The sequence below is a fragment of the Clarias gariepinus genome, chromosome 14, assembly GCF_024256425.1.
Source record: "Clarias gariepinus isolate MV-2021 ecotype Netherlands chromosome 14, CGAR_prim_01v2, whole genome shotgun sequence".
NCBI lineage: Eukaryota > Metazoa > Chordata > Actinopteri > Siluriformes > Clariidae > Clarias > Clarias gariepinus.
This window is the reverse complement of record NC_071113.1, coordinates 26,124,105-26,196,193: the sequence shown is the minus strand read 5'-3', so window position 1 is coordinate 26,196,193 and position 72,089 is coordinate 26,124,105. Positions and strand designations below refer to the sequence as shown.

General features: G+C 38.4%; 2 protein-coding genes across 3 annotated transcripts; one reads left to right on the top strand and one right to left on the bottom strand.

The window, feature by feature from the left end:
* Positions 1-21,092: 21,092 nt before the first annotated feature.
* Positions 21,093-27,622, top strand: si:ch211-152f22.4 (E3 SUMO-protein ligase ZBED1). Its single transcript, XM_053510883.1, has 5 exons — positions 21,093-21,202; positions 21,547-21,660; positions 24,711-24,818; positions 24,931-25,035; positions 25,508-27,622. The coding sequence occupies exons 1-5, from the start codon at positions 21,178-21,180 to the stop codon at positions 26,839-26,841; spliced, it is 1,686 nt and encodes a 561-aa protein (XP_053366858.1). The 5' UTR covers positions 21,093-21,177; the 3' UTR covers positions 26,842-27,622.
* Positions 27,623-35,953: 8,331 nt separating this feature from the next.
* On the bottom strand, positions 35,954-60,571 carry lzts2b (leucine zipper, putative tumor suppressor 2b). 2 transcript variants are annotated; one of them, XM_053511831.1, is made up of 5 exons: positions 60,497-60,571; positions 39,928-40,398; positions 39,235-39,792; positions 38,699-38,968; positions 35,954-36,859 (listed from the first exon to the last, which is right to left on the bottom strand). In XM_053511831.1, the coding sequence occupies exons 2-5, from the start codon at positions 40,369-40,371 to the stop codon at positions 36,164-36,166; spliced, it is 1,968 nt and encodes a 655-aa protein (XP_053367806.1). In that variant the 5' UTR covers positions 40,372-40,398; positions 60,497-60,571; the 3' UTR covers positions 35,954-36,163. The 2 variants fall into 2 exon arrangements, with proteins under 2 accessions (XP_053367806.1, XP_053367805.1); XM_053511830.1 differs by lacking the exon at positions 60,497-60,571 and adding an exon at positions 49,789-50,188.
* Between the last annotated feature and the right edge of the window lie 11,518 nt (positions 60,572-72,089).

Here is a 72,089-nt window from a genome sequence, read left to right as displayed (position 1 = left end):
TACTATATCAGTATTTCTTGCTATTTTCTTTGTCTACTGATTATTATTTATTTGCAATTCGTGTCGGTGGCAGGCGGTCAAATGTTGCTCGTGAACTTGGTGTGTCTCAAAGTGTCATCAGCAGACTTGCATTAAGACATAGAACTACTGGCAGAGTTCATGACAGACCCAGGAGTGGAGACCCACGAGTGACAGACCGCAACAATGATCAGTACCTAAGGACCTATGCACTCAGACATCATTAGGCAACTGCCACACAGCTGCAAGCCTGTTTACGAGATGCGAGGGGTACTAGGGTTTCCAGACAAATCATTCGCAACCGAAGCCACCGCTTTGGCTTGAATGACAGAACGTTTGCAGTGTGCACAAGACCATGTGACCTGGACAATGCAGCAGTGGTCTACCGTCTTGTTCACAGAAATTATTAAAGGCAAGGTGAGCGATACGCTGGGGTCAGCATGGTCCCCAGGGTTTGCTTTGGTGAAAGAGGTGCAACAGTCTTCTTACTTCAGAGACATCAGAGAACCCATCATCATCCGCCAATTCCGCCAGGATACCCCCAACTTTCTGTTCATGGATGATAATGCTCCACAGCATCGTGGCAGAATTGTCACAGCTTGACTTCAGGAAGTTGGAGTGGCTCATATGGTATGGCCATCAATGTCCTCTGACCTAAACCCCATAGAGCACACTGGGACCAGTTTAAGCAGAGACTGGATGATCGTACCCCACCCCCACGTGACCTGGCAGAACTGCGTGTAGCACTTGTGGAAGAGTGGAACGCATTGCCTCAGAACATCATCATGAGACGAGTGAGGAGCATGAGACGTCGCTGGCAAGCTGTCATTGCGGCAAATGGTGGAAAGACCCGCTACTGTCATTGTCAATTTTTGTTATTTGGAGCTATCCCTGTTATTGTCATACATACAGTACATACATACATATATACATATGTACTGTATGTATATATGTATGTATGTATGTGTGTGTGTACATTTTTTTTAATTCCCTCCTCGCGTCCACACGATAAAAAAGAATAATGGCATGTTTTTTTATTTCATAAATACGAGAAGGACTCGAATAGACAGTAAGTATTTTATTTGAAAGTAACCTTCAACCCAGCGTCTTTTCACGTAGTTCAAAATACATAGTTTTTGTTGCATGCAGAAATAAAATCCAATGCCAGGGGTAAAATCCAGTATCTCCAAATAAACTTTTTAATTTCAAGTTAGAGTTAATTACTTTTTATACAGTATAAATAATGTGTATTTCCCTGTCTATTTCAATACATGCTTGGGGAAGACAGCTACCTTTACAGTTCATTCACCCTCCACAAAAAAGGGTAAGCCACAGAAAGTGCTGTATCCAAGCATATTTATGAAAAGTTGACTAGAAGGACAAAGTGCGGTAGGAAAAGCTGGGATGTCCACAGCCTTAAAAAGATTTGAAGGAGAGCAGCAGGACCAGACGGCATCTCGGGTCGAATCCTCAGAGCATGCGCTGATCAGCTAGCAGCTGTTTTACAGAGATATTTAACCTCTCCTTATCTTAGTCGGTAATCCCCACATGCTTCAAAGAGTCTGTCATTGTTTCTGTTCCGAAGAAACCGCATTCTTGTAGACCTCGGCTGGTCAGAGACTTCATCATCTCCTCACACACTTTACCCATTACAGTTTGCATACCACCCGGAACCCCCACAGATGATGCCATCTCTCATCTCCTCCATACATCACTCACTCATGTGGACACTCGGAAGGCAAATTATGTCAAAAAGCTCGTCATCAACTATAGCTCAGCATTTAATACCATAATTCCCTCTACACTTACCACCAAGCTGGAGCACCTGGGACTCAGCTCATCTCTGTGTCAGTGGCTCTCCAACTTCCTAACTGGCAGACCACAGGCAGACCCTCACTCTCAGCAATGGAGTGTTCTGAGCCACCTGCTGTACTCATTGTACACCTATGACCGCGTAGCCACTACGAACTCCACCACCATTATTAAGTTTGCTGACGACAATGTCGTGGTGGGCCTGATCTCTGACAACGACGAGACAGTCTAGCTGGAGGAGGTTGGAGATCTGGAGATCTGGTGCCAGAGGAACAATCTCCTCCTGAACATCAGCAAGACAAAGGTTGATAGTGGACTTTAGAACAAAGCAGGAGAGGAACTACCAGACCCCCGTCATCAACAGGAGCCCAGTGGAGAGAGTGGACAGCTTTCGATATCTCTGTGTTCACATCACGCAGGACCTGTCATGGTCCTGTCACATCAACACCATGGTGAAAATGGCCCTGCAGCATCTCTACCAGCTCAGGCGCTTGAGAGACTGCCCTGCAAGGTTTTTAGGAACTTTTACTCCTGCACTATAGAGAGCATCCTGGCGGGAAATATCTCAACCTGGTTCGTGAACAGCACCATGAAGGACAGACGAGCTCTACAGAGGGGGGTGCGTTCAGCTAAACGCATCATCTGCACCGAGCTTCCTGGCCTGCACTCGATCTACAGCACGCGGTGCTGGACCAAGGCCAAGAAAATCGTGAAGGACCTCAGCCACCCCAGCAACGGACTGTTCTCTCTGTTGCAATCAGGATAGCCCTTCTGCTCCCTGATGGCCAACACAAAGAGACTGAGGAGGAGCTTCTTCCCGCATGCGATACGGTCTATAAGCCAGACTAACACACAGGACTAATCATCTCCGTGTTTTTGCAACATCGCACAGAAAGGGACACTCATGAACATTATTCATCTGTGCACATATCCCAGTACATTGTAGACCGGACAATCATGGACATAGCACAGTTGCACATACATGCAAATTTGTACACTTTCTGAACATTTTTATTAATTTCCATTTGCACACTTCTGGACATTTACATTTATTTCCATTTACTTTATTTTGTCTTTTGTACAGATAGGTTATACTGTATATTTCTTATATATTTAAAAAAAAAAAAAAAAAAAAAAAATATATATATATATATATATATATATATATATATATTTTGTTCTACTTCCTTATAGTTTCAGCTATTTATTTCTCCTTCATATTTCTTGTTAATTGTTTTAAAACTTTTTAAGGTCACAGGTGGTTGTATAAGCATTTCACTGAAAATCGTACTGTGTATGTATGGCCCAGGGGTAGCTCAGTGATTGAGGCATTGGACTACTGTTCGGAAGATCCCAGGTTCAAACCCCACAACCACCAAGTTGCCACTGTTGGGCCCTTGAGCAAGGCCCTTAACCCTCAACTGCTCAGATGTGTAATAAAAAAGTAAAGCTCTGGATAAGAGCGTCTGCCAAATGCCTAAATGTGTATGTGACAAACAAAATTTGAATTTGAACTTGTTTCACAAGAAGTGAAGTGCAAGAGCCAACACAGATGACTTCAGGAAATGGGCTAGTATCAAGCCACTCCTAAACTGGAGAAAATGTCAGAAGTTTATTATAAGGGCTAAAGCAAAAAAAGAACCATTATTTAGTGATCTAAAGCCCTCTTTTGTGATTAAAAATAAATGTGGCTTTTAACTTGGAAATCAAGTCCAGTGTAATGTTTCCATGTTTGATCAAGTCCAAAGTCAAACCAGCCATAGGAGATTTTAGATTACTTTATGCTTCATGCATCTATGAGTGACAAGCAGCAGTTATAACCAAACTATTAAGATTTTGAGGGCCCTGTTAACAAAAAACTGTAAACAAAAGGTTTCTCTCTTCTTCATGTAGATCATACATTTATAATAAATTATAATTAAAAAATCCTAACTTTTCAGTTACTTGATCTGCCTAGACCAGTATATTATATAATATCTTATGTAAGACTCACACTGGCGTGGAACAGCAGCAGTCCAAAGCAGCCGCACTGGATCTATGCACCGTGGTTGAGGCCACCAAAGGGTGGAGAAATTCTGCTGTGTTTAAATAACAGACCTGCCCTCCGAGTCAAAGCAGGAAGGAACCATATTGAAACTGAAGCGTGTTCTCTATTTTGTAACTTTTTAAAAAATGAATAAATAAATAAAACATGAACACCAATGGCAGTGTTACAGTCTTATTCCTATGTTTTTTAACTTTGTACTGTAGGAGGTAGACCATTATGTTTTGTTTTTATAGATTTTTTTTTTAATGTTTTGTTTGATCACCCTACCAGACTGGTATAGGCAGAGTTGTCTTGAGTTGAAAAAGAAATACTGAAGGATTTTATAATAGTAAATTCTGGCTTTTTTTTTTTTCTATGTTTTTTGTTTATTTGCTTACTTGTTGTCTAAGACACAAGGCCCGTCCCTTCCCTACTTTTTGGACCAAAAACTATGTTCAGAAAGGAAGAAATAAAGGGAGGGAGAAATGCTTTTTTGTTAATTTCACACTGACTTTTACAGTTTATTTATTTATTGTGGTTTTTGTGTTGAATGGTGCATATTTTGCAATTAAATTGGTTAAAGAAAAATGAATGTGTGACTTTTCATGTCCTTTAGTTAATCAATTCCTGTGTACTATTATTGCCACTTACTGACCTGTCTTGGTTTGGCTGTAGCATCTGTAGCATTTACTTCCAGTGAAGTAGCCCTTGAACTAAGATGGGCTAATCATGTCAATCTAGTCACTGAACATATTAAGAAGAAAATGCTGTGTTTTCTTGAATAATACTGGGGGCATAATGCAAATATGAAAATATCTAAAAAGAGCCACTTGACAATAATGATGATCAGGGTTATATATTTGGGCCCAGGGGCCAACAAGTAATGTGTTAATAGTACGTCGATTACATAGTACCCCCACCCCTACTCACCTCGTGGGCAAGGGAAAAAAGTTCAGGCTTAGGAATTTTTTCCCCTATCAGCCCTGTATTTGGGATCAGTGATTTTTTTCTTCACACAAATTTACCATGAAGTGAGCAAAATTGATTCCTTTAAAAAAATGTTTACAAATAATTTCTCATAAGCATTTATTACAATGTTATAGTGTTGCAGTCTAATTGTATTTGACTCTCAAATATATACTAAAGATACATTTTATTATGGTTTTACATGCCTGTGTGATTTTTTTTTCCTACAGACTATAGCACATGTGAGATTATTAAATTAGAAGGGGACAGTCTCTCCCTGATGGATGTGCTGCTTAATAATGGTGATCAATACACTATAACAAGAGACAACTTAAGAAAAGTTCAGAAAAGGAATAAAAAAGAATTGAGACCATGAGTTGAGAAGAATGGACTTCTGGAGCCCCAACATGTACAAGTGAATGATACTGGGAATTATTCTGTTGAAGTATATGATGTGAAAGGTGTAACATAAAATCATACAAAGTAACTATCTGTGTTTATGGTAAGACAATTAGCAATATGAGTGTTATTGTTATGCAAAACTCTTTGATGTGAAAAAATGTACACTTACTTTTATATTAAATTTAGATATTTTACACCATATCTCCAACACAATTGTGTTTAATTTTAACATATCTCATAGCCTGTATATATATATAATGAGATCAGGATTGTGCAATATAGAGTGACACATCCTTTTTTGAGCCCTTATGCAATATGATAAATAATAAACTGAATTTTTATTTATTTTTAAAAAATACAAACATGACATAAACATGCAGCTACACAACTGTGGGATGATGTTACAGAACAACTCATGAAATGATGTCACAATACAAATTACGAGTATGATACTAAATGCTTAGACTAATAAACTCAATGAACTTAATGTATAATGCTTAACTAACAGACTTAATGCTTAATGCAGAACTAACAGACTTAATGTATAATGCTTAACTAATAGACTGAAATAAAATAAACAACAAATTACAAGAATAAAATATGGCCCTTACAACGTGTTATAATAAAAAATACACACACGCATACAACTACAAAAAATATATATATTTTACACACACACATGTGGTCACAGTGTTATAATAAACAGTACACGTGTGCACGGATGTTGATTATACCAGTAAGAGACGCGCACTAAGACCCAGTAGGGAAGACGATTACCCACAAATCGGCACTGCAAGAGAGAGAAAAACAATTGGCTCAGTTGTGATCACGTGACGTTCTGCGTCAAAACAAGGCCAGGGGTAGCTTAGTGGTTAAGGCATTGGACTACGGTTCGAAAGATCCCAGGTTCAAATCCCACAACCACCAAGTTGCCACTGTTGGGCCCTTGAGCAAGGCCCTTAACCCTCAACTGCTCAGATGTGTAATGAGATAAAAATGTAAGTCGCTCTGGATAAGAGCGTCTGCCAAATGCCTAAATGTAAATGTAAAACAAGAAGCGCATCTGGGCTATATGATACTCTGTACTCGTAAACTAAGACTTGCTCGTTTTTAAAATAAAAATTTATTAAAAATTTTATCTCGGAACACTCGCAAACCGGGTTACTTGCAATCAGAGGTTCCACTGTATACAGCTACTGTATACTCTTTGGATCTTGCAATCTTTGGATCTTGCATGCCAAGGCAAACACTTATGTATAAGTAAAATTGTGTCACTGCAAAAAAGTTGTAATACCATGAACAAGACAAGAAGTTTGTCTTGTACTGATTCATGAAAATGGTCAAGAGTGCCTCTGTTCAAATTACAAGCCGCATTGTTCAGTTTCTATTTCTTGGTCAAATCGGATTTGCATGGAACCATGGCGATTTATATTCTTTAATTACAAGTGAGGTGACTTTTATTTGACTTTATTGATTCATGAGAATGCAGCTGACTGATGATGTTAGCGACCTACGCCCATGCAGAGGCAAAGTCTCATGAATTCCGATCTGACCCATTCTTATTCAGGTTACATGACAGCGTAGAGAATGCATATGCAAGCAAGGACCACATACAAAAGTGACTAAGATCTGATCTGAGAATCAGTTTTAAAAAAAAATCAGATCTCTGTCACATTAGGATACAAAATCAGATTTGAGTCATTCAGGCTTGTAATGTGATTGTTGCCTTTGGAATGAATGCTACAAAAAAAGGAAACCAAAAAATGTAAATGCAATCATGTTGTAAATGTAATGCTTTGTCCATTACAGCTTTGTTTATTAAAACTGTTTAATTAGTTTTGTTTTCTACAAAATATACTTATAAAACATAAATTGTAACTTGATTGGAAAAAATAAGTAAATAAATACATTTTACAGTGCCGTGAAAAAGTACTTGCACCTTCTTGTTTTTTTTGGTTTTTTTGATAATTGACAACAAACTTGTTTTTATTACAAATTTTTATATTACACAACGATAACCCGAGTTAATACAAAATTCAGTTTTTAAAAAAAGATTTAATTATTATGGTCTGTCAAAAACTGTGATAAAGTAATGGCCCCTTAACCTAATAACTGGATGTACAGTATCACCCTTTACAGCAACAACTGCAATGAAGCATTTGTGATAACTGGCTAAGAGTCTTCCACATCACTGTGGAGGAATTTTGGTCCACTATTGTTTTCAGAATTGTTTTAATACAGCCACAGGGTTCTCAAGCAAGAATGGATTTGACTAGGCCACTCCAAAAAATTAAATTTGTCATTTTTGAGCCATTCAGAGGTGGTGTCCTGCTGTGCACTTAAGCTTGAGGTCCTGAACTGATGGCTGGACATTCTCCTTTAAATTTTCCGGTAAGGCGCAAAATACATGGTTCTATCAAATATGGCATGTGGTCCAGGTCCTGAAGCTGCAAAGTTTCGACAGGTTTGGCAGTAACCAGGCCTGGGTGTGGCAAGTGAAATTCAACTCAGTGCCCCAAAAATGTGTTCAATCACAGTCCTGTCAGGATTTGACCATCTTGACTTTGAGATCCACTATAAAAGGAAGCTGCAGTGCGAGATGGTCATACGAAGTTTTCCAATGTCTTCTGTGTTTTCTTCCTCACCTTTGGAAGCCTGACCTGCCCTGCCTCTGCCTGTTTCTATACTTTTGACTCTATTAGCTGTTTTACGTCAATTAAGTAAACCACAGATTCTGTGCTTGGATTAGAGTCATTGTTTGGAACTGCTTCACCTGCTGAACCCTGTAATTCAGTGAATATGGAGTTGACTTGTGTCTTCATATCTTGGAGCCTGAATCTGACCTGCCTTAAATCTTTAAAAATGCATGTTGGTTTTGGACATGAAAATAACCTGTGAATGTCTGTGCAAACTTATCTGCTTTGACCTTGTTTACACCTGCTCTGACCCCTGTCTGTACCTGGTCTAACCATGTCTATACAGTCCCTGCTCTGACCCTGTCTAAACGTGAGAATGCCCTGGATAACTCACCTGCTCTGAACTAATTTGTATCTGTGAATGCCGCACACACCTAATCTATTCGCATTTTGACTTGCACTAGCAAACCTGTCTGCTCTTACTACGTGTGTCAAGGCTTTCCAATAAAGGATTTTTTTTCCAGTGCAACGTAAGTCAAAAGCAGCCTTCATGAAACTGCCTGAGATGCTTAGTTATTCTAATAAGTGCACCCCTTACTTTGGATCCAAGTTTCGTGTTGTATTTGTATTATGCACTTGTTGCAGCTTTTATTAAAGTCTCTAAAGAGAACATCTGAGTCTGTTGTGTCCTGCTTTTTTGTCCTACCTGTCTGCTCCCTTTCTGACAAATGTATTAATGATTTAGCAAGGGGGCAATTACTTTTTTATGTAGGTTTGTACATCTTTTTTCCCTTAACAAATTAAATCATCATACTTGGTATTTCTGTGTAATTTAATTTTTTCAAATTTGTTTGATGATATAAAATATTTTATAAGTGTGACAAATATGCAAAAAATGTAAAAAATTCAGGAAGCGGGCAAATACTTTTTCACTGCATGGCATGTATTTATATTTTACAGCATATATTTGCTAAAAACACAGTACAATATTTTTAACTATAAAATAATGCATTTTATTTATGATAAATATGCTGTATTGGCTATACACTGTTGCAAAAAACGCAGTAAATCTATTTATAGTTTACAGACTTTCATTGACATGGCTCATTTTTTACATTGTTGGTTTGAGAAGACAGAACTTCACAATTTTTATATGCCGCTTTATGTCTTGTAGCTTAAATTAGGCTATGAATCCTTGTGACCAGATATTTACAGAAATCAGTATGTTTTTCTGAATTTCTAAACACTTTATTTTGGTTTTCAGTGGGAGATGTCTCTCTCTAACATGATCCTAAAAAGAATGGAACTTAAATTCAATTTAATTTTATTTAATTGTCATTTTCGCAAAGCAGCTTTACACAATCAAAAGATTCATTTAAGTTTGTATGGAATGTGAACGTGTGGCAAGAAAAAACTCCCTGAGATGGCAGTCGAAAGAAACTTTGAGAGAAACCAGACTCAACAAGGAACCCATCCTCATTTGGGTGAAACAGAAAGCAGGAATTGATCTGCATTCATACTGTGTGAAGTTGAATAACTTTTAAGTATAAAGAGATGAGTTCTACTGCACTTTCACTTAAGTAGGGTGTTATCACAGGAAACTCTACTTTAAATTCCATGCAGCATTATTGTTCACTTTATTCTCTACTACTGTTCACTTCATCATCAGCTGCTATTTCAATTCTAATAAGTTTTAAAAAAAAAATGTGTTTCACGAATACTATTGGCATCTTCAAATCATGTGACATGTATTTTTAATGTTTGTGCACAAATGGGCTGAGCAATGAAACAGTAGGTGTACTATTATGAGGTGTACTGTACTAATATGACTATTTTAAGTCAAATCAAGACCAAGTGATAATAAGTAAAACATTTGAACGGTGCAAATCCCACTTGGAGCCTACTGCAGTCAGTGGAACACCTGATATTTAAAAATCTTTTTGCCAGCCTTCTTACACAATCCATGGAACTGGCCAAGGTTTAGAAGGGTTTCCTTGAACTCATTTACCAGATCGAATGTGTAGAGTGAACAGGGTAAGAGACATTGTTAGCACACATTTGTTATAGCAGGGGGGATAGCCATGATAAAGCTACTGTAGTCTTACTGAAATCATGAAGCATTTTTTAAATCTATTAAGCATTTTTTTCTGTACTCAATATCATATTTCCCATTTGACATTATTTTAATTAGATATTTAATATACAAAATCCACATGAGTAGAGCTGCATGAGTTAGTCACCCTACCACCACCAAAAACATAAACTAAAGTTAATTTTGACCAACATAAAGCTAAACAAATCAAACCACTGACATAAATGAAATATTGAACTTGAGTACTGTACGTCATAAAAAATATTTTTCAGTAGAAAAATATTCTGATTTATCCACTAATAACAAATGTATTTCAATGATAATTGTTTCTTTGGGGACCCATTTTGACCCTAGGGGTCCAGACCCACACCTAGAGCTTGGGTTAGCCCATGTCCTATCTTTACTAGACCTGTACAGTACATAATTAGCTCATATCACAGTGACAATAGCTTCTGCCTGAAACCAAATTACATGTATCAATTAAACTTTTATATCGAGAGCATAATAGTGAGACTATGAGATGAGGCAGATGAAGTAAACTGAAGATAAATTAAGTTTAAGCACCAGGTACAGTAAATAAAGTATGGTAGGTAAAGTAGTAAAAAAAGACAGACTCTTTGTATCTTTAGTTGGCATCTTAACGTTCTCATAAATCCATATAAAGTCCTGTAATGTGGTGGAAAGTAATTGTCTGTATAGGTTGTTTGACTTGGTTTTGTTTTGAGAAGTGGTAATTAATCCATTTCTAACAATTGGTATTTTCCAGCTAACATGACATGTTTCTGAATGGAAAGAAAGTTGATGTACTGCATTCACTGCAAAAAAATAAAAATAAATAAAAAATAACAGTTGCTTTCAAATTATTGGGAGCCACCTAAAGATGGAGACATTCTGCCATGTTTAGTGCATATCGAAGTTCGAACTAGTGTGTTACACTTTCATGCCTTTTTTGCAGCACACACCTCTAACCAAAAACACAAAGTAATTTTCCACATTTTCCACTGGATTTCTTTGGAAGAAAAATAAACATAAAAGCTGTGTGACAACCTTTTTTGTCAGTAGTTTCCTGACTCTTTTTTTTGCTTTAAGAGGTCAAGATATTTTGTTTTATTGCTTCTATAATAATTTCTAGTGTGTCATGTTACACCAGAGTGGTTTTCAGTTAGTCTTTGTTTAAACTGCAGAAATGCATGCATTTTTTCAGTAGGGAAATCTGGCTCTTATGCCCTTACTGTTCTTAAACATAAAAGGTTTTCTTCATCTTCTGCTTTTTATCTTAGTTTGAGGTTGCACTTTTGTTTGTGATTGTTTATAAATTGTACTAATGGTTACTAGAAAATACATTATTGTACATATTAGTGTGTCATATATTAAGCATTTTACTTTGTTTAAACTGTGTCACAAATGCATAGTGAGTTTTCTTATGGCTTTAAAATAACTTTAACTTTTTATCCACAGACTGTAGCCCATGTCAGACCAATATATTAGAAGGGGACAGTCTCACCTTTAAACTGTCTGACAGGCCACTTAAGGATGATGATCGATTCTCTACAAAAAAAAAAGACAATATTTTTTTAGTCCCCAAAATCACCAGGAAAAGCAAACAAGAGGGACCTGGGATTGTGAAAAATTTCCTGGAGCTCCAACTTGTGAAATTGAGCATTTCTGGAGCATTTCTGTTGTTGTTGTTGTTGTTGTTTATTTCCATTCTGTGTAAAATGCTTTACACTGGGTGATACTTTTACAATCAAAATCTTTTGATTTAACTACTCTTTAATGTAATTTAATTAAATCTAAACGACTAAATTTTTTTATATGGAGCCTTTTTTAGCAAGGCTGTGTTCACACTCTTTAATTTTCTTTATTTTAAACAATTTGACTCAGGTTGATATTGTCCGTACAGTCTAGCTTGCAAAGCTCAAAAAAAGTTGCTGTGAGCAAGCAGAATTCTTTACACCCACTGGAGATTTAATGATGGAAAATTAATCTTAATGAATGGAAAGATGAGCTTCTGTAAATCTAGTATTGGCGAACAAACTTGTTCACATCTAAGTACAAATCTACACGGCTAAAGTGAATATGAAACATAAAGCAGCATGAGATAACACCTGATTAGGCTTTATATTTTGAGGGAATATGTGACATGACTTGTGATCTTGGACAACAAGGTCAGTAAAAATGTTGAAGTGTGTGGTGATCCAGCCAAACAGCAGTCATTAGCATGTGCTAACACAGATTTGCTCATAACCTGATGATGGTTGCAAGGGTGCCAGGAATCGAGGAGTGTTCTTCCTGATAATGTTTGCTGATTCCGAAGTGTGTGTAAGTGTACAGACTGGACATAAAATGGAAACTGCTAAAATAAATTACCTCTGACACAGCTAGTCAATGCTAACATGTAACTTCAGGAACAGGAGAGACTTTTCCTCCAGCTACAGCAGTTGCCAAGATAAAAGACACACCCTCAAGCCAAATACTTCTGCCACGCTGTTATTCCAGAAAATGTAGGTGAAAGAAAATAACCTCTGTTCCTTGGAAGAGTGAAAAGAAACTCCTGGCGAACATCCATACAGCACAGGCATAGATGTATTAGGCTCTGAAGATAGGAATAGACATGAACTGAAGGAATTGGCCACAAAACATCTGGTCATCATTTGTAATGTAAAACGCAATATGTAATCAGCTACATGAGGTTACATAAAGTCAGAAACAGCTCATACAGCTTTATAAAAAAATTATTAGGATTCAAGATTCCTCTTACATTTTTTGCAAATAATAATGTTGCAAATATTTTATATTAATCTACTTTGTGTCATTTAGACAGAAATAAAATGTGCCATCAATCATAGTTGGTTTATTTCCTCTTTCCACACAAGTAAAGCAACTGAATCATTAGGATTCATTGAAAGACTTCTGTCTCAGATTTATGTTACTTATAAAAAGGAACGATAATGATGTATTGATTAACCACATACTGTAAGTGATTAATGTAACAAAATCACTATTGCTCAGATGCCAACTTTTACTTTCCCGGAAATCTGTTAGAGGTTGTGTAAAAAAGAATGAAATGCAATCAAACTACAATGCAATTTTACACCTTGAACAATCACATACTGTACTCAGACTCACCATATGTCCCATCAGAAAAAATCGAGCATACAGTACTCCAGCATACAAGACTGAGTAGCTGCTGTTTCGTTTACAGTAATGACATGTTGCTTATCTTTCCTGTCACTGGACAAAAACATAAACACTTAAATCCATAATCGTATCAGACAAAGGAGGAGACTAATCTATAGCCATCTCTTTACATATTTCAGTGGATCATAAAGGATCCTTCTGAATGTATTATTATGATTATTTCTATATACTCAGCAAAAAAAGAAACGTCTTTTGACTTTCAACTGTTTGTACTTTCAGTAAACTTAATGTTTAAATATTTGTATGAACATTAAAAGAGTCAACACTATAAGACATAAACTGAAAATGTTTCACAATGTGTCCCTGAATGAAGGGAGGCTCAAAATCAAAAGTACCTGTATCTGGTGTGGCCACCAGCTGCTTGAAGTACTGCAGTGCATCTCCTCCTCATGGACTGCCTATTGCGAACAATCTGAGCACTGATGGAGGGATTGTGTGTTCCTGGTGTGACAGTTGTTGTGGCCATCCTGTACCTGTCACGCAGGTGTGATATTCGGATGTACCGATCCTGTTACACGTGGTCTTCCACTGCGAGGATGATCAGCTGTCCTTCCTGTCTCCCTGTAGCGCCGTCTTAGGCGTCTCACAGTGCGGACATGGCAATTTATCCATATTTATTTATCTTGGAGCTTGTGTCCCTACTGGAACATCCAGATAGAAAGCTCTTATAATATTCCAACCTATCCATTGCAAATTGACAGAAGCACTCATCCTCCTTTCAAATAGCAGAAGTTCTCATTTCAACTGAATGATTATTCCCATTTGTTTTATTTTATAGATTTGTTATGGATGAAATAAATTACATTTTCAGTTTTATTATTTATTCAATTATATTAAACATTATATTTCCATTATAATGAGAAGACTACTGTAGGTTTCACAAAATTTTTCTGACATCTGTGTGTAATTAAAATACAGGGTTATACACTAGCTTAATGTCATTTTAAGTGCCTTACCTACAGTAAATAATGTGTGTGATTTTATTTCAGATGTAATAAGTATTAGATGTATTAAATAATGAGAGTTACAATTATATGATTTTATGCTTCATTTGGGGTTATGGCGGCATGGTGGTATAGTGGTTAGCACAGTTGACTTGCACCTCCAGGTTCTGGGTTCAATTCCTGGGCACTTGGGTCTGTGTGCATGGAGTTTGTATGTTCTCCCCGTGCTTGGTGGGTTTTCTCCGGGTGCTCCAGTTTCCTTCCACAGTACAAGGCCATGCAGATTAGGCTAACTGTCATTCCCAAATTGCCCTATACTGTGTATGTGTGTGTGTCCGGAGATGGATTGGCACCCTGTCCAGGGAGTACCCCGCCTTATGCCCTAATTCTCCTAGGATAGGCTCCGGGCCCCCCATGACCCTGCAGGATTAAGGAGTATTGACAATGAGTGAGTTTGAGGTTATATTATTTAGTTTTCTTTAGCATAAATGTACACACACAAACTCAGGATAATGAAGTATGATGGGAACTTTAGGGAACACTATCTGTTATCTCATCTGCATACAGAAAATATATATTAAACAAATGTGTTTTCAATCATTTTTACATTTATTAAGGACAGATGAGGATAAATATATTTTGTACTGTATTAATTCATATTGTCCCTTTTTTAAAGTGGTGCTTAGTCTGGATAAGTCCATACCTCTCCACTTCCTGGTTGCCAGGAATTAAAGCAAGTTGTGAGGGTGGCACTTCCACCATTACCCATCATATAACAACCACTGTACAGCAAACCTTGTTTCCCCCAAGCCAATAGTGAACTCGGTGCATACGTTTGCAAAGAAAAGTAAAAATAAAATATATAATTTTAATTTGCTTTAAGACTTCTTGAGCAAACTGCTGCTGTTTCTTTTTTATATATATGAAAGAATATATGATATATGTTTAAGATATGCAACTACATGAACTATATTAGATGACACATGTTTCCTTTTTATCGCATGGGCCCTTTTTTATATACATATAATGGTCAACAGCTATACATGTGCCTTTGCATGATCACTTTAATAGGGGAAGTAGAAGTCTTTGAGTTCCCAGTTGTCATGAATGCAGCATAATCCAATTCTTTATTTAAGAACAAAATGAAAACAACATATGTATATGAGCTTCTTTGCTGCCCAATGCAAATGGCTGGGAGTAATTTATTTTGTAACAGCACGAAATCACAATAACAGCACATCCAACCTCCCTAAAACACATATCTAACCCACACACACACCCTGGCTGAAGCCACTAACCCAAACACCTTTCCTCAACAGGGTGAACACCTAACAACCCCTCCCGCAAAGCATGATGGTTACCAATCAAAACCCCGCCCACGCCACACTGCCCCCACCCGAGCTGTGACCGTCCCCGGTCACGATGGCGACTCAGTCCTGGAAGCGGGACGGTGGTTGGCGCTGGCGTTGAGAGCACGACCACTCGCGACCGCCCCGTCAACCTCACCCGGTAGAGCTGGGCAATTACCGTACAGGGGCCCACCCAGTGAGACATAAGCTTAGGCGAGAGCCCCCTTTTCCTTCCGGGGGAATACACCCAAACCTGCTCCCCAGTAGCAAGTCTCGCCCTCGACTGTGAGTATCATACAGGTGGCGCTGCTTAACACCAGCGTCTGCCAAGTGTCTACACGCCAACGCGTGGACACGGAGCAGTTTGTCTTTTAGGGAACAAAAATAATCCGCCTGGAACACAAGGTCCACCGACGTGCGCAACTCACCCGAACATCAACGCAGCTGGCGTCAGCTGTGAGGACTCCTGCACTGCTGTGCGATATGCCCAAAGCACGAGAGGCAAATGTTCGTTCCAATCCTTCTGCCGGTCCCTGGTCAGCACAGCGAGTTGGGTGGTGAGCGTCCGATTGAAATGCCCTACGAGATCGTCACTTTGTGGATGAAGGGGCATGGTGCGGGTCTTTTTCACCCCGGGGCGCTCGCACACCGCCGCAAACACCTCCGCCTCGAAGTTACGCCCCTGATCGCTGTGCAACTGCTCCGGGCGCCGAATCGGCTAAACACCTCATCCACCAGCGCTCGAGCCGTGGTGGAAGCGCTCTGGTCAGGAATAGCAAAAGCCTCCGGCCACTTGGTGAAATAGCCTATGGCCACCAGCACATACCGGTTCCCACGATCAGAAATGGGAAACGGCCCGAGAATGTCCACGCCCATCCAGGTGCCCCCACCCGAAAGTCTTGCAAGGATGCTTGCGATCACTGGGTGGGGCCCTTCTTTGCCGTGCAGACGTCGCATCTGTGAACAAAGAGTTCACTATCAGTGTGACAGCCCGGCCAGTAGAAGCGAGCGCGCAACTGCCGCAGCGTTTTAGTTACTCCGAAGTGTCCCGCACCCGCATGCCCGTGAACCATTCCTAACACAAGTGCCCGCAGAGTGACGCACGGACGTTCCCAGTGGCGGTAGAGTAACCCCCCCCCCCCCACAACGCTAGTCGGTTAAACTGCGAGTTGAGAGCTTTTTCCTCTGGTCCCAGGTGAGCAACCGCAGCATAATCCGGTCTCTGGCCTGCGTTAACCCAACCTAGTACCCGCTGCAGCGCCGGATCCTTCTCCTGCTGTGGCACAGGCGAAACAACTACAGGCAATAGTTTAGGCGACGCAGTAACTTGGCTGCACGCCGGCTCGGACGGCTGTTTACCGATGGGGGCTCTGGAGGACTGCGCAGGGAGAATGTTCTGATTCACAGGGGTCGGAGTGTGTTCGATGTCGCAACCACCCACGCGCTCTTCAACCCGCTCGCAGTACCGACAACGCTCTTTGCTGCACGGCCGGCGGGATAAAGCATCGGCGTTAGCATGCAGTTTTCCCGCTCGGTGCTGAACGGTAAAATTATAATCCTGCAACCGCTCGAGCCAGCGCGCTAACTGCCCCTCGGGCTCTTTAAAACTAAGCAGCCACACCAGCGAAGCGTGATCGGTATGCAGCAAGAAGGATTGCCCGTATAAATACGGCCTAAAATGTTTAAGGGCCGCGACGACCGCTAGCAGCTGGCGCCACGTGACGCAGTAATTTTTCTCCGGTAAAGACAATGCGCGGCTGAAGTAGGCGATAGCACGCTTTTTGCCCTCGGAAACCTGAGACAGGACGGCCCCCAACACTACATCGCTTGCGTCCGTGTCGAGGATAAACATACGAGAAGTATCAGGATATTCGAGAACGGGCGACGTGACCAGAGCTTCCCGTAACCGAGTGAAAGCCCGCGCGTGCACCCTGTCCCAGCGAAACGGCTGATTCTTTCTCGTGAGCCCATGCAGCGGACTGGCGATCGTGGCAAAATCCTTCACAAACCGGCGATAGTAAAAGGCTAACCCGAGGAAGGTGCGTAGCTGCGACACATTTAGCGGTTCAAGCCAATTCTGCTGCAATTTTGGCTGGATCGGTGGCAATCCCTTGAGCACTAATTACGTGTCCTAGAAAAACGGTCTCTCGCCGCAACAGCTGGCACTTTTTAGGATTGAGCCGCAAATTCACCCGCCGGATAGCCAAAAATACCTCCCGTAGGTTAGCTAGCGCGACCTTAAACTCCTTGCCATGCACCAGTAAATCGACCAGGTAGACGACACAACGGTTGCGAGGAATATCGGCAAACACTTTCTCCATCAACTGTTTAAATGTAGCTGGAGAGTTACATAGGCCGAACGGCATGCGCCGGAATTGCCATAGCCCTTGCCCGATCGAGAATGCGGTTTTAGGTCGTGCTTCTGGGGCGAGCTCTACTTGCTCTACCCGCTACGCAGATCTAACGAGCTAAACCACGCCGAGCCCGCAATGTGTTCCAGCGCAATATCTATTCGCGGCAATGGATAAGAATCTTTGCGCGTCACCTCGTTTAAGCGCCGGTGATCAACACAAAACCGCCACGATTCGTCCTTTTTATGCACCAGCACAACCGGTGAAGACCACGGTCCGGACGCTGGCTCTTTGACGCCCGAGTCGGCCATCTCACGCAGCTTCTGTTCGGCGATAGCTCGTTTAGCTAAGGGAAGGCGTCTCGGATGTAACCGAACAGGAGCTGCGTTACCCGTATCGATCGTGTGCTGCACCAGATTGGTATGAGTGCACTCGCGCTCATCTACCGCGAAAATGTCCGCGAACTCGTGTAAAAGGGACTTCACAGTGTCAGTCTGTGTCTGACTTAGCCCCACGCTGCTACGCTGCATAAGCTCGGCCATTATTCTCGCTCGGTCTGCTACCGGATGTTTACATGGCGCGTCCACCGGAAGTTCCGCCCCCCTGGTGCACGCTACTAACACGTCCGGCTGCGCTTTGGGAACTAGCAACCTGGCTAACCCGAAGTTACCACGCAACGTTCCGTCAGCGAGATTCAGTACCGCACCCCACCTTTCCAAAATGTCCAACCCCAAGATACAATCATCCTCAATGTCTGCCACAAAGAATGGATGAGAAAGACTGATTGCACCTACTTGTATTCGCACTGTGCGACAGGCCAGTATCTCCAAATAGCTCCCCGACACGGTGCGAATGTTCAAGGCTGGGTCCGGCAGCATACAACCGCGCTTGCCTTGTTCTAATACTCCCCAGCGCAGCAGCAAAACTGTAGAGCCGATGTCCATGAGCTCCCGTAGCGAAACGTTGTCCAGGCCGCAGGAACGCACCGCGAGCTAGCTCTTCCTGCTGGACAGGCCCGAATTCTGGGTAGCCCCAGCATGCGAGAGATCTCAGGTCCATGGCGAACGCCCCCAGTGGCTTGGAGGCGCTCCGCTCGCGGGTCGCTAGCTCTTCGCAGGCAGCCTCCTTATGGTCACCCGCGCCGAACCGGAAGTGGAGCGACTCCCGCAACTTCGCCCAGTTCTTTCGCTCATCAGCCCGGAGGTCTTCCAACGCCTAGAGCGCGTCGATTTCCAGCGAGAGGGCAACCTGGATGGCTGTTTCCGCCGGGGACCAGCAAGCGAAGTCGGCGGCTAGCTCCACCTGGGTGAGGAATGCGTGGGGCTCAACAGCGCCGTTGTAGGAAGGCAGGCGCAGCTGCAGGTCGCCTCGCCGACTGACGGCGCACGGAGCTGTAGCTTGTACCTTGCTGTAGAATTCCCCCCGAGTTCCAGTGCCGGAACCTCAAACGCTCCGCTCCGCTCCGGTCGCCGCTCTTTGCTTGCGCTGGCCCTGTCAGGGAGGGTTTTCCTCCTCCTTAATTGTTCTGCAACTCGGCGGCCTACTTGAATTTTCCGGATGTCCTCCGGGGTGCGCTCTAACCCGTAACTCTCCATCCCACTTCTGACACCAAATGTAGCGTTTTTCACCGCAATGAAGGCACTTGGAGAGACGAGTGACCTTCTTTGCTGCCCAATGCAAATGGCTGGGAGTAATTTATTTTGTAACAGCACGAAATCATAATAACAGCACATCCAACCTCCCTAAAACACACATCTAACCCACACACACACCCTGGCCGAAACCACTAACCCAAACACCTTTCCCCAACAGGGTGAACACCTAACATCCCCTCCCGCAAAGCATGATGGTTACCAATCAAAACCCTGCTCACGCCACAATATATATATATATATATATATATATATATATATATATATATATATATAATAAACATGCCAATGGCACGATGTACTGTTGGCATGATGTACTGTATATATTGTTATGACCCAGAGTCATATAGGTATTGTATTGCATAACTTGTTTTCTTTGCTACTTTGGATTTGTTTTATGCTTTGAGAGTGTTGTGTGCGTGTGTGGGTGGAGTTATAGGAGACCTCCTGTTACTGGCCCATTCAAACAGATTAAAGCAAGCTGATTGGACAAGCTGAGCACTTGATAGTGCTCTCTCTCTCTCTCTCTCTCTCTCTACCATGCCACTCCTAACCAAACCGTTTGCGTGTAAACTTTGATTAGTGTGATGTGAAGTAAAAAAAAAAAAAAAATGCAGTCTGAGCTGTGACCAGAATTAAGTAACAATTTTGGAAGCTGTGGTTGTGTTGTAAACTAATGAAAGATAAATCACTGTATATTTTGAGCACCTTGTAGCCTCTGTAGGAGTGAGAAGCCCCTTTTATTTTTACCTTTGTTTTTTTTTTCTTGTTTCTTATCTAGGTAGTTAGGTTAGACAAGTTTGTATTTTATTTTGTATTAAATTTTTTTCCCATAGCTTTTTCACGCAGCATCAAGTGTAGCTTTTGAAAGGGAACCGTACTTACGGCCACATCCCAAAACCGCATAGGTAAGATAGGGGTATTAGTAGTTAACAGATTATGAGCCGAACTTCGCTAAGTGATGATGGTAGAATAATTAATAATTATAAAGGTCTTAACTAAAACAACATGCGTGAGGAATCACAAAGGAGTTTTCATTTTCTGCAATGGAAAAGTACTCTAACTAGTTACTTTTATCAGAAAGTAAAACTGTAATGTAACTGATTAATTTTTGATGATGGCAATTTTGTAATGCAATTAGTTACTTTAAAAAGTACGTCCCCCAACACTGCATACCAGTGCACCTGGTTGTTGTTTTTTTTGTTGTTGTTTTTTTGTTTTGTTTTTAAGTCACCTTCAGTTGTGCAAGTCAAATGGGCAAGTTAATCAAAGTGGGGAAAAATAACAGAAACCAACAGGGTTTTTGCAAGTCAGTCACAAACAAGCATCTACATGATCAGTAAGTCATTTTAGAACTTGTGCCTTAAATATAATTTGACTATGATTCATTACAGGATGAGTTCACCTCTGGAGTTGTTCCAACAAGAAAGCCATTTTTTTTTTTTTGGCAAGTTAAATAATTTTGTATTCTTTACTTTTATTAGTATTTTAAATGTGCTTTAAAAACATATTGATACAATTATATAGTATAGTATACAGCATAGCACATGCTCTTTTTTGGTTGGTAAAAAGGAAACAGGAAAGTACACGCCCAGTGAATAGGTTGTACTTTAGTTTCATCTAAAAAGAAACTGAAACTTTATCTGCAAAACCACTCAAAGGAAAATACACAGAGGTGGCACAACAAATCCTGACAATAGCAAAAAGGCACATAACGTTTTGTGGATCATGGATAAGTGGAGAGATCGTTCTGGTGAGTATTTATTCTTTTGGTTAACACTCTTCTGTGAGAGCCAAATTCACGTTCAATAAGTACAACGGTGTTCTATCAGATTAGAACTGCAAAGTAGCGTAACTAACATGAACATGATTGGCTTTTACTCAGTGATTTTTATGCATGATTTATAAATCATGAATCAACAAATGTTATGTTAGTTAAAATAAATTAAATAAATTGCTGGAATATAGGATTTGATTAAAAAAAATAATAATAATAATAATCCTCCATAACCAGAAAATGCATTCATGTTACCTTTCATTTTTTAATTTGTAATCAGAGACCATAACAGATGGATTTTTTTAATTTTATTATTTTAGTTCCAGGACCAAAAAAGCCAAGTCGTTTCCAGAAAGGGAGGAGGGATCATCCTTATGTGAACCAAACTCTGCCTTATAAAAATGTGTACAAAACCCAGACCTTCATTAAAGCAGGTAACACATCTCTGGGAGATAACTATGATATGCAAAACTTCTCTTTCTCTGACTCATTATTTTTCTCTCTCTCTTCCGCTCATTTGTTTCGAGATTCTAAACAAATAAAATGCAAGCGATTTTTGATGATGTAGTTGAACCATGCATCATGATTACAAATGACGAACACAGTTAAATACTGTAAGGGGAAAATAACATTTTGCTTTTAAGATGTAATTAATTACTGTATTAATTCTGATCTTTGTAGTAAGTGTGCCACATAGACTATAGAAGTATGAGGCGCCGTATAGGGCTTAAATCAAACTTTACTCACGCACACACATATGAAACACTTGCATACACATATATGAAACACTCACACATACATATATACTACTAACTGCTCAAACAACTACATATGAAACACTTGCATACACATATATGAAACACTCACACATACATATATACTACTAACTGCTCAAACAACTACATATGAAATGCGCGCGCACATACATACATACATACTTTCCGCGCACATACATACATACTTTCCGCGCACATACATACATACTTTCCGCGCATATACATACATACTTTCCGCGCACATACATACATACTTTTCACGCACATACATACATACTTTCCGCGCACATACATACATACATACTTTCCGCGCACATACATACATACTTTCTGCGCATATACATACATACTTTCCGCGCACATACATACATACTTTTCACGCACATACATACATACTTTCCGCGCACATACATACATACATACTTTCCGCGCATATACATACACACTTTCCGCGCACACGCACGCACACACACACATACATACTTTCTGTGCACGCGCACAAAGCCAACTGTAGCGGTGTAGGGAACGAGTGAACAACGGATCTTTAGTTTAGCGGAAAAGGGAATGGATAATTTCCTATAAGTCATTACATATCGCTGGAGTGTGAAAAAATTTTACTCGAAAAAGAATTTATATTTTTATTATAATTATTATCGAGGCGAGGACATCATATAAATAGGACACAATAATTTACATTTTGATTTAATAAAGAAACCATTCGTATTATATAGGCTAGTAATCTGTAAAAATAAATAAATAAATAATACGTTTTATATTTTTTTATGGTATCAGTTTTTGTTTCAATAAATAATCTATATTTAATGTCCGTAGCGTGAAATTTCCACAGCAGCAGGTATCCGAGGTGCTTGTGTTACCATGGTAACGCAAGGAGGAAGTGACGTTGCATGGTGTTCTGAATGGTGGAATTTTGTAGAGTGAAGTTCCCTTTTCAGACATTTCCTGCGCAGGGAGTAGGGTGTAGGGTGTAGTCATTTCAATGTATATGAACTTCATTCTCCCTGATTAGTAGTAGCGTTTCTTAAATAGACCGTTAATGGACAGTTTAGAAGACAACGAGTGATTTATTTATCACCACAAAAGTGGGTGATATGGGGGGTCGGAACAATGTTTGTCCCGTGGGATTCCGATGAGTTATTGGTTATATTAGCGAAGGCGAGGAAACACATTTCACAAAACAGTATTTCTTTCTGTTGTAGGATCCGACATATTAGCCACAGATTCCGTGCTTTAATTTTCTTTTTGCAAATCATCACCTGCGTTTTCTGCCGCTGAAATATTCAGACATTATGTGGATAGTTCTGAATATGCCATGTGATTGAGCAGTGATGATACAAACCAGTACTACCATTCAGGGAGAATGAAGCGACAAGTCCGTCTACACTGAAATGCCTTCCTTTTACACTGAAATGCCTTCCGGTTACACTGAAATGCCTTCCTTTTACACTGAAATGCCTTCCGGTTACACTGAAATGCCTTCCGGTTACACTGAGAATCTCATAGGTGAATGTGCGAGAAGAGTTTGTATGTGTGTGCGCGGAAAGTATGTATGTGTGTGCGCGGAAAGTATGTATGTATGTGCGTGAAAAGTATGTATGTATGTGCGCGGAAAGTATGTATGTGTGTGCGCGGAAAGTATGTATGTATGTGCGCGCGCATTTCATATGTAGTTGTTTGAGCAGTTAGTAGTATATATGTATGTGTGAGTGTTTCATATATGTGTATGCAAGTGTTTCATATGTAGTTGTTTGAGCAGTTAGTAGTATATATGTATGTGTGAGTGTTTCATATATGTGTATGCAAGTGTTTCATATGTGTGTGCATGAGTAAAGTTTGATTTAAGCCCTATACGGCGCCTCATATAGAAGCTTTAAACCTGTCTGATGAAACATAGAAAGACAAGGCCTAAAATAGGACAGAAACAAACTGATTGTAGTTCCTTTTGAATAGATGATAAGGCGAGGACATCTGGTCTGGGTCAGATAAAGGGTTGTGACTTTGAATGTAGGAACTTCATGTACAGGGCGGTGATTATGTTAGCAGAGATGTTTGTGTATAAAATGGGACACAAACATCTCTGCTGACATGTGATGTTTTGAATAGGTTAGAACATCACATGACCTAGTCACGATCCTCAAAGCTTACTTATTTTGGGGTTCACTAAATACTAACCCTACTTAAAGTCCTGTCATAATATTCCCCCCAAACTTCCACTTGGCATTCAATAAATCACATTTATGAATTCATCTTTCATAAAGTGCTGACATTGGAGATACCGTGCATAAATTGTAAATAAAAACCTTCTTAAAAGTCACTACCTGTTTAATCTGTTTAATATTAACTTTACCTACAATATGTGACACATTCACTATACATGTGCAGAAATTACATCATATTAAACAAACTCCTTCTGATCAATCAGAATTTAGGATTGAACAATGCTATGGTTTAAAATGACACATTAAGCAATATTGATTAATAATAAGATATGAAGTTCTGATGTTCAGGGAATTTTTTATTTTTTTCATAAGAATGTGTGACATCAATGCAAATACTGTATGTGTTAAAAAAAAGTTGTTTACTCAATAACATAAATAACAGATAATGTCATAGGTCAAGTGATCATATAAAGTGATCTTTTTGCATTTAATCAACAGTTTTGGAAAGTATGTTAAAATTGTTTTGAACAGAAAGTGGGAGCCGTACTGGACCATTTTTCCGTTGTTCCGGGAGAAGAAGTGAACATGATGTCCCGCAACACAAACCAGATATTAAACAACAACCATATGCGTGCTTAGGTTAGTATTTGCTAAATGCATAGTATGAATCATCTGATATATTTACATAAAAATGCATGTGGAAATGGTATAAAAGGAAAAAAAAAAGTTTTGTGGAATGTTCTTTGTGCAGAAAGTTGGAGATCAAACAGAGAACATTATCCTGGTTCAAGAAGTAGAGGTCATGACTTCCCGCGACACAAGCCAGTTATTACACAGGAGCCATCCACTTGCCAAGGTGAGTACTTATCTGTATGTTATGTCATGTGTCAGAGGTTGTCAGATTATAGGACTACACATTTCAAAGTCAAATTTTATTTGTCACATACAGAGTTAAAATGTCCCAAAGAGTGCAGTAAAATCAAAAATATAATTTATTAATAAAAGTAATATAAAAATAAGATTTTTTTATTATGAACATTTAGGCTGAAAAATGACAATATTTACAAAAGCTACCAAAATAAAATATAATTTAAATAGAAGGGTATAAATTATGCAAGATTTACAGACTGTGCATGAAGCTCAGTAAATTACCTGATTTATTATACTTATAACCTGGTTTATTGTTGTTTGTTAAGATGATAGAAAACAGTTACTTCTCTTTTCCCAAATAGTGTATGATGGGGATATTGCTGAAATATTTTGGTACAAGTGTTAAGGTTTGTTTGTTTGTTTGTTTGTTTGTTTGTTTGTTTGTTTGTTTGTTTTAGGAGACAATTTTGATTGGAAAAGACACATTCTGAAGTTTATTGTTACAGATTTACAGACACCACTGCTTGTTGAAGAAGATGGATTCCAAAATTTCTTGAAAGCCCTAAATCCCAATATTGATTATGCACTAAGTGCCTCTGCAGTTCGAAAAGAACTGTCGAGCGTGTATGAGGCTACAAAGAGAAATGTCAAAAAAGCTGTGATAGATGCCAGCGATCTAGTGCTCTCTGCTGAACTGTGGCTCTCAAGCAAAAAAGAGTCGTATCTAACAGTAACATGTCACTTTATTGATAGGAAGTGGGATCTGAAATCATACACTCTAGAAACAGCTCATCTTCTTGGTGAAGATACACCAGAAAAGGTTAATGAACATCTTTGGAGAATTTCAAGAGAATGGGACATTGTGGGCAAAATACAGGTGGTGGTTGTCAATGTGGATAAAATGAAAAGGGGCAAGCTAGCATCAGACTGGACGTACATACCTTGCTTCAGCCACACCCTCAACAAAGTCATCCAAGAAGTTGTGGAAAGCCCTGATTGGAGATATTTGATAAATAAATGCCGTCGTATTGTTCAATTTTTCCACCAGGAAAATGAAGCTTTATGGTGTCCCCATTTGACACAATCATCTAATGGGGACTGGCTTTCAACACTTAATATGGTGAGCAAGATCTGCCAACAGTGGCCAAAGTTTTCCCAGGATGCCGATTACAAACGTAATGATCTTTGGCTAAACGAAAATGAAAGGGGTTTGCTGCAAAATATGAACAAGGTGCTCACGGTTGTCAAAAATGTCATGCAGGAGATTGGGACATGCAGATACGTTCCTGTCTCCAACATCATACCTCTGATTGACAAGCTTCAGTCGAGTCTACAAAGTCTAACACCAGAAAACAACGTTGCCTCGAAGCTCAGTGAGAGATGTAAATATCATTTTGGAAACATCAATGAAAATATGTTGTTCACTGTCAGCACAGCACTGGACCCAAGATACAAAAATAGTGTACTGAAGACTGATAAAGGGGAAAAAGTCAAAGCAAAGATCAAAGAGGAACTGGGCAACCGGGATTGTGAAGCTTTACTTCTGCGATACATTGTAGAAAAAGATGTCCCAGCAACTCAGAATCTGCTGCAGTACTGGGCAGCTCAAAACAATTCAAAGGACCTGGCCAAGGTTGCACACAAATATCTCAGTGTGATCTCTACTGCTATTCCAATAGAGCAGATGATGCATGAGAACAACTCACGGATCATTTTTAACAGGAGGAAATGCTTAGAGCTTGAAGATATGAACATGATGCTGTTTCTGAATGCCAATTACCAAAACATTTGAATTGTGGTGGTGGGAAAAACCTGTCCGACTATCTACAATTCTAAAAATCTAAACTTTATTCATGGCCTGCGTTTTTGCCTCTTCACTCGATTAATATGTTTTTTTTGGAACATCAGTGGAAAAATAGTATTTCATTTGTTCACTAAGTCTTGTGTTGTTGATTGTCTTTTGTTATTAATACTAAATTAATAAAACTACATAGTGTTGTGATGTGACCGTGTAGGAGCATTGTAGACATTTTTGACATCCAGGAATCTAAACAAGCTGTATTAATTAGGCTTGTTTCAAATTTAACATGGCATGTACAGTAGGTTTCCAACAACACAATCACATCTTATCATTCACTGCGTGATGAAATCACTCACAAAGCACTTAGCTAGACAAGAAATAAACTCTTGATTGGGACACCAAGTCAGTTGGATGGAAACACCTACAACTTAGGCAACTTGGAGTCACCGAACCGCCTACCAGCCATTTAGGACTACAAAACGGATCCAGAAAAAATCCACATAAGCATGGGAAGAATATTGGAATTCATGGACCTAATGTACATATTTAGAGGTAAAGACTATGACAAAAAAGAAATGCTTTTTATTTTATCTTCTGACTTCTAATATTTGACTGAAAAGAAAAGATTGTGTTAAGAGATAAATGTTACTGTATATATTACTATATTATATATTTTTCATACTGCAATAATCTTTCTTTTAACATACTTTAAAGTGATATTTTTAGTTGTTTTGTTAAAACACTAAAACATGTCTTGTCACACAAATTAAAATATCCACAGTGCTGACCATCAAACCTACAGTATATGTGCTTGCTTACATCTAGTTCCAGACATTATTAAGCAATATTCTGTTGATTAATAATGCAACAGAATATCAAACATTACATAGCAAAGTTTTATATAAAAACATTGACTTTCTATATGAAAAGAAAACACCTAATATTACTAACACAATAGCGTTTTCATTTTGATGCCCATATGTGGGAACATGGCTATTTTATATCCTACACCATAGGACCAAGCATTTAACAGGGTTAAAGTCACAACATAATTTACTGTAGGTTAAACATTAAAAATATACTGAACAAAAATGTAAATGCAACATTTTTGTTTTTGCTCCCATTTTTAATGAGATGAACTCAAAGATCTGAAACATTTTCTACATAAACAAAATAACCATATCTCTCAAATATTGTTCACAAATCTGTCTTGCTTCCCTGAGACTGTTTCTGACAGTTTGTGCAGAAATTCTTTGGTTATGCAATCCGATTGTTTCACCAGCTGTCCGAGTGGCTGGTCTCAGACGATCATGGAGGTGAACCTGCTGAATGTGGAGGTCCTAGGCTGGTGTGGTTACACGTGGTTTGCGGTTGTGAGGCTGGTTGGATGTACTGCCAAATCCTCTGAAACACCTTTGGAGACGGCTTATGGTAGAGAAATGAACATTCAATTCATGAGCAACAGCTCTGGTGGACATTCCTGCTGTCAGCATGCCAATTGCACGCTCCCTCAAAACTTGCAACATCTGTGGCATTGTGCTGTGTGATTCAACTGAACCTTTCAAAGTGGCCTTTTACAGGTGGCCAGTCTAAGGCACACCTGTGCAATAATCATGCTGTCTAATCAGCATCTTGATATGGCACACCTGTGAGGAGGGATGGATCATCTCGGCAAAGGAGAAGTGCTCACTATCACAGATTTTGACAGATTTGTGAACATTTTTCGAAAAATATGGTTATTTTGTGTATGTAGAAAATGTTTCAGATCTTTAAGTTCATCTCATAAAAAATGGGAGCAAAAACAAAAGTGTTGCGTTTAAATTTTTGTTTAGTATAGTTGTGGGGAAACTAATTATTATAGAAAACCCTTCAATTGTTATAATAAAATGGTGAAAGTTAAGTTTGATTCTGTTCAGGGTTTCCTTTTTTTTTTTTTTTTACTGCCTTACTAAGCTAAAGACATGAAGATTGGTGAATTTTAAAACATGCCCATATATAAACCATATACTCATTATATGATGGGTTTCAGTTTTTGCAAAAGGTGCAAAATTGTATTGAGGATATATTTAGTGCATAGTTTTTTGTTAAAAATAATTTGTTTAAAGGCACAAATAAAAAAAAAGTGTATGGCAAAATTGTTTTAATCACATCAATTTGAATGTTGTAATGGTTTCAAAAAAATATATAAATGCACCTTCCAAAGTTTTATTTAAAAAAACTGATAAATTAGACAGCAAATATGCAATTTGGGGGGAAAAAGTTTAAGACAATTCTTGTACCTGAGGTAAATAATTTGTCAGAATGTTCAAAAATTCAATTTATCGCGTTTTGCAATAAAACCCTTGTTCTGTTTATTTTTCAGCACCATCACACACACAATGTTCCCGAAAAGCTCAGAGTCACTCCTATATTGACTGAATATCTGCTCCTTACAAGTGGCTCCATACAGCAGCTCATCACTCATACAATTAGCACATCATCTCATTCAAATCCAACTCACATAAAAAGCATTCAAAAACTATGATCACATGTGAACATATTAGAATTTATTTGTTAAATGCACCAGTGGTTGGTTGAAACATAGTTACAAACCTGACAGTTAGCACTTGCATGCATAAACACTTTGCATGATTGTCACATATCTTATAATTATGGATTCTTGTGGTCTTCGTAGTTGAATTTTAAATCATTAAAATCCTATGCCCTGAAACTACATTAAAGTTCATTATATTTAAAACTCAATTGTGATGTTAAAAAAAAAACCCTGCAAGAAAACTTATATAATAAAAAATAATTTTAAACATTTTTTGTGTAAAAAAAGATTTGTTTAAGGTAACAGGGCATTCTATGAGGTTCGTGAGAATTACATATATAACCTTATTTCTTTATATACTTGTATGTCACTATCACATTTTATACCTTCAATATTTGACAAAAGCAATATATATATATATATATATATATATATATATATATATATAAGTGTAAATCCTGAAATAAGTTAAGGTTCAGTATTGCAGAAAATGTTAAAGTGAAACTTAAAGACAAAACAAATAAAGGTGGAACCAGCAGCAGGTGCAAACAATTAACTCCAGGAGGAAAATGAGGCAAGTCAACACCAACCATGTACAGTAGGGAAAGTGGCAACAAATGGAACAAAATATGACGTACAGTAAAATATGACACCAAGGATGTGGCATGCACTATGAAAGTCATAACCGTGAATATTTAATTTAGAGACTTTTAAAAATGCCCTAGTTTCCCTAAAAATAAAGATGAAAACAATGATCATCTTGCATACATACCTTTACAGTACATGCACATACACTAAAACTTCATGTTCTAAAGGAATTTTGTTCTCGGTTCTTCTTATACAGTATAGTATTCCCAACTTTTATATAATTGTATGTTGTGCTGGAGTTACAGCCCCTAGGAAACACAACAGAAATGGCACTGAGATAAAGAATGAATAATACACCTATGCCCTTGAATGTTACAAATCATTGACACTGGAGACTCTTTCCTTAATGCAATATATTTAATAAATACATGTATTGTCACAAAGTAAATGAATAAGGTTGAGTCTCCAACACTATACCCACGCTTGAAAAGCTTCAGTCAGGTCTACAAAGTCCAATCCTACAAGAATATAAAGTAGCCTTAGGGCTCAGTAAGAGACGTAACACATACACTCTCTCACACGCTCATTTACACACTATGGGAACGCCAATTAGACTAATCTGCATGTCTTCAGGCTGCAAGAGGAAACCAGAGTATCCAGAGGAAACCACTAAGCCGTGCCGCCCTAAAATTATAACTGTGCCCCCAAATAATCAAATGGCTTAGACGGTAGTTCTGGCTGTAACAAAAAAAGATTATTTTTTTTTAACAAAAACATTTTTTTCCTTTGCCTATATATAACTTTATGTTTAGAATGATAATCCAATGAACCTTAATATTATACAATCAACAGTTATACTGTTTATACATAAATGGGTGTCAAAGTAAAAAAAAAAAAAACAATTTTGAACATACAGATACAATGTTTGTCTATATTTTGTGACTTTCTAACATATTATTTATGAAGAATTTTTGTTTGTTTTTTTGCCTTAACATTGTTCAATTCACAGCTAACAATGTTTATTTCTCAGTTGTGTATTAACTATAAATAAGGTAGTGAATTTTTATATTTATAAAGAAATAAGAAATGTCATGATACTTTTGGGTACTAAACTATATATTTAACAGAGTAATGGTATTGTACTGTTTAACTCTTTTTAACATTGTGATGTTTATTAATTAATTAATTTTCAGAATTTATTCCTCCCAAAGCATTATTCGGTTCTAAACTTTTTTGTAGGAATATTTTTAAATATTTTATTAGTAAAATAATAATAATAATAATAATAATAATAATAATAGGAAATTAATAGAAATAACAATCATCATATATATACTTTTATTATATTATTGTAAATGGAAATTTATTATCTAGAACTTGACTAGTACCAATACAACACAAATATTGTCCTTTTTGTGTTTCTCTAACTAAACAAATAAATTTTGAAGTGTTCTAAAACTTCAGCGCTTGTTTTAAAATTATTTATGTTGTTTTTGGGATTGTTTTACTAACGCTTGCACCTGTAGTTCCTATACGGAATCTCCACATGATGGAGACATATCCACAAATATGACAGGGAAGTGTGAATGCTGCAAAACATAAAAGAAAACTTTTTCCTGCACAAAGAATGATTTATGAAAACATGAAATATTACATAAATTTACCAATAAATGCATTGCAGCGGTAAGGACAGGCAAAAAACTATTATAATTTATGTTGAATATTATATATTTTTTAATAATGTATTTGAAACAGGCTTTTGGGACTTGCTTGGAATTTGCTTTTGCTTGGGAAGGCTTTTTCTGTAGGCTTTACTTTATTACTATTTTTAAGACATTATAATTTATGCATATTTTTTCAAGCTTTTTCTGTAAAGCCAATTGTCACAGTGACCATTGATAAATGTGCTATATAAATAAAATAGAATTAAATTTAATTGAATTAAATTTATAGCCAAGATAGTGGCTAAAAAATTATGCAACTTTAGACGCAAAATAAATGTTGGTGTTGACACTGTATAAGGTTTTTGAAACAATGCAAGAGCCTTAGCTAATCAAAGATAACAGGTGGCCTAACAAAATCTTAGAGCACACACCTCTTTTTTTTTTGTTGTTGTTGTTTTTTTTTGGCCAGGCAGTATTGACGAAGACTAACCATAAAATTAAGCCTGGTATTGTGATTGCCGGGTTTCCTTGTGCCATCAGGACAGCTCTGGCCTCTCAGGTTATGACTTCACAAAACCCCTGGGGGATCTTAGTGTGATCTGACTTGTTTGTCTGGCGCATTCCATGGATGCTGTTAGACTTGAGATCTTGATCCTGTGCAACTGAGTAAAGTATTTTGATTGATTATAATCAATGTTAATGTGTTACAATTTTGTGTAACAGGAGAACAATACACAAAATAAAGACTAGTTTAATGACGTATAAATGATGATTGTACAGTACCATTTTTCTTTTTCGCTTGAAACCTGAAAGAAAATAAGTAAAATGAAATGACGGAGTGAAATGACTCCAGAATGCATTGTTTATTTACCAGATATATTTTTTTTATTAAAAACAGTCAGAAATATACAGCATGAAAAAATACAATATTATGGCTTCATACAAATACTGTAATAGTTACAAAATTATTATATTTATATAGCACTTACACTCAGTGACACTTTCACCACATTAATGGCAAAACAACCACGTCAAATACGTGACAATGCTTTGGTGTACTCACAGTGACTATTCTATATTATACAACAATATATTACCAAATATCTATAGTGTGTTCATGTACAGGTATATGACAAGTATCGAGTTTAGGATGCTTGTTTTTCCTTTTTTATTCCTTAATTTTGTATACCTTAGAAGATACTAAAATGACAAGGAAAATTTGAGGGTATATACAGTATACACACAGTCTGACAGAACACACGTGTTTCACAGTATTAAACATGGCCTCTTTGTTGGGGGGGTTTCCTTATGTTTTTGCATTACAGGTATGACAGAGTTTAAAATTCTACATCCACAAGCAAAGACATTTCTTTTGAATTAACTTTAAGGATTTCATAATTACCTTTATTTATAGTATTAGTTAACATTAACTATGAATGTCCGCATTAGTGCATACACAAGTACTAAATATCTATTTGAATAAATTTGTCTATTTAAATTTGTCTATTATGAAAATAAGTCCACATAAGCCTCATGCCATAATATTGTTCGTTAATGTAAAGTTTTATTCTTCCTTCTCATTACTAATCCCTACACTGTCCAGTTTTTGTGGTGCGGTAAAAAAGTTATCAACTACAGCAATAGATGAACAGCCAAAAAATTTGGCTTTGGCCCTTTCCTTTTTTCTTTGATACTAATTTATTGACACCTCAATTTTATGATATCATAAATATATCTCACCAAAATAATATGACTGTCTGTATTTGTAATGTTACCCTGCTTAAGCTGTCTATAGTCCTGCTAGCTGTGATTTCCTAACACAGTGAAACAGTGTTGTCTTCTGTGTATGAGCCAATGGACATAAGACTTATTAGTTTAATTTCTAATCAGATACCAGCTATAAAAATGTCTGAAATGCTTCTGTTCCATAATTAAAAAGAATCTTTTAACGTACAGTTTACTGTCTGGCCAAAAAAAGTCACACAATCTAAGATTTCATTTAATCATATTTAGCCTTGATTGTAGCACAATGTAGTGTCAAGTTTATGCGTGAAAATGATTCATCCTGCTCCCAAAACCACTCTTTCACAATCTGAGTGCTGGAATATGGCTGTGCCATCAGAAAAAAAACAAAAAAAAACAATGGATGACAGTCTGATCATTCAGTACATTCAGGTCATCAGCTGACTTTATTTTATTGCCACATAACGTTGCTGGGCCTACAGTATAACTGGCCAACTGATGCAACCCCAGATCATAATCCTGCCTCCAGATGTTTTTATCACTTCATGAGCTTCCCTTCTTCCTCTGACACGCCCATCACCCTGGAACAGGCCTTATCGGCTCCATCACTCCAAAGTCCAATCTTAATGCTCCTTAACAAATTCACACCCTTTTTCTTTGCTTTTTAGTCTCACTTTAGGTGGTTTTATTGATTACATATTTGGAAGGTTATTACAGTTTTGTTTTGTTGTTTTTTTTTTTGTTGTTTTTTTCCATGCAACCTCCATCCGTTTTTTTTCTTAACACATTTCTTCCACCAACTTGACAGTTCTGCACTTTATCTTTTCCATTTTTTCAAAATGTGTTAAAAGGTTCTTAACCTCGTTCCAGTAATTTTAAACCTCCTTAGTTGTTTTCTTTACTTGACGCAGCCCAATAATTTGACCCTTCTGAAATGGTAACTATTTTTTTTTGGCCAGGCAGTTTAGTCTTTTCCCTTTTTTCTCTTTTGGCAGTAATCATATTTTTGACGGTAAGCAAATGCTAGAACTATTCTATGGATGACAGGTTTGTTTATTTTTTAATTCTTCTGGTAGTTTAAGCTTCTACAGTAGTCCACCATGTCCAGACCTGAAATCTGCTTGTCCCAGGCACCCAGGTCTCTGTATTTGTACGGTATTTGTCCAACCTTGCTAAACAATTTTTCAGCTTGTGTCTCTGAGGAAAGGTTTAATGGATCTACTGTATGTAGAATTAAAGAACACACCCTAATCAAAAAAAGGTAAATGTCTTCTTTGAACTGTGAATGTGTGCATACTCGTTTATGTCTTTTGATTCTATACATGTCTTTTGATCTACTTTTTGCTACTTTATTAGGAGGTGGAGATCTTCTCAGCTGACGTATGATGAGTTAGGATAAGTTGGGATAAACACTCACACCATACAACATCTTCACACACAAAGTGCACTTAAGTGACCCTTGAAATAACTATACAACATTCAAAGGTCAGACGAAGCAGTTGTACAGTGCTAAAGCAATATCTCCTGCAACACCCTTCCATAACTACCTATTAAATTTAGAATAACTTCTAGTTTCACAGCCCACAAAGTGCATACTGTATGAGCATGACTGCATTAACTGCACCAGGAAAGTACAGAAGACAAATAGTCTCGTAATGCACTCAATGTAAAGCAGATAAAAACACAAATATGGGGCATATAAACTTTACATTTAGTGTGATGTGTTGTAAAAAGAGCATTTTAAGACAGTTGAAATGACTAAGCTTACACTATGTAGTCACATTATATGTGACATATTCATGACCCCTACCTCTCTCTCTCTTTCTTTCTCTCTCTTTATATATAATAACCTGAAGAGGTTATTGTAAGTTAATTATATGACTTTCAATAACCTTTTCATGGTTCTGTATATGAGAAGTTACAATAATGTATGTTCTTTTTGTTTTTTAATGTTAATTCTTCTTTGGTGTAAAAATAACCAATTTAAAGTTCAAATTAAGATGCCCAAATTATTATTTGTGAGATTAGGTTAAACTAACAGGGTTACAATGTTTTGGATTTGCATAACCAAAAGATTATTCTAGTCATTGTCATTTAATTCAGGTGGATCCATAGACAAGGGCTTCAGGACATATGTGTCTATAATTATTGCTTAAATTCCTAATAATTTGGAATAGGCAAAGAATGACCTTGTAGAGAAATTTCCTAATGTGTTTTGTGCAATATGATGAACTGGTGACACATCCAGGATGTGTTCCTGGAATTGCTTCCCAGCTCTAGCCTGACCCTGACCACCAGAAAGGGGTTTCCTAATTTAGATGGACTGCAAATTTTCCACTTGTTGGACAGTCAGGAGGTCGTTTAAATGACTAAACAGACCTTGAAAGGCAATAGAGGGTCATGAACTCTCTTCCACCAATGTCCTGGCAAATCTCTTTTCTTGGAAATATCTGTATTTTCCACAATCTGGCATTTCGACTGTCTGTTCAGCAAGCTCCTGGCACGCAAAGACAACTAGCCATTTCTCATGTAAAAGGTGGGACATGTCAGAATACAGGTAACACAGTCTCTGATCTTTTCCAACACTTCATTCGAGTTTATTTACAGCTTTCTGCTTCACATTTTAGTGTAAGTGAGTGAAAGTGAATGATTTTTTAAATCAGTAAGCAAAAAAAAAAAGCTGATATTGCTATAAAATTAAAAGTGATGGCCTGGGTCAACAGGGCATCGATTAAATAAGCAACTGTGTATGAGAAAAAATGAGTAGAATTTGGCCTGTATTGTATTAGATCTCGGTTGCAGCAACATCGTCAAAGGTGACCTCATTGCCGCTGCTCTCGTCGTCCTGCTCTCGTTTCTCCAACTCGAGACTAAGCTCGCGTAGGGCTGCCTCGAGCTCACGGTTGCGCCGGTACATCTGAACATAGTTCTGCTGCAGCTGCTTCTGATAACGGATCACTTTGTCCTTCTCCTCCTCCCAGCAGTGGCGCTCGTTCTCAAACGCCGCCCCCTGATCCTCTACCAGCTGCTTCTGGCGAGCCAGCTCACCTTTCAGTCTCTCCACCTGCTGCCTGGAGCTCTGACGCTGACCTTTCACCTCCTCGCTATCATTTGCCAGCCTTTGCTCCTCACCACTTGCACCACCTCTGTAGCCTGATTCCTGCTGGACCTCGGCATATTCATTTAAAGCCTTGCTGAGTCGAATCGACTCCTCCTCCAAACGCCTCATTTTCTCTCGCAGGAGCTCATTCTCACTTTTGCGTCGTTGCAGTTCGTTCTCGCACACTTCCAGCTCGAGGGCACGAGTGCGTGTATGCGTGTGTGCCTCCTGTAGTTGGCTCTGGGTATTCTGAAGCTCAGCCCGTGCCTCCCGCATCTGCCCCCGTAGTGTCACAACCTCTCCCACTCGCTGAGATAGGTCTGCTTGCAAGTCCTTCAGCTGCTGTTTTAGCAAAGAGATCTCACCTGTCTTCTGACACACCTGGGGATGAGCAGAGATGAGTGGATATTCTTAGACGTGTAAAAGAAAAAGTGCTAGATTGATGACTGGCATAGAACTTTAATGTAGTGAGGGATAGCATGAGAGAGTGAGCCTATGTGGACAGGGATAGTTTGAAATGTCTGGGCCAGGGGATTCTATTTTTCAAAGTAAGACCTTTTAAGGCTTTAATTAACATGAATTATATATATATATATATATATATATATATATATATATATATATATATATATATATATATAAGTTATATATATAAATTTATTAGCTTGCGCCAAGGTTGCTTTTGAGATCGATAGGAATTTCAATATCATGGGCGGTGGTGGCTCAATGTGTTAAGGCTCTGAGTTATTGATCGGAAGCAGTTTGAGCCCCAGCTCCACAAGGGTGACTGTTGGGCCCCTAAGCAAGGCAAGCACTTAACCTTGTCTGCTCCAGGGGTGCCATAAAATGGCTGACCCTGCATTTTGACTCCAGCCTACTAACAAAAATAAAGAAATTGCCAGCGTGTAGTACTGTATGACAAATAACAGCTTAAGTTATCTTAATGGTGTACAGTATGATCTACGCCAAATGACACATTCCTTGCCATTAGTAACAGTAATTTACATTCACAAATAGCAACCCTTTGACTTTTGATTTGTTTTATTCAGTTGGAAGACAGGCCCTTTAGCAGTTTATCCTTGTTCTGTCTGACTTCTTGTATTCCTGCACCAACCCAACCAAGCTCTCTGATGCTCATAAATCGTATATGATATCTGGGGAATAGGACAGCCCACTAAGATAGGTTATAGGGTCACTTAGCACAAAACAAATCAGTATGTCTGTGCTCTCGCGCTCGCTCGCTTCTGTTCAGGGAGACGCTATCAATATGCAGGAGGCACCCAGATCTTCTGGGAGAGGTAGGATGTCTGGCTTTTCACAAATAAACACATAGGTCTTGGCCTATTTCATTACAACATTATACAGTACACTGTATGTTTTGTTGTAAATATCCACATTGGGTTCCTCTATAGACGTTGGTCAAAGTTGCTTGATTCAGTGCAGCCTCTATGGGGTCATTGCTGTAGTGTTGCTGAATTTTTACATATACAATCTAACACCTTTTAAGCATTTTTTTTGTTTCGCCCTGTAAGGAAAACCTTGGAACAAGTTAAATTAAAGGCCTAACCAGAAAGTAAATGCGTTCAGAAAGTAGGTACACCCAAAGTACATCCATTTCTCACTATACAGTAAACCTCCAAGACTGCTAACAATTACAGTTTTAGTTCCTGAGCTCCGGCTTTTCCGCCCTTGCCTCACCTCCCTGTCGTTTTCCTGCCCCAGTTTAGATGTCAGTGAAGGCAGATAGAGATCTAGAATAGACTTTAGTTCAGTTTACTCTCTCTATCTGTCCTGGATCTCTTGTTGTGACTCCCAGTCCTGTTCGTGGCTCTGGTCTACTGTTGTAGTTAATTGTAGTGTCCATGCAATTTCCTCAATCTTATATCAGTCCAAAATCAATTCACTACCCATCTTCTGTCATTGTGTTTATCCAGTCTATGTTGCTCCCTTCCTTATCTTATCTATTTTCTTCTAACAAATCCTTCAAGCTAGATGTAACTCTCAGATAACATCCATCACCTTGATTTACTTTTCCATCGTGTGATACAGTACCACCCTGATCATCTCCTGGTTTACTGCCTGCAGCTTGTCTTATGTCACTTACCTTTGTTTTGACCTAGTCTATCACGCTTGTTTCTTGTTTAATTATGCTATTTTTAAGTACACTTTGAGGTGCATTTGCCCTCTCCTAGCCTGAAAAGAGGTTCTCAGTTATCTCACCTCCCACTTGGTCTCCTCCAGCCTTGGTCCCATTTGAGTGTGTTCCCTTTCAAAGGAGGCACAACGCTCCTCAAGCCGCTCACGTTCCTGCAGGGCTTGCATAAAGTCATCATGCAACTTCTTTTTCTCCTGCTGAAGCTGGAAGATCTGGAACTGAAGGATCTGCTGGGCCCGCTGGGCCTTCTGAGATGCCTTCTGCATTTTAGTGGCGCAGCTCTGTCGCAATTCTTCCATCTCTAGCTCACTGCGTTTTTGCTTTTCTTCATACACCTGCCAACATGATAATGTAACATTTCTCAGAGTGGTTGTGGTTATATCATACTGGTTTTTATGGTTAAGGAATGTTTTTCAGAGTTTAAAGAATATATGTGCTTTTAGTGGCATCTTATATATGTCTTTTTTTAAATCAAGTATGTTATATTGCCAATTAAACATTTTAAACTGAAAAGCTTTAATGCCTGCCAATTACCAGTGTAATGGTCCAATTTGGTCTATTTTTTTTCTTTTTTAGACATGATGGCAAACTATTTACCAACCTGACAAATAGCCACCTCATTTTCATCTAGATTTTCTCTGAGGTGCTGCAGCTCCAACTCTCTTTCCCTCAATTTTTCTTCCAGGTCCCTCACAATTGCCTCATAAGCCTCTATTGGTGGAGGAGAGACTCCACCTGATCCCATGTCCGATACACCCGGTTGACTGCGACTTCCAAAAGACCCTGTGCTTTTACTAGAAGATGAACGTCCACTGTCTGAATTGGAGTGTCCATGGCTAAGCACAGGCTTGCTAGCTTCTGCTTGGTTTAAACTATAAACAGGGCCATTGTATGCATTCAGGTTAGTCAATGAGTTCCTTCCCGAGTCCGTCATAGTGAAAGACTGACTGAATAAACCATTTCGAGCTCCGCTGTAGGAGCTGCGTCGTTCTGTGGTTACTGGCCTGATGGTATCTTGATCTGAGGAGAGTGCACTGAGGTTGCCCTGGCTCCCTGATAATCCTCCACCTAGCCGTGGTGAGAGATACTGCATAGAATGTCTGCTCTTTGGCACCACAGGCTTGAAAGCTGTTGGTCGGATGATGGCCTGCTGTACGTTCTGCAAAACACAAATAATAAAAATATTAAAACTCATACCTGTTCAATATAATTTTTCATTTGTTAGCTCATTTCATTGTGCTAGCTACAGTATATTGGTGTTCTTACACAGTGTGCTTTTAAAAGTAGTCCTTACCCTTTCTAACTGCCCAGAAACAGGCACCAGTTTGGGAGGCCCATCCACACCCATCTCTACTCCACTCTGGACTGAACCCAACCAGTTATCATTCCAGTCAGTGATCAAATCTTCATGTGAATATGATCGCCCAACAATACCCTTCCCTCGAGCTGCAATGGCCTTTCTCTTGCTTGATGGTGTTCGACTTTGAAATTGATATGGAATTCCTTCATGAGAAGAATCAGAAAGAAGTCGTCCAGAACCTGGTGTACCCCGGCGGAGTTGAGCCGTAGCCTCTAGGTTGGTGCGACCATGGTATGCAGTTTGGCTGGGGATCATACTGCTAACAGACCCCATGCCCCCTATAGAAGGTGGTGAAACAGGAGAGGAACGCTGTCTACGACTCTCCAGACCTGGAAGTTGGTGATCAGTAGTTACTGGAAGGGACTGGACCAATGCCATGCCTGTGGCTTACTGCACCCACATAAACTATGTAGAAACAAACACAGAGAAGAATTTGTTTAGATAATTTAGTAGCTTCATTTGTCTGTGGACAGCATATCATGGTCACTGTGTGTGTGTGCGTGCGTGCATGCGTGTGTGTGTGCTTTTAAGAGGCCTCAGAGTGTTCTGTGTGAACGTATTAAAATTCCATTATGAAAAAAAAAACCAATAAACCATTCAAACCTCAATAGGAGTCTAATTTGAATGACCTCAGGGGTGGCTACATTACTGACAAAAACATCCTAGCTGGCAGAACAATTTTCAGTTGTGTGCCAAACAACAGTAAGTAGCCCATCAGGACAAAAGTCTGGTTTAACCACTATTTTAATACTAAGACATACATTACTTTACTAAACAAATATACCACATTCCTGCACTTTTTTTAGCTAGTCAAATTAAGGTTTGAGAACTCAATTTGTTTCAGAACAAAGATTGCATGAAGCATGAAAATTCCCTGCTGCTAGAACCAAATGTGCATCTTTTACACAATTTTACTTTCTTCTCTTTAGTGAAAAAGGTTTTTCTGCTGGGTGTATTTCAGTAGAATTTTAGTCCGACAGATGGTTTATTTAAAAAAGCAGGAACGTGTTTTCCAATGTTGTTCATAACGTTAAAAAAAAGGTGAATAATCATACTGTAAATGCCACTGCTAAACCACAGATGTCGAAAGAAGTTCAAATAAAAACGCTTTTGCACATGCAACCACAAAAAAAAATAAATAATTGTTATATAAATTGTTGCTGATGGGCATTGGAGGCTCAGTGGTTTCTCGTCTGCCATGTGGAAGGCCCGGGTTACATTCCCAGCCAGGGCCCAAACCCCAGCCATTGGATGCTGTGCCAGTCCCAAGCCCAGATAGTAAATGAAATAAAAATAAAAAAATAAAAAATAAAAATGTATAGTAAGTATAGTAAATAAAAATAATATTGGAAGAATTTAACCCTTACTTCCCTGAAGAAACCTCCTTTATAATGAAAACCCTATTTTGACCTTACATAACCTCGAGACACAAGCCAAAGTGTTCTGAAGTTAACCTTTTGTTTATGGAATATTCAGAAACACAGAACTCAGTACTGTACTGGTGAACAATCCACTGTTCTTTTCTGTGCCTATTGTTCTGTTTTGACCTTCTTTTGTACACATGCACTTTACATACAGTAGTCTTGTATGTGTGTAGTCTCATGTAGGTCTGTCTTGTTTAATGTTGCAACATGGTCCTGGGGGAACTATGTACTGTACTACTTGTAAATAATTGAAATATCAATAAAAGCTTCTTGATTTGACTTGCAACTTATATAGAAACTTATTTGACTTGCTACTTAAATAGAATGAACAAATGAACTTTTACTTGGTACTGTCCATCTCCCACCTCAGTATAAAAATAATTTGAGCCTTTTGTCTGGGCTAATTATAAGGCTACATTAGTGACGCTTCACTTTTACTCATCCCAGGGAGGGTTAATCATGTGGGATTGTATATATTAATACAGATTTAATTTGCTTAGGCATTTTAAAACTATGAGTGCTGAAGCTAATTAAAGCTATTTGCCCTACTTACCAGGGAAGGGGTTTTTGTGCAATGAAAAAATGCTGAAATGGCTCAGTGGGCTGCAATTTCCTATGTCTATACAGTACCTATACAACATTCTGTTCAGGTTATAGGATCTCACAGGGATATACAGTACAGTATGTTAGAGTTTTCAATAACAACATAATTTTAAAGACGGTACAAGGAGCGTTCAAATCAAACTGGGAACGGTAATGAAACCTGACATTTACAGAAGACTTCAAGCGGTATAGCGATGAGACTCTTAGCCACAGTAAATCATTTAAATGGCACAAATGTTTTAAAGAAGCCTGCAAGTCTGTGAATGATGACCCCAGCCGAGGTGCCTCGGAGCCACTGCAGGCGTTCCCGTGAACATTCGGCAAGTGATCGTTGAAAATCACTGATAACTTGCGGAATAGATGCATCTGTGGGAACTGTCGAATTATTCACAGCACCACTTCTTTCATTACAGAACCTCGGCTGGGAGTTATTGCAACATACCTGTCCAGCCTTGACCTTGCTCAAGGCCATTTTCACGTGCGCCAATGGAGTTCCTGGGAGGCCAGCGTTTCAGACATGACTTACAGTAAATGCTCCTCATAGTTGTAAATCTCCATATGGTGGGGATTTTTAGGGCTGAACTAATAAAAATCCCCTTTAAAAATTTAAATACCATTTTAATTACTTAGTGTTTTTATATTTGAATGAATACAACTGAATCAACACTATTAAGGCAAGCGACAGTACAAGTAGAAATATTGGAATTTTCAGCCAATTAATTTTTTTTTTTTTTGCTTCATAAATATTCCTGAAAAGTTGTTTAATATTTGAACCATGAAATTAGTTTTGACACCCCTTGTAGTCAGTCCTGTGGTGCTGTTTCAAACTTGCACAATGCTGCCAAATTCAGTTTCTACTTGTTTTAGGGCTTTTTATTCATTAGTCTTTACGTCACTACTACTTTAAATAAGATGCATGCTCAGGTGACTTGGACAGAAGATTCTTTTAGATTTAATTCATTGAGAGATGAGGTCTTTGGTTGAGTTTCATGCCTATGATACAGTGTTTGACAGATGAAGCAATAGGCCTTAAGAGACTAACAGCCCCCTTTTTTGAGAGCCGGTGGCAACTGACAGCAGATGCAAATGCCACATGTAAAATCAGTCCTAGATACTTTATTATCTCCCTGTTTTGAATAAACGATGCAAGACCAAGCAGATGTCTAATAAACGGCTAAGTAGCCAACTGTCGAATTTCATGGGCCCTTTAAACAAGAGGTCAAGAGTATAATTCATATAGTTTACCCAGGATATGCCGTACAGTATTTAAATACTTAAGCGTGGAATTTCCATTTTAGCATTATGTTTAAAAATGTCCAATTCATAATGTTGACATGTAAAATGGATCATTAGCTTTAGTACTGTTGTACAACTGCTAAATGCACAGTCCTAAAAAGTCCTAAATAAGCCCTTTGACATTTTTCATAGCAGTTACTTTGTTTGTTATCTTGCTAGCTAACACTAAATAGATTGAACTGGATGGCGGTGTAGCTAGTTAGCGTTATCACTGCTAATCTAACTGCTATCTTTCACTAAGTAGTAGCTACTGTAACTATCCATACTTGGCTGAAGTTTTCTTTTGATTACATCACCTGCTGTCAATCAAAGCAAACAAGCGCACACAGGAGGGGTCAGCAGCACAGACGGAGATGGTGGGTGTTGGTGACTGTGTTCCTGGGAAAGTTCAGCAGACACAAGTGCTGTCTCTCCCACAACAGTAAGAATGTGAAGACATGGCAGCTAGTGAGTGTTTGTTTTTCTCTCCTGCCATCTGTAAAGGTGGGGTCACAGGGTTCTTGTAATAACTGGCATCAGTATCTACAAATGTCAATGATTTAAGCGCCAATCTGACTGCTGTTAGCCGTGACTGAAAAAAAAAAAACCTACTCAAGATTTATAACAAACCTCAGGAAAGACATGTTTACTTTGCTTAGGCGTTGACCAGATTGGACACTTTTATGTTTTAATGAGATGATTCTACATACTAAATTCATACATACAATGAATTGGGGAATGCCAATTAGTATAATCTGCATGTCTTGGGAGGAAATCGTGGTACCTAAAGGAAACACAACAAGCATGGGAAGAACTTTTTTTATTTTATTTTTTTTAACTAAAATCGTTTGCCTGTACTATGTCTGTCCAGACAGACCTTGTCACAGCATCATGCAAAACTGAAAAGACCGAATTTAATGATACATTGGCAGTACTTAGGTATTTTCCTGAAGTTAAACTTTCTAAACTTAAGGTAAATCAAAATGAAGTGAAGTTAGGTGCAGTTATTTACCAGATTACAAACTGAATGTTTTGACAGCGTACTGTGCACATGCATCAAACTGTAGATGCATCAACTACAATAGTGATTTATATAGCAGATTTGGTCTAGCTCTTTTCATAAGCTTATTATGATGACAGTACTGTACATATATTTGCATAATCCAGTAATTATCCGATTTTGGCCATTACTGTATTATCCAACTGGTCATGTATTCTACCATACTGATATATGTTTAATCAGATTAGTCATTAAATCCAAAAAAAAATCCAGACGTCTGGATTTTAAGCCAATGAACAAGTAAGTCAGCAAAATTATGCTATGCATGAGAAGAAATTGAGAAAATCTTTGCCACTGAGTTATATTACTAACCACTTACCAACCAAAAATGATTATTAATGAAATCATTAACAGTCATGTAACATGGTCTTATACACACTGATCAACTTGGAGTTTAACAAGTAGCTAATAATATTAAATAAGTTAGTAGTTTATTCAATTTACAAGTTATGGGGGAATAATTAATTTCTCTCTCTCTCTCTCTCTCTCTCTCTCTTTCTCTCAAACAAACACACACACACACACAAATATATTTGTATATTTTTATAAAAATATTTTTCCAGATTATTTGCTCACACTCACAGAGCAAATAAAAAAAATAAAAAGAAAATATTGTTGCAAGCAACAATAAGCGGGCCCATGCACCCCGTGCCATCGCCAACCGGGCACTACAAGAAGGGCAACTGAGCACATGCATTTAAGAGGGACATACTTACTAAGACCATTATGACATAATTTTATAAGAAGAGGGACTTCTAGGTTTAGACCTCCAAAAGGCCCAGATCACACTAGGGTGTTGCTTAATGTGACATCACTTAATATAATGTCACACAGAAAGTTATTAACCACTTTTTGGCATAAGTTTAAGGCATCGTCATGACTGATCCATTAGAGATTTCAAAAATCCCCCCATTATTTTGCATTCTCAATGTACAGTATTGAGATCACATATTTTTTATATACTTCTCCTAGGGGATTTATATGATTTCCAACAAAACAGGCCTTGTTTTGTTGGAAATCATATAAATCCCCTAGGAGAATTATATAAAAAATAAAAAGACCCAAAATAAAAAAACTTCCTGTTAAGTAGAGGCCATGACATGCAATGCAAATGTACCAGGTTTTGTGTGCATATGTGCAAATGTGTATGAACTAAGGAGTAAAATCTCGTGTAGGGGCCCTATGCCACGCCCGGAGCCCAGACTCTCAGGCATCCTAATGACAGCAGATTCCAACCTGTCTGCTGATTTTATTGACTTTTTCAGCATGTCAAGACCCTTAAAATCTCTAGTTATTGGGAAAAAAATTCTTAGAACAAGAGGGCCCTTCATACACTATGATGACATAATGCTGATGTCATAATGCTTGGGCCCTAATGTCGCGAGTGGCTGCAGACTATCCCAGGAAACACAGTGCACAAGGCGGGACACATGCCATACGGTCTGCAAATCCATCGCAGGGCAACCAGGCACACTTATTATCACATCACGGGCAGGTTGGAAATCCAGATTGGTCTAATCTGCATGTTTTTGGACTATGGAAGGAAACCAGAGTACACGGAGGAAACCCTCCAAGTTAATTGTAATTATTTTAGATAGATAGCTAATGCACCCTTACAGTCTGTATTAACAGCCAGTCAAAACCATAAGATTGAAGAATATTGATTAAATATACTAGGATCATGGCTACAATTTAAAAAAAAAAAATGATTTGCTGTACAGCCCCTGCTCTGATGCTCAGATCAGCAATGTCTCCACTTTAACTCTCTGGTCATGTAACTCCACAGGGAAAAAAAACATAGTACAGTGAGTCTTAGTGACTCTAGCTGCTCACACACATGCATACACACATACACACCCTCACAGCGAGTAGGTGCTGTGACTGGACTGGCAGGAACGCTCAGTGTAAACAGGATGGTGTAGGAAGGCAAAACAGCTCACAGTGACGCACTGAGACATGCACAGATCTAACACTAAATCTGCCTTTATGAAGTAATACAGTACATACACAGTCCTGCTGCTAGCTATAAATATAGATTTGTACGCCCATTCATGCCCACACACACGCATACACAGATACAGCTACGTAACAGGGCAAGTAAAGGAGGGCACTGTTTAACATATACGCACACACAGCTCATTCACCATCAAGGAACATTTTACCAAAGTTACAGTTGTATAATGTGCATGAGAAAACTCTTTTCTTTCCCCAAAAGTTTTTTTTTTCAAAACATGTGAAATAAACACTCAGTATGTGGTTATTGGAAATTATACAACACTTATCTACTGTAGGTGTTAGTCCATTGATCTGCTTGGACAAGCAGTGATTTATGACTACTTAGTTTCACTATAAATGCATTGAGATGTTTCAGTGTGTGTATCGATGTAAGCGCCTGCTACTGTATTGTCAGTGGCATCATCAGCTGACAAGGCAATTAAGGATAATTTTTATATTGAAGATCATCAAACCCAGACAGATAGCCGAAGCTTGGCTTAGTGGCTTTTATTTCCAATAGCAGAGCGAAAAAATATTCACTTACTCAATATTAATTTCTTGTTTATAGACCTACTAGAGATCCCAAGCCCGGTTATAAAATTTTGGAGGGTTGTTTCAGAAAGGGCATCTGGTGTAAAAAATGCGCCGAAATTGGCTGCGGATCAGACGGCGATACATATTATTACCTAATAGGATGACAGAAAAGGTAATGATGCCTTCTGTTACATGGTGAGGGATGCCCACTACACCAGCTACTGCTACGCCACCCAAGCAGAATTTCAGTTTTTTATATACACTCACCTAAAGGATTATTAGGAACACCTGTTCAATTTCTCATTAATGCAATTATCTAATCAACCAATCACATGGTTGCTTCAATGCATTTAGGGGAGTGGTCCTGGTCAAGACAATCTCCTGAACTCCAAACTGAATGTCAGAATGGGAAAGAAAGGTGATTTAAGCAATTTTGAGCGTGACATGGTTGTTGGTGCCAGACGGGCCGGTCTGAGTATTTCACAATCTGCTCAGTTACTGGGATTTTCACGCACAACCATTTCTAGGGTTTACAAAGAATGAAAAAAATGGAAAAACATTCAGCATGCGGCAGTCCTGTGGGCGAAAATGCCTTGTTAATGCTAGAGGTCAGAGGAGAATGGGCCGACGGATTCAAGCTGATAGAAGAGCAACTTAACCACTCGTTACAACCGAGGTATGCAACAAAGCATTTGTTAAGCCACAACACGCACAACCTTAAGGCGGATGGGCTACAACAGCAGAAGACCCCACCGGGTAACACTCATCTCCACTACAAATAGGAAAAAGAGGCTACAATTTGCACAAGCTCACCAAAATTGGACAGTTGAAGACTGAAAAAATGTTGCCTGGTCTGATAAGTCTCGATTTCTGTTGAGACATTCAAATAGTAGAGTCAGAATTTGGCGTAAACAGAATGAGAACATGGATCCATCATGCCTTGTTACCACTGTGCAGGCTGGTGCTGGTGGTGTGATGGTGTGGGGGATGTTTTTTTGGCACACTTTAGGCCCCTTAGTGCCAATTGGGCATCGTTTAAATGCCACGGCCTACCTGAGCATCTAAATTTGCTTGATGTGCATCCCACAAATCTCCATCAACTGCAAGATGCTATCCTATTAATATGGGCCAACATTAAAAAAAAAATGCTTTCAGCACCTTGTTGAATCAATGCCACATAGAATTAAGGCAGTTCTGAAGGCGAAAGGGGGTCAAACACCGTATTAGTAATAATCCTTCAAGTAAGCGGACCAGCCACTGGATGCAGTTCTGGTCCCAAGCACGGGTAAAATGGAAGGGGTGCATCAGGAAGGGCATCCAGCGTAAAACGTGTGCCAAGCTTGTATGTCCTACAGCGAAATTAGGACCATGCTGATATTTATGATATAACCGCACTCTTGCTGTGTAACATTGCTTAACTAATTAATACCGGCGTGGTATTATGCAGCCCAACGCAAAGCAGAGTTATTGTCACAACCCCAAAGAAGATAATATTCCATCAACAGCAGGTTCCAAAATGGACAAGTTTTATTTCTCTGACACCACAGCAATACACATAATACAGTCTTCCCAGTTCTCAATTAACAATTCTCCATTTTCTAAAGTGCGACATGTCATACTTCATACAGTACATCAGCGAACTTCCCTTACATAATAACAGATATAAACATTCTTTCCCTCACCCGTCTGGTTTTTCTTTCCTTTGTAGCAAATCAGACAAACCACAAACAATCAGACAAAAGCCTGAGAAGTTTCCAGTGTCAGATATCGTAGGGTAGCGCTTTAACTTAATCGGTCACAAAGAGCTGTTGTTTTAGACTGCGTCTATGAATGTTAAAATTTCATCACATAAACAATCACACAATGTTTTAAAATACATATATGACGTGTGTTCGAGTCAAACCGGGACTTTCAATCTTGCTGAATAACAGCTGTAAAAAACTACCTTTATTTCTCTAAATAATCCCCTGCTACACTAAAACACTCTTAATTTCTACCTGTTTGGGCCAGGAAAGGAGTTCCTGGGAGGCCAGTTTTTCAGAAATGAACCAGGAAGTCCGATAATGGCTCCAGCGTACAGTACTGAGAAAACTTTCTGCCAGTGCATTAGTGTAGCAGGGGAATATATAGAGAAATAAAAGTATTTTGTTACAAAAGTAGTTTGACTTAAATGCACCTCATAATAACGGGGACTGTCTACCATTAAATTCTCGAACAGGAATAAAAACCTGTCTGAACAAAACTAGAACATTTGCTAGCTCTTTAATCCTAAACAGTACACGACATAGGACGTGACAGAAAATAAGCTGGGCTAGACGTCACTGTTAGCTTATTCATACCGTGTTAAATTGTTCACCTTCAAGCAATGAAGATTAGTTTTTCATGATTAACAGCGATAAATCATCTATCAATGAGCGTAGATAAATCGATGAATTCATGACTGGGTTTCAGTGTATTTATTAGATGAATCGTATCATTTAGTACAAACACTGAAACCAATAGGAAAGAAAAGTCATGATAGTAAGTAAGGTCTAGAGTAACAGTTTCTAGTTTTACTTAACAATAAACGTATATGTTTTTGTGTGTGTTTACTGCTTAATACCTTTCTGTGTTGCCTAATTTTGAAACCATTTATATGGTATATTATTTATATAACTTTGAAATAATTATACAAAAACTGTATCTATAAATAAACATCACTGACAGTGACTATGTAATAAACGTTGTCTTGCATAGGGCACAAACCTGAGTGTGCGTTTTACATTACATACAGATGTTATAAAGAATCTACTTTTTACTTCTATGCCCCTTTAATCATTTTAATAAAATATAACGTTAGGTTTAGATTTTTGAAAATTCTAACACACAACTTTAACACACAAAGTTTCTCCTCATGGTACATACCCCACTTTGCTTCCATTGCCAACTTAAGGTAAAATAAAAAAAAGTCTCTTCAGTTCTTTCGTCTAATCCGCCACACCGAACACACTTCCATCTTCGACTGCTTGGGCCAGCTTCACACACTTTCCTCTCTCCCTTCCTCTTTCTCGTTGCTCTCTTTCTCTCTCACCGCTCTCTCCATCCTCTCTCCTCCCTCAGGAAATGCTATTTCTCCCCTGCACGTGTTCTATATAGCGCAGCCCAGCTGTGAAAGAAGGCCTCATCCTTCCTGTTTTTTTTTTTTGTTCGTTTTATTTCTCTCTAGTTTTCACTCTGCTTCCTCAGCACAGGTTTTCCAGTCTCTCATTAGAAGACAGATGCTTCTGAGATTTGAGTGTATGTGCGTTCTGTGAGAGCGTGTGTGAAATATGAACTGTGCTCAGCCGAAACCAGCCGCAACAAGGAAATGACACACAGGTCTGGAATGTGTCATGCACCTTTACTCACAGACACACTCCTCTCCTGTGTAATCACCGTATTATTCTCTGTCCAATGGGTTGTAAAATCCTGGGTATGACAAGAACGTCATAGGGATTTATGTAAACACACACACACACACACACACACACACACACACACACACCAAAACTTTGAGTCAGAGTCATTGTAGAGACGGTGCAAAAGGTTTTGCTCACGGCCAAAACACAGTATTGGTGCTTATTTTTTTTTTTTTTTTTTTATGTTATACAGTACATATAACACAGAAAATGTGTGTGCTACTTCTGAAGTTTATGCAACATGGAAGTGACCAATCTTGCTTCACTAAAAGTTTTGGAAAGATGATTTTATATACCTTTATACAGTATAGGCTTTTTTTTCTGCATTATACTGACTGACTTCAAACAATTATAATTTAAAACGCTATTTATTTATATTGTTTCATGAGTATTGATACTAAAATTGTATGCTTCTAGAAGCATATGACCTGCAAGTATTGCTTAAATGAGAGCATTCTGTGTAAAAATTAATGATTCTTTACGCAAATTAATAACAACAGTGGTTTTGTTTAAATGCTCCAAATTAGACACACATTATGTAATTTGGCCATAAAACGTAATAAGCTGATAATGAACAAGATAATAAAATCATGCCGCATTTTCTTCACAGTTTTGCATTTTTAGAATAATTCACTTTTTCAAGCTTATGGCTTTTCACGTGAAATCTAAATTGGTCGAGTTTTATCTGAATAACATTGAAGAGCATTGAAAGATTTAAATTCAAAAATGCTACAGACACTATGGATGAAATTGTACTTAGAAAATGGGTTTCTTTTTATCTGATAAAAATATAAATGTTTATGCATATTTACAAAAAATTACGCATGGATCAGGAGATAAGAAGCATTAGGTATTATGAAAATGGTTATAGTTGTATAAATTATATGATCCTATCTAAAAATTCACTTTTTCACTTGGATGAGACATTTTTTACTACCAATACCATGTTTTGTCTGTCAGCAACTCACTATGTTGATCATATAACATCGATATTAAGGTAAGCTAATGCTAATTATACAGCTGGAGCAGTAGCTATCTGATGTTATGTAGTAGGTAAATTTACTAGTATTATATTGTATTATCTATGTATTATTTAGTTGCCCAGAAAACTAAGCGACCAATCTAAAATCTGGTAACTAACAAGCTGTGCATCTAAATCAATGATGCAAATTAATGGATCTCTAATTGGTCAGTTTGATCAACTGAATCGATTTAGATTTAGAATAGATTCACACTTTGTTTATTAAACTTATAACTGTTAAATAGTCTTAAACACCTGCTAAACTGGAGTATGCAGAAGTAGATGAGTTCTAAGTTTGCAAGTTTTCCATACTGTATGCTCGGATATATGAATGAGTGGAATACCATCCAGGCTGTGCCCTACACATTTAAACTATAAAAAACATAACAATTTTAATATGTATATTTATTGGTACTTTTAGTCGTTTTTGTACTTAAAATTCTGTACAAAATACGGCTGTTGGAAAACAAATCAGACAGTAAACATCGATGCTACTGCAGCAATTAAACAAAGGATAACGCAACACCCAAAAATAAGATCAAAATGAATTGTCAGACTACCCATGATTCAAGCTACTGTGTATAGGTAATGTATAGCGAGATCATATTGGCAGATTATAAGCTATTAAAGTGCAAATACTGTAATACAGCCTAACAAAACAAAATATTTTGTCCCAGCATCACAAGTAAAATTATTTGAGTCCGTCTAGCATTTTATGTGCTATAACAGTTAGGTCCCTGGTGGACTAGTGGTTAGCATTCATCACTTTTATCGCTAAGTTCAATTACGGATCAGGGACCCAACACCAGTCACTGGGTGTTGCGAAACTTAGCACACTCTCAGTACCTGTCCTAAGTCCAAAGTGTTATTTCAGAATTGCGTATCTAAAATAAAAATCCTGCCAAATTAAATATGTGGACCCGGTTATTTGCTGTAGCAGCTAACAAGACGACGAGGATGATGTATTCCTGCTAATCAATTCACATGAAAATTCCTCCATGGTTTTAATGGATTTAAACAAGCACAAGTGATGTCCATATAAAACCAGGACTTCTGTGCAGTGTATAAAAAAACACAGTTATGAGAGTAAAAACCTTTATTTCCATATATAATCCCCTGCTACATTAATGCACTTATCCCAGTGTTTCACTAGCTTTGAAAGTTTTCTCAGTACACCAGTGCCATGATCGGACTGCTTGCGTCATGTCTGAAAAGCCGCCGTCCCAGGAACTCATTTAATGTCTCAAATATGTGAAAATGACTTGGAGCGAGGTCAGGACTGTACGGGGGATGTGGCACTAACTCCCAGACGAGTTCCTGTAATGTGCAAGCGGTGTGGGTGAAAACATCTTGTGGACAGTTCCCACAGACAAATGTGTCTCTTTCACAAGTTGGTGACAAGTTTCCCATTGAAAGTCAAGGATCAGGTGTTGAATGTTCATGGGAATGACTGCAGTGGGCTCTGAGCGACCCCCTCATTCACGGACATGCAGCCTTCTTTAAAAAGTAGCTAAGAATCTCATCATCGTATTGTGCTTAAAGTCTTCTGTAGATGTCACTCGGTTTTACACCTTCATTCACAAAGGATAAAAAATTATCACAAGTCCAGGTTTGACTTGAACAGCCCATGTAGCATGCTATAGTTACAGCGAATGGCGCGTCACACACGCAGTAACAACCCCGGACACTGTTGGACAACAAAACCACTATATACAATCGTAGCTACACTGAAACAAAGACCATTGGTTTTTCATAAACAAATTATAAAGGCCTGAAAATCCATAATTTATACACTTCTGTATGCTGTATATGTGTGTGCTTATATATATATATATATATATATATATATATATATATATATATATATATATATATAGTGTGTGTGTGTGTGTGTGTGTGTGTGTATGCGCACTGGGGTAAGTAGGGTAGAATAAGTAGGCTATAGAGCTGTTCCACGGGTTGCTTTCAGGTCCGTTCTAAATGGGTCGTTCTAGCCAGTGTTAATTTGGTCATGTAGAGGAAACGGGGCTAAAGAGCCGACCTCTGCGGAACAGCCCAGAAAAACCCAGAACAGCAGAGACATAGAACGGAAGACGCTTTCCCATGATACCGTGGGCTATTATTAAAACCAGGTCCGAGTATGACTACCACAAAGCCTCAGACAGCGAGGCCACACACAGAAACACACAATAGACAGTTCCCATACAAAGCACTTCAGATATGATGTCATTTCCATTTGTTGTGTAAACAGAGCGACCCTACAGATAATGGGTTTCTCTGTTGGCATAATTTTACAGTGTACCGCAGGGTCAAGTTTTTCCATCTTGTTGGTTTTTAAATAAAAGGCATGAGGGCGTTCATTTATTTCCTTCATGCCCTGCGTCCTTTGACCTTCAGTGAACTAGCTTTTTACTCACACGAGGCTAACTGCATTAGCTGACAGGTGAAAAATAAAGTGTGGTTGTCAAGGGTATACACTGGCATGTCCGCTTCTGTGGATCTCAGAGAACAAGGAGCAGGTTCGCATCTTTAGCTCTTTTTTTAACAATACAGTGCATTAAAAAATAAGATATATGCGGACTTATTTTCTGAGTCAGAGGTTAGGACGTTTCCATTTAATGTGTTTTGATAATAAACTACGTGCTCAATGCGATCAGCTGCAAACTGCTATGGTTTTAGATCACTAAGCCGTCTGCACATCAACGTTTAAAAAGGCGCATCAGAATGCTGCCATCTATCGACTTTCAGCACTCGCTACAACTTGACTCCGAGACCTAGCACATTTTATGGATTTAAAACCATAACATGCACATAAATCTCAACATCACTTTGTACAACAGCTTGTTTATTATAACATGTCTGGGGACCAGATGCAGAAGTTAGTACGTAACAAACCTCTCCCATACCTAACTGTTACACCATATCCCAGCTTCACTTCCACTGAGCTTATTTATAGTGTGGGAGTCTCAGAGAGGAAAGCACAGAGAGTTTTGACCCACACTACAGACCCAAAGGTCTTCATTCCTTCTGGTGCCGGGTTTTATTTGTGACTGCGGTTCAGCCTGGACTGATGGGAAACGAAAAAGCAGGACGACCCCCTGCTGTAGATGCACAACTAAACTTGCATTTTCAGGCCAGGGTTAGGGAGGAATGGGATTATAAGAAGTGTTTATTTCCAAATCAAGCCTTGTGAAACTGAAGGCCAATAAAATAATAACCACAGGAATGAGAAATTAACTATTCTTTCCTGTAGAGGAGAAAAAGCTGAACCTGTCCCAAGAACTGTTTATTTATACTCCATAATTTGTCAAAAGGAATTGTTTTTGCAAAAAGAAAAAAAAATGCACAAACTAAAACTGTTTGTTTTTTAATTACAATCATTTTATCCAACACATTTAATCAAAAACCTGATTAATTAATTAATAAAATAGTAAAATAATAATCAGTGTGTTTTATGTGGGCCGGCACGTTGGTGTATTGCATAAAAACCTACACACAGCTAATATTTCATTGCAAAAAGATAAATACTGTCTTCTACTTTGGCAGAAATTTGTTCTTGCTACAGTAACATCAGCACTCGCTGTTCCTCACGTGCACATGGACTTAATTCAGATGTACCATACTTACGAAGATTTACAACATTTTTTGTACGTTACACAATATATTATAGAAGTTTCACATCTACATGTCATTTTCCCCATTGGTCCACATTGTGCTAATAATAATCTGTACTGTAAACTGGTTTCTCAGCAGCTCATGGATTAACCTGGGATTTCTTTGCATGGTAAGAGATTAATCCCAGTAATCTGGAAGCTACACAGCCAGCGATCCTCCCCTTCATCACCTCCCTCTAAACATACAGTACAGCAGTCCCACTCACACTTTTGCATGTAAAATGTGAGCGCAAGTGAAAAGTGAAAGCTCAAGTGCTTCAACTGCAGAAGCACAACAAACATGTGTTGGTTGATCGACTTCAGCAGAAAATTTGGCCTTAAGCTAGGAGTTGAAATCAGTAAATAATTACTAGATTTTACTTCGATGTGTTCAACATGTTTTACAGATGATACATGAGAACTTCTAGCAACAAAGAAGGACTTCGCTGGTTTTCCCCTGGCTTCCATCCCCCCTCTGAAAGCATGACGATGTGTGGCTTGGCTATGCTAATTGCTTAAATTTGCCCCGTCCAGAATATATTCTCACCTAGTAGTATTCCTAATACTAAGACTATTTCCTAAGACTCTGCAATCCACCATGATTGCTTATAGAATATGGATAAATAAAGGGATAATTGGATAAAAAAAATGTGCAGGGTTCATGATCTTATGAGGGGCGTTCAAGTCAAACCAGGACTTTTGCGCAGAATAAGAGAACACACAGTGAAAAACTCCCTTTCACTTTTTTTTTTATTATCCCGTTTTACTACTGCTTTGATACTTTTAAGGTAGCGGGTTTTCTCAGTACACGAGAGCTATGATTGGACTGCCTGCTATATGTCTAAAACACTGGTCTCGGCCCCTAAGTGGCGCAGTGCTCGCCCTATCATCCAGAGATCGCTGGTTCAATCTCCGGGTGATGCTGTAGTCTCTCACAGCTGAGGGCCTAGAGAGAGCTGATTGGCCGAGCACTCTCAGCGGGGTGGGATGGTAGGCACTTGGTGCTTCCACATTGATTACGGCTCTATGGCCAGTCAGGGGCGTCTGTAAGCTCACGCAGCCTTAGTGTGGACCCTCCTAGTGACAGGGAGGAATTGGATACGACTAAATTAGAGAGAAAATCCACAGAAAAATATAATACTAAAATACTGGCCTCCTAGGAACTCCTTAAATGGACTCCCAACATGTGTAAATGGCTTGGAGCGAGTTCGGAGTGAGGTGAAGTAAATGTTTTACTGCAGCTAATAGTCATCGTACTGTGCTTAAAGTCATCTGTAAATGTCAATTGGTTGTATGCCTTCATTCACGAGAAGTTTCATCACAAGTCCCAGTTTGACTCGAACACTTGTAATTTATGACTCCATTAGAGACAGCAACATTAGAGCAAAAATTCTGGCTTTACCTTCTTTAGGAAAACCAAGTCTTGCGTCTGGGGTTGTACTGCCAGTTTTGTGATCAGAAAACAACCTATTTTAGCTAAAATTACCTTAATTAAGCTATTTAAACATTTACAGTTTGTGGCAGTTAAATTGCTAATAATGCATAACTGTATGAGTGCATTACAATCAAGCCCATTCTCTCAGCATGACTTTCCTGAAAGTTGCTGTACATTATCTAGGCTTGCACAATAGTCTGGTTACTTTAATGATCACGGCTAACACCAGCAGCTTCAAGTCTCAATGCAGGATTTGTGTAAAAGGTTAAGCCTGCACAATGTTTTGATTATATGAATTTTTGGGTGCTGATTAACTCTAGACAGTTAGACATCTAGACTCCACTAAAAATTCCCCTTTTCCATAATAACTTCTGATGCACGGAAGCAGCTCAAGTATAAAAAGGACCTATTATGTTTACTTTTTAGTAAATTTTAGACATCTACATGGATCTCCTGTTTGAGAATAAAAAAAAAACTAAATAAAAAAAAAAAAAAAAAAGAAAATATGCTTTTATTTCTTCTTTTTCAATGGTTGTACTGGCAGGGGCTTAAATCAGCCAATCCGATTTAGCCCCTGAAGTGACCTCATATAAGAAGATCCCCTCCCTGCAGCTTGTTCCTTGTTCCTTCTGAGGTTAACAGTACAATATGGGACCTTTAATATAATCAATTTATATATTTAAAAAAAATTATAAATGCTCGAATCACAGCTCGAAATCTAGACTGACCTGAATACATAACCAAAGACGAGGCTTTATTGACTGCGAGAAAAGTCCAAGCCAAGACTTTAAAATCATTTTCACTTTATTTTGCCTACGGGTACACAGACAGGTGAAGATAATAATTCCACCCACATCTACATTCACCTTGTTTTCCTTGGTGAAGGACGGTATTTGCAATGGCAAATGTCTTAGAGTTAGGAACATGTGGTAACCCATTATTCATGGCTTATATATATATAAAACTGTATGAGTGCATTACAGTTCAAGCCAATACTCTCAGCATAACTTTCCTAAAATTTTCTTCCTAATGCAGCTTTCTCACTAAATCCAAGAAGATTTTTTTCATTTGTTTATTAATATAATGTAACCATTAGGGGTCAAACAGGACCCAATCATAGAGGTGGATTTGGTCTAACAGTTATATCCTGATTGTACTCTCACTACCAACAGCAATCTACTGTATGTTGTCTGGTCTTCTACTACGCTGTGTCCTGTTTGGCAGACGGTCCCGACAGACACACATGCACATATTCTTCAGTGGGAAACCGTGAAACTGAAACACACCCCTGAGATCGTCAGTATGAATGTCAACAACAAGGCGGGGCACAGGAAATTAGCTAATGAAACATCGGGTACTTTTAGTTGGAGCATGAAGGTAAACATCCAGACACACACACACAGACACACACACACTGAGTAATGCTCACATGTTAATGAGTAAAGAGCTGAATTTGTTTATGGAAAAGACCAAAGCAGGAGAGGACGTGGGAGTTAGATGGCAGTTACCCACAATCAGCATAAGGCTGACTTTATTTCAGTCCTTCAAGGGAACTACCTATACAGTATTTTAAGGCAGGGCAATGTGATAATGTGTTATAAATATACTCACTGGCATCAAGAATATTTTAATAACACTTCCTCCACTGTACAAGTCAAGCACATATACACTAGGTGTGGTGGTCACGTTTGGCTATATAGTAGCTTTTATTTATATATACAGTGTATGCATGTGTGTGTGTATATATATATATATATATATATGTGTGTGTGTGTGTGTGTGTGTGTGTTTGTGGGCAAAAGTTTTACACACACTCCGTTTCAGTCATTTCCCAAACCTCGACCTTTTGCTTTTATCATTGTTTAAAATAATAAAGTATATTCTTTAGTAATAAGTATCAATTACCCTGTTCATTTTTTTTTTCAAAATGCTTTTAAACTTCAAAAAACTTCAAAAAAGACTTGTTCGCCTCCCTAATAAGCAGCGATCATAAGTAATTAAACCTCAGGCTCCTGCTATGCACTAACAGGCTAATGGGATTAATTAAAGTGTTGAATAACGCCAACGGGCTCTTGAGTGAAATTAGTCTGTCTGACTCCAGCACAAGCACAGTTCACAGGAGCGTGACAGAAGGGCGACGAGAACACATCAGGGCAGCTATTTAACACAAAACACACCCTTTGTCGGGAAAAGCCAACCTACCCAAAGCCCGATGCAACGTTTAACCACAGATTACGATGGTTTAAGCAAGATAATTAGCCGATTCTCGGTTATGGCTCTACTGCGCCCACAACTCCACCACCCAGTTTCACCTACATACACATTAACTATAGGGTGCAAAAACAGACATGCTCATTGTGGTAATGTTATTTCACACATACTGGCGTCTATAAAAATTCCAGACAAAATCATCCTAAACCCAGAAATGCTTACTTTTTCAACACACAGCAGTTTTGCAATGTTGATGAGCAGGTAACAACATAAGGATAATATTAAAGATATATCACTTGACCTGATATTTACAGTAACTTTAGTCTGCAGGAATGTTTGTATTAATGCACAACCAGCTACAGTAAGTGGGCTTAAGTCTACTATACAGTACACTTCGACTCCGAAGACTTCGAGGTCTTCATGAGGGACAGTTTCATCATGGAGCTTTATGGGTTTTACAAATGCGCTTGACACAATACTGTTCTTGCAAGAACTGTTCCAGGACATCTGACCTCCGTGTCTTAAAATAACGACTGACTGTAGTTGTTGTTACATAATCACCCAATGCCATATTTGTTATTTCTTAGTTTTGAAATTCTGTTCTAGAATGTGGAAAATTAAATCTCCAAACAAAAATCACTGAATTAGAAGGTGTGTCCAACTTTTGACAGCTTTCCAATTTAACGGTTTGATAAATTGCAGTTATTTACTATTTTTTATTAAGATGAGTAATACTATTTTTTAAAGGGCTTGCTGACAAACCAATGTACACCGATCAGCCGCACCATTACACCCATTGCCTGTGAAGCTCTGGCCCTTCGGGGCGTGACTGTTCAAGACGTCTGGGGGTATGCTGTGGTGTCTGGCTCTGAGATGTTATCGGCAGTTCCTTTGGGTGTTGTGTATTATGGGGTGGGCCCTTCATGGATCGGGCTTGTTTGTCCGAGGGGGGCAGCGGTAAGTAGGCACTGAACTGCAGACTGGAAGGTCTTAAGTTCAAACCCCAGCACAACCAAGTTGCCAATGTTGAGCTCTTGAAAAAGGCAGTTAACCCTCATGCTCAATGATCAGATGTATAATGATATAAAATGTACGTCACTCTGGATAAAGGGCATCTGCCAAATGTTATAAATGTAAATGTCTGGCGAATCCCATGGGTTCTCAGTCAGATTAAGATCTGGAGGAAGAAGTTATGGAATCAACTTACTCAATGAAAGAAGAATATAAAAACTAACATAAGCGCTATAAGGATGTTTTTTGTAATAAACTGTGTTGGTAAATCTTTCAAAGGCACACTTGCAAAGTCGTGTTGAAGTAATCATCCCATTCCAAAATCACATCCTATTGCAATATTGGACTGATATCATTTTATCAGAGTTTTTTCAACTTTCAAAGGCAACCCAATATCAGCGGTGTCCCAATGTCTATAATGTTTCTGACAATCAGATATTTCTGATGGAAGGATCATCCAGTAAGAATAATTTGCTATGAAATGTACTATAGCTAGTGTTATCTGTCTTGGTTTAAGCCAAAACTTTGTTCGCTCACATTACTTTGATAAAACAGGCTACTGTAGGAGGCGGCACGGTGGCTCAGTGGGTAGCACTGCCGCCTCTCACCTTCAGGGTCAGGGTTCGATTCCTACCTCGGGGTTGTGAGCGTGGAGTTTGCCCCATGCTTAATATGTTTCCTCCGGACTCCGACAGTTAGACTAATTAGGATAATAATGGATTGGCACCCGTCCAGGGCGTACCCTGCCTCATGCCCAAAGTCTCCTGGGATAGGTCGCCTCCCGCCACCCTGTACGGGATAAGCGGTACAGAAGATGAATGAAATACAGTAAACAGCTGCATACCTGAAAAAAGTATTGAACTGTCAAGATCTTCAGATGTGGGATGGAAAGTGCATGTGGGCATTCATGAGGCACGTCCAATCTTCATGACTTTCTTCAAATCCTATACAACACATTTATAACAAGGAAAATTATAAGGAAAGGTATCAGGGTCAGATGACTAAAAAAAAAACAGCAAAACACTATTTTTAGAAGATAAAAATGACTGGAGTTTAAAGGTCTACCGCCGTCAGCCACTCAGAGAGATTTTAGCTTCATCCACCCATATTTATAGTCATTACCAGGATGCCCTTTAATTGCTGAATGTCCTGTTTATCTGTTTATTCCTGCTCCTTTGTTTTCTACTGCGTGGTGATTTAGACATGAAGTTGCGCAACTCTCCCTTAGTTTTAAAGCACCGCTGCAAAAATAAGGAAGCAAACACCAGGTGCTAAACTTTAAAACTTAAATGATTATTTATATTTATAGTAAGGGGCTAACAGGGTTTTGTGTGTGTGGTTTTGTGATACTTCAAGACAACTTTATAGCTTCAGAAGTAGAGAATTTATTAAGCCTTACATGATGTAATATATGTGAAACAGTTTATATGCTGAACCCTAGATCACAGGATCTTAATAAATGATCCACTCCTTAGCCAGAGGGTGGTGTGTGTGAGTGTGTGTGAGAGTGAGTGTGTATAAATTAGTTTCACCAGGTAGTACAGATGTGTCAATGTGAAAGATGAGCAACACACTGAATACAGTAATCAAGGAATAAAACAGAAATAACACTCAGTGTCATTGGATAGTGTGTGTGTGTGTGTGTGTGTGTGTGTGTGAGAGAGAGAGAGAGAGAGAGAGAGAGAGAGAGAGATCTATGGCCTAGTTCCTCTGAACTCAAACCCACTGGGATTTTCGAGAACTGAGTCCGTCATTAGTGTGTACATAAGCACACACGGATACACACACAGGCACAGACTCAAACAGATAAACTGTTCACAAACTGGGCAGTAGTCTCACAATACACTGTGCAAAGATGTGTAGTAAGGTTTTGTACAGTGTGTACAGCGGTGTTGTAAGGTATAGTACAGTGTGCACAGCTGTAACTGAGTATTGTATAGTGTGCACAGTTGTAAAGAGGTTTCATACATTGTGTACAGCTGTGTAGTAAGATATTGTACAGTGTGCACAGCTGGCATAAAGTATTATAAAGTGTGTACAGCTGTAATAGGTATTATAAAGTGTGTACAGCTGTAATGAAGTATCATAGTATGCACAGCAGTAATGAGGTATCATAAAGTGTGCACAGCTGTGTAGTAAGGGATAGTACAGTGTGCACAGCTGTAGTTAAGTATCTTATAGTGTCAACAGCTGTAATGAAGTATTGTACAGTGTGCACAGCTGTAATTAAGTATCTTATAGAGTCAACAGCTGTAATAAAGTATTGTACAGTGTGCACAGCTGTAATGAGGTTTCATACATTGTGTACAGCTGTGTAGTAAGATATTGTACGGTGTGCACAGCTGTAATCAAGTATTATAAAGTGTGTACAGCGGTAATAAAGTATCATAGTGTGCACAGCTGTAATTAAGTATCTTATAGTGTCAACAGCTGTAATGAAGTATTGTATAATGTGCACAGCTGTAACGAGGTTTTATACATTGTGTACAGCTGTGTAGTAAGATATTGTACGGTGTGCACAGCTGTAATCAAGTATTATAAAGTGTGTACAGCTGTAATAAAGTATCATAGTGTGCACAGCTGTAATAAGGTATTAGTAAGGAATAGTACAGTGTACACAGGTATCATAAAGTATGCGCCGCTGTGTAGTAAGGTATTGTACAGTGTGCACAGCTGTATAGTGAGCTAGCATAGTGATCCACTGAATCATGACATGTCGAACAGTTTGTCCACTGTTGTGATAAAATTTTCACCACTGATCATCATTAACATCAAATTGCAATCTGAAGAACTGAGCAGTAGTTTGTAGCCTAAGATCTCGTTAAGGGTACAGCGGAGCCCCTTGTTTTAGAGCTGAACTTTTGTATTCTCCTACAGGGATTCCATGGCTATTTCCTTGTTCCACTTAAAAAACTAAATGTTTTTTCCATATTTCTTTTTTTCTTTTTTAGACTTCATACTGTATATTCTGTTTTCCTGCCAGTTTTTCCAAGCCATTAAAAACATCATGGCGTGGGAAAAATATAATGTGCCAAACAATGTAGACTTTCAACATCAGTGCAAAAAAAAAAATGAAAATCAATAAATCAAAAGACATCAGGTTTAAGAAAAGGGTCCTGAGTCTTGCTGAAGATAAAAAAAGCTAGAACATGCAAGTCTTTTCCAAAATGCATTCTGATTTTCCATACTTTCACAACAGACCTGGTAACTGGCTGCCTTTACATGTATTACCTTTCCAGACTTTCCAGAACTTTGCATGAGTCAGGTTTGTTTTACTAGATGAGAGTTTCACAAAAGTAAAAACACACACACACACACACACACACACACACACACACGGTACGTGGAATTCTGATTAGGAATTAAATCAGAAAATATACACAAGATGCATAATTGCATTATGACATTATTTTACCAGATTGTAAAAACTTATTTTAGAGCTTAACAATGCTGAAATCCCACATTTGTTAGCTTAAGTTAAGCAGCATTATGGCTTTATTATACCTGAAACTTTACGGCGGCTGTTTGCAATGTCAACTTTCCAAATTCTGCAGGTGAGATTGTGTTGCAGAGTAAACACTGGCGGACTGATACACATGACTGCTAAGTCATTTGTTCGTGACCGCTCAGTGTATACACATTTAGGTTTATTATACACTGAAATGGCAGTTTATTGTATAAAAAAAAATGACAAAGACAGCAAAATTCATGCTGCCTTTAAATGCTCATGATAGTGTTAACTGTGAGTTTATGTCATAAAGGTTTCACAAGAGCACTTGCTACAGGTGTACGCTTCCCAAATTCAGAAATTTATCCTAGTGATTGATGAAGATTGATTTTTGTTTGCATTTATTAATTACAACTTACAAATAAAAAAAGAGAGAGAGAGAGAGAGAGAAGTGGAATTAAACAGTGCACTACGTTTTAACAACTTTGTTGGAATGAGTATGGAAAGGAAATGATCCAAAAAGTATGTGCAGGCCTTATCAGCGCATGTTCACAAGTAAGCGTTTAACATTTTTTTTGACAGATAGACAGATAAAAACACGCCAAATCACTTTTCTTTTTCCCTCTCTCGTCCCTTCATCAGCTGCCAAACCACCTTGTTCCTAAGCTATTTGATATATATATATTTATATATATAAGTAATACTCTGTTGATGTAATAAGTTCAGATGTGCCTTAGAATTAGATCTTTTGTTCAGTGGCTTAAAGGCAGCGCTGAAACTCGCAGGTGTGTTTGCTTTCCCTGACTACCAACTATCAGGAATAATCACTCAGTTTGTGGATGTTTGAGGCCAAACACACACTGAGCATGCACAACCCACACACACACACACACACACACACAGCAGGGCGAGATTCCTCAAGCTTACTCCCCTGTTTCTTCTTCGTGCTCTAATTCACTAACACAATTCTATCACATGATAATAGGATATTAAAAGGACACTTACTTAGGTTTAATATCTGGGACATTATGTCAGTTGATGAGAACTAGACAATAAACATGCATTTAAAAATAAACCATAAAGCAACTACAAAGCAGAGTTTCTATGACTTTTATGCATGCATTATGTTGATGCTGCCTGATCAGTTCATGACCTTGTTTTTAATCTGTGACAAAGTACATGAAGATAAGACAGCAGCACAGGACTGTATAACTGGCACACTTTCACAAACTCCTGACACACTTCTGCATAACAAGGCTACAAAATACACTCAGGAATGAATCCATCACTCATGTGAAGAAGGCATTGTTTCCCATGTCAGTGCTGTATACAGTAAATGAGTTTCAGCTCTAATCACTATGAAGTGAAAGAAAAGCTTCACTAATCCCACTGAACTCACCATCAGTATCCAGAGCTTCACCTCCGACTTCATTAGCTCGGATCAGACACAGATCCAAACGCAGTTTCGGCTCTGATCTTCTCTGATCTCAGAGGCTCGGTGGCAAGTTTGTTACAGTACGAGCAAGTAAAGCGCCCTCCTGCATGGGTTGCCAGATTGAGCTACTAGGAAACCCTTCTAATCCTAACAGCATTCAGGAAATAGACAGAGTCTCCAGGGTTTAATTCTCAGCTTTGTGTTCTCCTAATGTTCCTCTGGTTTCATCCAAACTCTGAAAAACCCTGAAAAGGGTCTGTGCAGAATTACCTCTACTGCAAACTACCAGTCAAAAGTTTTGGCACCCCTTCTGCTTTCATGGAATTTTCTAATATTTTCTGTCTCTATATTTTATATTTCATCATTTTCCGGGGTTGAGCTCTATTAAGGTCTTTCTCATCTCTCGTCCTCTTCCAGGGATGCTCCACCGTGCCACTCGAAACACCTCTAACAACTCGTGGTAAACTTGCAGAATCATGTCAAGCGTCTTTGTGGCAAATTTTACTTAGCTAAATGTTACTTAGCTAGTTAGTTATTGTTAATTTATGTTGTAATTTATGTTAGGTCTCTCTGTCCTGTCTCTGCTAGCCAGTTAACTAGGCCTCTTGGTTAGCTAGTTTAGTGTCTCTGTTAATTTATGTTGTAAATTTATGTTGCATGTAGCACCTTGGTCCTGGAGGAACGTTGTTTCGTTTCACTGTGTACTAACTGTATATGGTTGTAATGACAATAAAGCCTACTTGAACTTGAACTTGAACTTGAAATTTGCCTACTTTCAAGCAGAATTTTATGTTTGCTTTTTATTTCTAACTTGCTGTCCATGATGAAATAACAGACGTGGTAACTTACAGTATATGATCAGAATAGCACAGGATGATGTCTTTTGGCACACTAACTTATGAAGGTCGGTGCTCCCTGTGACTGTGCGTGCAGCCTGTTGGTGTGTTACAAAACTAGTCTCGTGATATTTTGATAACGCCTTGCAGAAAATAAATGACTAAACAAAAACCGTTGAATTAGAAACTGTGTCCAACGTTTAGGTTGTGTGTGTGTGTGTGTGTTGGCGTGTGTGATTTTGCTCACCATACACTAGTGTTCCTGGGACAGAATCCACTCCAACCAAGAGCAGGATAAAGCAGGTGCCCAAGATTAGTGATGCAAATGAATAAAATTAATAAAACAACCTATTATGCACATATTTGTTTGTTGGCTTGTTTATCTATTTATCCATTTATTTATTTTACTTCTTTTTTTTTATGGACTCCAGCTCCACCTGTGAAATTCCCAGAACTTTTTTTTTTCCCTAAGGCATCTATGAGATATTTTGTGCCTGTCCTCTAATAGATCCAGAGTCTTGTCTAAGGTATCTGTCCAAAAAAGACATTTACATATCTGCTAATAGCTACATTCTGGACATAATCTGATAAGCACAGTGGTAAAACTAAACAACTTAAAAAGTAGGACCCCAAAAGACACCTTTGGTTGTTTGCTGGGGTATGTTTAAGTTACGAGGGGAAACAATAGGTAAATGTGATTTTTTTTTATTACTTATTATCTCATTTTATTCCTTTAAAATATTCATTAAAATATTTAAGGAAGGGTTTTTTAATGGAATTACTGACTATTCTTAGTCCATGAATGTAAAATTAACCAACCATTATGCAATTTAAAAATAAGGAGGGTTGTTAACATCAATCTGGCAACCTATATAGTAGGCGGGCCTTGTCTTCGTTATGAACGCTATGATCACATGACCTTTTCACGCCAACCCCACTGTTTCTCCGACTGTTCCCGAACCAGCTGTGGCTTTTCATTATACATAAATAACACCGCATGACTGATCTGGGAACAGTGGCAACATTGCGGGAGTTGACAGTTTCACTTCAGAGAGGAGCAAATAAGCAGGAAAGCAATGATAAAGAAAAACCAAACAAAAAATAATCATGAAAAATTAAAGCTTCAAATTCTGTATGTAAATCTAACTATATAAAGTAAAGTAAAATAAAGTGAAACTTAAAAATATATACATTTAAATTTTACCACTCCTAGCTACTATTGATACTAATAACCTTATTAATATTAATATTTATATCATATTTATACAAGTCAGCTAAAACAAATATTTTACTAAATGAATTAATTACAATTATCAATTCTATTGTATAGCTTTTTATTCAAAATTATTATATTGAGGTGACACGTTGGCTTAGTGGTTAGCACTGTCACCTTGCACATCCAGGGTCTGGGTTTGATTCCCACCTCAGGTGAGTGCTCAGGGAGTTTCCCCATGCTTGGCGGGTTTCCTCCCACAGTCCAACGACATGCAGGTTAGGCATGGTGGGTGTATCCCATCCAGGATGTACCCTGCCCTAAGTCTCCTGGAATAGGTTCCAGACCCCCTGTGACCCTGTATACAGGATAAAGCAGTATAAACAAGTTATTTGTTTATTTGGATCTATTTGTGTTGTAATATAAACTGTTAATTTGAACATTTTAATCATAGTATTGTTTCCTTGATTATTTTTTCTTTCTGTTTTGGGGAAATTGGCATACACCTAAACACACCTCAATAACTGACAGCCAACCATCATAAGAGATGAGTCACACTCGGCCCAAAATCTCGAATGTGTTTTACATCAGTAAAACACATACAGATCGGGACATAGAAGACACTGCCATCCTCAGTGCCAAATATAACTCAAACACATTGTAAAATATAGACATGGGCTCATTATTCAGCTGATGCAGCTGAAGTTAAAAGCCAACCCTTGTGATGAGTCAGAAAGTGTGACTCATGGCACAGTTATTTATTTATTACTGTTTTTTTTTCAATAATCTCAATCCTTTTATGTTACAGTTTAATTAATATGTAATATATTACAATGTATCATCATCATCAGTGTCTGCATATTGCATACAGTAAAATCATAAGAGACATGATGGTTTTACTTGTTCTCTGTATATTTCAGCAGCAGTTTATGTGTGTTACTTTACTTTTAATATTATGGTATTATATAATGAAAAGTGAATCACTGACCTTGTTCCTCATTTCCTAGCATGGCTCAACGTGAGGGAGTTTGGAAAGGTCTGGGTAAATTGGATGCTACATTTAGCTCTTTTTCTTCAGTGAAATGGGGTTTTGCCTTGGGTTTAAACAGGCCATCAGGCCATGACCAATTCCTGTGGTTTAAAGTAAATAAAGTCTGAATCACAGGTGAAGAGATCAGGAGCCAGCTTTTCAAACTGTATCATTGAAAAAAGAGAGCGAGAAACAGATAGTCATCTTTAGTATGATTTGGTGTGGCTTCAAGAAGTAAATCTAGTTAATTTATAAAAACCCATCTTGTGCGTACCCTAATGTCACTTACTAAACTGTGTGAGTGATTTACTATGTGAAGCGGAAACAGTTGTACAGTCATTCATTTTGTAAGAACTGTTGACTTTAGTTCATATTCATGTGAAGGCAGACTGTGGAAAGAAACTAAAGATAGACAGAATTACGAATAAAGGGAAAAACAACAGATATCAATCTAGTGATAATGACTCATCAAAACCACACAATAAACACAACAGCAAAACCATGACTATGGAGCAAGAACAATGTATTAGTGATAAGTCAACAGCCTGTCGTTGATGGTGAGTAATACTGCAGACTAGTACATCCTGAGTAACCCCACATCCTTGAGAACCATCTGTAAAAATGTTAAATATTTAAACCAAGTCATTTTAAGAACCTGAGGATTAAATTCAAATGGCCAAACCAAACATAAACCCTGCCTTGCAATGAGGGATTACCATATATCACCTGCAACACTTCAGGAATGTGTTTTTATTATGTTTGTAATATACTTGACTCCTAAGTTTCAAGCTTTCACCCAACAGGTCTTACAGGATCTCATAGCAGTCATGATGAGTTAACACAGAGATGCCTGTCATGCCTGAAGTTTTATTCACACAGCTAAAAATCATCTTCATGTCCTGGCTGGGTTTTTGGTTCAGCACTTAGAGGAAAAAGTAGGCCAGGGTGACTGTTGCAGAGGCACATAAAAAAAAACAGTTGTTCATTTCTGTTTCATCATTCATAACCATATGGGATTGTGTTCCCAAGACTGTTGTAAGGCTGCAGGTAAATTTGGAAACTCGAAGTACATCGAGCTTTTCTTATTCCCTAGAGACAAGGCAATATGGTTGGCATTTCAGATCTGGAGAGAAGAAATAAACCCTTTTCATGTTTAAGATTCATGACTTGAATGTTATATTGTTTGTGATGAATCCTATAAGTTGTGAAACACAGAGATCAATATTAGTGCTGAAGGTGGAGGTTTGCTAAAGATCATTCTTTAGTTTCCCAGATCATGCCTGTATGTTACTTTGGTATCAAAATATTTCTAGATATTACTATTCTGCAAGATTTGTGAATCCACTTCACAGCCAGTCATTTCAAGGCTAAGACTGTTAATGTTTCCGCAGTTTCTGAATCATTGAACTGCGCTATTAATGCATGATGTTTGATGTCAAGCAGGTGCTGTGATAATATACAGTAAAATAATGTTTATGTTTATTCTCTTACAGTTTTATTTGTTTTATCTAATGTGATCTTTTAATCGCTGCCTGCATTTTGTTTTGCTGAGCAGCAAACAGAAGGCAAACAGTAAGACAGAGGAGAAGGAGGAGGAGCAGGGACAGGGCTGTGGCTGTCTAAGTACTGTTGTTCATTGTTTTCATCTGTACAATCCTTTCTTTCAGTTCATGTTTTTTTCCTGCTGTGGCTGAAGTGGGGGTATCACACCGTATAATAATATATGTACAAGAGTGATATTCTTCATTTGTAGTAGAAAGAATGGACTAAACTAGGACACATATTGTTGTAGATATATAATTGATTACTTGTAAAAAGTCTGTCTAAATTTTTCCAGCCTGTTCTGTGTCGACTACTTGTCTCAGTTTCCTGCACACCAGGATTCCAGCAGTCTCTGAGCATCCAGCCAACATTCAGTCACACTCTTCTGCCTGTTATCAGATCCTCTCTATTTTTGAGTCTAAAAATAGGCCGTGTCGTTCATATCTTTCATTATAACTCTTTGTCTGACGCAGAAGTAAAATACCGGACATGTTTGTATTTAAGTAAAGAATGTAACATATTACCTAATAGGCTACTTTTCAGATAAAATGCACAAAGGCTGGCATTACTTACCAAAACAACATTTTTTTTATTATTATTAAGGCAAGAGGTTTTCAAGCCAAATATTGACTTTATTTAGCTTAGTGCTGTTTCCTGCTGCACACAGTAGAATCTTTCTGAACATAGCTTTGCTTTATAGCATTTCCTCACATGCATAAAACGTTTGTAGACTACTTTACTGTATGTTGTACATTACCCCATGCCAGGCTAATTTTAATATATATGAATTCCACCTCTAAATGCTATGATACACAAAACATTAAATATTTAAGAAATATCCTAATAAATGTTTCTGTGTTCAGGGTTTTGTGCTACAGACTGATTGCAAAAGAAATAGTAGCAAGATTGCATGGTTTTAAAAGAAATAGTGGTAAATAATAATAATATCCAGTCTCAGGTGTAAGTCACTCTGGGTAAAAACATCACCATATATGTAAATATCTAAACGTACAGGAAAGAAAAAAGGTCAGAACACCTGGCATTTCATTTATATGCAGCAGTGCTAGTTAAACAAAAACACCCTAACTGGTCCGGCATGAACCTGAAATTTGAATATGAAAAAGAACACCATCTGGCTGAGGTCCAGAGCATACAGCATTCTCCTTTAGCAACTCATTAACAGAAGCACACTTTTATGTTAGAATTGTATTAGAAAGAAGGATCTGATAAGTTGGTTAGGGGGTTAGTGCTGTTTTATCTGAACGAATAAAATACAAAGTGTCACCTTACTGTATAAGCAGGATACTGAATAGAAGATACTAGGTGAGGCTTGCAAATTTTATTCTGAATGTATAGTTGATTTAAAATGCTCTACAGAGAATCCACTAGTTAATTAACATGGTTTCGTTAGCTTACTGTAGCACATTGCAACATAATATAATGTATAGACCTGCATTGTTAATTAGAAAAAAAAAGAAAAAATTTTAAAATGTTGCCATGATTAAATGTGTCCTATTTAACTAATGCTCAAAGAAATTAGCAGCAGCAACCTCGTTTCCCCTCTCGTCTCTTCCAACAACTAAAAATTCAGCATCAACAGTATACTGATCACCGGCCTGATTATCTGTCATCATCTGTACATGTTTCTCACTGGTTCATGCTTTAAGTTAGAATTTGAATGATGTTAGTCTGTGGCTTAACAACAAAAACTTTCTACAAAAACTGCACGGGTTCAGGGACTGGACTGAAAGTGAGAGACAAAAAGGTGGCAAAAATGAGAATCTGAAACGTCCTTCAGAAAGCCTGAAGAACTTGTCTCTTTTGAAGCAAAATATGAATAAATGAGGGTGGGCTCGAGACATTGGAAGGGTATTCTCTCTCTCTCTCTGATCTGATTGAGGTGCATTGGCATGACCTTAAATAAAAATAAGGCTGAATTCATCATATATATATTCACCTAAAGGATTATTAGGAACACCTGTTCAATTTCTCATTAATGTAATTATCTAATCCACCAATCACATGGCAGTTGCTTCAATGCATTTAGGGGTGTGGTCCTGGTCAAGACAATCTCCTGAACTCCAAACTGAATATCAGAATGGGAAAGAAAGGTGATTTAAGCAATTTTGAGCGTGACATGGTTGTTGGTGCCAGACGGGCCGGTCTGAGTATTTCACAATCTCCTCAGTTACTGGGATTTTCACGCACAACCATTTCTAGGGTTTACAAAGAATGGTGTAAAAGGGGAAAAACATCCAGTATGCGGCAGTCCTGTGGGCGAAAATGCCTTGGTTATGCTAGAGGTCAGAGGAGAATGGGCCGACTGATTCAAGCTGATAGAAGAGCAACTTTGACTGAAATAACTCGTTATAACCGAGGTATGCAGCAAAGCATTTGTGAAGCCACAACACGCACAACTTTGAGGCGGATGGGCTACAACAGCAGAAGACCCCACCGGGTACCACTCATCTCCACTACAAATAGGAAAAAGAGGCTACAATTTGCACGAGCTCACCAAAATTGGACAGTTGAAGACTGGAAAAATGTTGCTTTGTCTGATGAGTCTCGATTTCTGTTGAGACAGTCAAATGGTAGAGTCAGAATTTGGCGTAAACAGAATGAGAACATGGATCCATCATGCCTTGTTCCCACTGTGCAGGCTGGTGGTGGTGGTGTAATGGTGTGGGGGATGTTTTCTTGGCACACTTTAGGCCCCTTAGTGCCAATTGGGCATCGTTTTAAATGCCACGGGCTACCTGAGCATTGTTTCTGACCATGTCCATCCCTTTACGACCACAATGTACCCATCCTCTAAAGGCTACTTCCAGCAGGATAATGCACCATGTCACAAAGCTCAAATCATTTCAAATTTCTTGGTTAAGGTTTCTTGAACATGACAATGAGTTCACTGTACTAAAATGTCCGCCACAGTC

Excerpts from the sequence above, each read along its gene's own strand:
- si:ch211-152f22.4 (XM_053510883.1), top strand. The coding sequence starts at position 21,178 with ATGGATAAGTGGAGAGATCGTTCTG. Across the intron at positions 21,661-24,710 it reads CCAGACCTTCATTAAAGCAG|AAAGTGGGAGCCGTACTGGA; the intron begins GTAACACATCTC and ends TGTTTTGAACAG. Across the intron at positions 25,036-25,507 it reads GGAGCCATCCACTTGCCAAG|GAGACAATTTTGATTGGAAA; the intron begins GTGAGTACTTAT and ends TGTTTGTTTTAG.
- lzts2b (XM_053511831.1), bottom strand. The coding sequence starts at position 40,371 with ATGGCATTGGTCCAGTCCCTTCCAGTAACTACTGATCACCAACTTCCA. Across the intron at positions 38,969-39,234 it reads ATGAGGTGGCTATTTGTCAG|GTGTATGAAGAAAAGCAAAA; the intron begins GTTGGTAAATAG and ends TCATGTTGGCAG. Across the intron at positions 36,860-38,698 it reads TGGAGGAGACCAAGTGGGAG|GTGTGTCAGAAGACAGGTGA; the intron begins GTGAGATAACTG and ends GCTCATCCCCAG.